Here is a 72,089-nt window from a genome sequence, read left to right on the forward strand (position 1 = left end):
TTAATGCATGATCCAACATATGTGGCTCATATATCTCTCCAAGTGCTTGCACTTGTCCGTGGTGTCAACATTTCTAAATGGGCTAAACTTGATCCCTTGTGTGATAAGCTTCTTTCATAGGAAGAACTACACATTGCAGGTCAATTAGGACAACGAGACATGATGATTGATGCCACTAGATATATCTTCTGTCTCACCCATGACCCACAACTTCTTTATGACCATGCTTCATTAGAGTACAATCCTAGTTTCTACGAATAGCTTATTCCAAGGCTAAGTGATACAACACTAAATCTTACCTCTGCTTCCAGTACTACAATGACCGAATCTTCCTCAAAGGATGTGAAGTAGACTAACGTACATAAGCCTTCTACTAACCCGAACACTGTGGCTAGAAGAGGTATGCTTGCAACTCTAGATCCTAGCTAGGCACAATGCCACCGATGTCCCTCCTAACTCACCCCACCAGTTAATCTCAATTGAGCCGATTGACCCCGGGATGCTCCAAAGGATGTTACTAAGATACATCTCCAAATCAACCCTACTAAACTTGACCCTCCTTCTGCCGCCATCAAGCCTTTGCTAGTATAGCGACCATCGAGTACCATGGCTACTCATTCGGCAAAGAGATTCAATTCCTTTGAAACAGAATGCCTACTCCAATTTGAGGCCATATACACTAGTTATGCCGAGTTGTTTGCAATGATTGATGTAGGCCTCGCTAATGATGAGGCAGTTTAGGTTGCTTCTAAATGGCATCCCACTTGGGTGGACAATGAACATCTTTTCGATAAAAACCTCTTGATTCAGAAGGAATATGTTAGACTCTCCCTTAGGATCACTTGCTATCATGCTGATTTGTTCCTTCTTATGCTTATGTGACCAAAATCCAAGGCCAATCAGTACTTGACGAGCCTGAGCGAAATTGTCATTCCTCGAGTCTGTTGTTGCAAAAGTGGTTTTCTCATTGACTTGAGATTTCTTGCGATGATAGTTGTCTTATGACCACGGATAAGCAATGCCATACAGTCAATACACTTCAAGCTAACCCAACTTACTATGAGACCGCTTCACTGCACTCTATCATCCCAGCTCGAAATCTCGCCTTGCCATGAAAGTTGATATATCACCCATTGCTCGACAAGATTATGATCAAAGAGGAACTACGCATTGCCAGTCGCTTTGTAGGACCCTCTTTGATCGGCAGTTCAATAACTTATATTTGTGGACTAGATACCAAACCACCAAACTTGGATGCTTTTGCCAAATTGGAGTACACTTCGAATTTCTATGACTAGTGGATCCCAAAAACGGTAAAATACTAACCCTTTTTCCTTTTTAGTCTTAGTTTCTTTATACATATTTTTCTTTAGCTCGATTTGCTGCACTAATAAGAGCAAAAGTCCCTCTGACTTAAGAAAATAACACTGCATCTTATGTGAGGGCAAAACATTAACACAACAGGTACAAGCTCAAACCCTTTCGCTCCTCGTGTGATGGCGAAATTTAAGGAAGAAGAAAGCTGTTCATAATTCTTTCTATCTTTTTCCCTTGAATCAATTGCATGGTACTCTCAAAGTTTCACAAGTGAATGCAGGAAAACAATAAGTGACAAAGCAACGCAACGAACCTCAAGGCTCGAAGACAATATCATCGACGATAGAAGCTTTCCATGAACATCCTATGCTTGCATGCAACAAGATTAAAGAATTGAAGCTGACACTAGCATCAGAACCTTCTTGAAGATCTCAAGCTTGAGAGGCATCACATCAAGGCATCGAAGGCCAATCAAGACTGTTAACAAGTTTATCTTGGAGCCTCACTAAAGGAACACGAGACTTAAAGAACCAGCAACAATGAGGTTCCACTTTCTTCAATGACACCATACATTTACAACAACATCTAATGGTCATCTACTTCCTTAGGAGCACTTGCGAATCGCTTCATCGATGAGCATACCAATCTTCATCGGCAAGTTCAAGTTTTTCTTCAACAATAGCTTCATCAGGGAATGTGCTTCAACGCCCATGCTCAATGTTCAAATTTTCATTGTACACACCTCAATGCACCAATCATCTTATGCGCCAAGTTTTATTATTTGCAGCTAGCCTTCTGATCTCGTACTTCCATTTCTCCTTGTAAGGTAGCATGCTTATTGTATATCATTGTTGTTATCGACTTGCCAAAAAAAAAAAGAGAAAAGAAAGAAAAAAAAACAAAAAAGAATAAGAAATATGCACACACATACACTCCACCACACCTAGGGGTCCTCAAGTTGGATGCGTCCAATGACCCTAGTTGGCTAGCTCCATCTCTAATCCCCTAGCCCTTTTCCCATTTTCCCACACCCTTACTTAGGGCACATCAACGTCAAGACATACCTAAGGAGTCTCGGCTCGCCTTGGTGGACTTGTCTCCCTGACTCACTTGCACATTTCATCCCTTCCTTTGATTCACCCAGCTTCATCAATCCTTACGTATCAAAAAGGTGAAAAGGTTCTTCAACATAAAGCCAACAATTGCATTAGTTACCATGTGTGGTTGATCCCACAGAGACCCATGTTCTTCAAGAGCTTATTGGATTGAACACCTACTCCTGTCCATCCCACATCAATGTCTCGCTAGCATCTTCATCATTCAATAACTACCTTTTCCCTCGACACGCACGATTCTTCCCATCCTCATTAGGTCAAGATCCCTTGATTCATCAAGTACAAGTCATCACTCACTGCAACATCCGTGAAGTAGTCTTCTAACTATGTATTAGACTATGTATGCATGCGCACTCACTATAGTATTTGCACAATAATCTATTCATAGTTTTGGGTCCTCGAGTGTGGGACAATACTTCAAGCTTGCTTGGAGTTCGACCCACTTCCCAAATCGAGAACATCATATATCATGTACGCGAGCAACAGACTAGCACTTTCCCCTAGGAAGTGTTTGCACGTGAGGTTTACTTTGAAGGTACAACGGTTCATGGAGGATCATAAGCCATCACTTCTACATCACCATTGAATCTCCCATCTTCCATTCTAGCTGTCTCCATTAGAAGAACCATTAGTCAAGTGTATCTTTAGCACAATCAAATCCTACAGGATTTCTCACCAGTAGCAACATCATCCTCTTCAAGCAGCAACAAATTCTTCATCAACAGCATTCATTTCTCCTTATCAAGATTATTTATTCAATTGATTGTTCCTAGCATTCCACATCTTCGGTGCAAGCTATAGTTTGCTGCCTGTGATGTGAGTGCCATGGGATTGGCACTTGTCTAGGGAAAATAATGTTAATAGTATTTTGAGAAGACTGCAAAAGTAGAAGTGTCGACTACTATTTTTTGGTGGATATTATTTTTATGGAGCTTTCGCGCCTTATTTTTGGACGCTTGGATTATATTTGTACGTCATGGACATCTATCAAACTATCATGCAGATGTATTAGTTTGTGAGAGCCAGCAGGCTCATTCTCGTGCAGATTGTATCTGCCACTCACAATTGTGTTTGTCGCACCTGCAACTATTGCGTCGAATACACACATGTATTTTTAATTAGAATATCTTAGGCTTGGTCTAATTATGCTAAGGTTGAAGTATGCAATGATGATTGACTAGCCTGGAGCCCACAAAGTGGGTAGGATGCAAACCCCAAATGCAAAAGGGGCACAAACCCTAAATACAAAAGAGGTGAAAACCCTGAACAAAAAAGGGGCGAAACCCTAAACCTAACCCTAATTCTTAGTCTACATAAGGATGGGAGGTCTCAGTTGTATGGACCCTTCTGGCACATCCATGCTGCAGAAGCTTTATCAGTGCCGCTACTCAAGCTTTCCGGTCTATCTTCTTGCTTCCATTGTGTTGAGAGTGACTGAAAGGGAGAGGTGTGCTGAGCAAGGGACTGAGAGAAGGTGAAGCTCTTCACCATCCTCTTGCTTTGCTTGCCTTCTCTACTGGCTCTTCCACTCATTGTTGCGCTTGGTTGTGGATGCGACGGCATTGGATCGTGTTGATCGTGGTTGTGGAACCATCTTTGATCCTTTGAGTCATCAAACGCAAGAAAGTAAGCTAGGTGGGCTCACTGCAACTTGAGCTAGTCTTGTGTTTTTGCTTTCTTGGGTTGGAGAGGAGGATGCTTGGTTAGTTAAAGCGGAGTGTTGAGAGACAAGGTGAGATATTATTGCCAAAGTGAGTTGTAGCTCTTCTGAAACAATAGAAGTCCGTCCAAAGCCCTGATTGTTGGCGCGTTAAGCTCAACAGTCGCGTTCTTATTTTCTAAATGTGCTTACTCTATTGCCATTTCTTCTAGGATTCCGACTATGGCTTTAGGCTTTAGCGTTTCCAAAGATTATGGACAAGTTGGACAAGATTGTGGGAGCATGAGATTGCTTGTGCTTTCAAAGCTTTTATATTTATCCTAACATCATCTCACTACTTTACCTTGATCCTTGTTGAAGCTGATAGGTATGGTCACAATTGATGGTTGTGACTACTCGGTTTCCACACTCGATCATACATCAAGTTTTATTTGTAACAATTGGAAGGATTTGTTGCTTGAAATCCTTAGAACCCTTAGAAGCATTTACTAGCTTAGCACCTTAGGGAAAAGCGAGAGTGGACACATCTATGGATTGGTTATGTGGTGGGGCTATTGACTTCTTGCCCAGCCTTGTGGATTCCTTTTCTATGGTTTCAATAGTTGCTTGCTACCGTTGTTGTTTCTTTAGTTTTGTTTCTTTCTGTTGGATAAGGAAGGCATGAACTTAGGAGATTTGGTGCCTTCACTTGGTTTGGCAGCTGTATTACTGGACTACTAATGAGGGATCACTTTTCCTTTCATCTCCTCATCATGAGGCTTCTCTAGGTCATACTAAGTGATATTACAAGGTTGCTGCGGTGACTCAACAGCCTCTTGCTTTGAAGAGTTGAGCCTTTTAGCCATCTCCTCTTCATCAAACATATTAATTATGGGTGCTAAAATTTGTTCTTACTCGATTGTTGATCTTGGGGCTTTATCCCATTCAATTATGGGAGGCTTGTGAGATAAAGCCCTCAAGTGTTGATAAGCAACAATCCCACATTGTTGCCGGTTCTTCAAAACAACCAACGTCTCCTCGAAACCAAGAACCTTTGTCACCCAAACCAAAACAGAAAATCTGGTAGTATAGAAGCCTAGTGTAGCTGCTCAATCTAAGGAAAAGGATCCACAAGGGACAGGTACAAAAGCATCAAAAGAGCAATGACCTCCCTCTACAAGTGTTATCACAAACAAATTTGGAACCACCAAGTCCATGAATACTTCCACTTAGTCCGAGGACCCAAGTGCACAATCATCTTTGACTATCGTGATTGACCACTCCACCGAATTAGAAGTTGCTACTTTGAATTCTGAGATGGAACCCATACAGCCATAGCCCTTGACTGGGGCTCTGACCAAGACTGCCACTTCAGCTCTACTAAAGAACAAGCCTCTAGTACTTTAGCCTCACACAAGGATATAGAATCTAGTGCAAAGAGCACTACGAATCCATTGATCCACAAGTCGTGTTCTTCTCAATCAAAAGCTCCAATACACTTGAAACCAGCTAAACGATCGATCATGGGGATGTGAAAGAAGAGGGGCCAACACAAAGATCAATCAGAAGCTACAAGCTCTCAAGAACTGGACGGAATCCTCTTGACTTCATTTTCTCGTGCATATGTTCACGCCGACCTTAGAATTCAGACTGCTGAGCATCAAGAACTCTTAGAAAAGTCTTTGACATCATCAGAGCAATCACAAACTTATTGAACTTACCCCCAGCAGTCATGGGAAAAGTTATAAAGCAAATGACCAAGGTAGAGTAGGAGAAGCATCGCTTAATTCCTATGTTCTACACTGGGAAGCACACAGCAAGTTGGGAGGGTGTTGCAGCATTGGCCAAGAAAGCAAAAGGACAAAGTGAGTTTAAACGAAAATGGTATTCTAGTCGAGGGTTAGCTGCATGATATGGTAGCCACCTAATTTTAGACTATTGCTGAGCAAAGAAAGGCACTTTGGACTTTAATGCATGATCCAACATATGTGGCTCATATATCTCTCCAAGTGCTTGCACTTGTCCGTGGTGTCAACATTTCTAAATGGGCTAAACTTGATCCCTTGTGTGATAAGCTTCTTTCATAGGAAGAACTACACATTGCAGGTCAATTAGGACAACGAGACATGATGATTGATGCCACTAGATATATCTTCTGTCTCACCCATGACCCACAACTTCTTTATGACCATGCTTCATTAGAGTACAATCCTAGTTTCTACGAATAGCTTATTCCAAGGCTAAGTGATACAACACTAAATCTTACCTCTGCTTCCAGTACTACAATGACCGAATCTTCCTCAAAGGATGTGAAGTAGACTAACGTACATAAGCCTTCTACTAACCCGAACACTGTGGCTAGAAGAGGTATGCTTGCAACTCTAGATCCTAGCTAGGCACAATGCCACCGATGTCCCTCCTAACTCACCCCACCAGTTAATCTCAATTGAGCCGATTGACCCCGGGATGCTCCAAAGGATGTTACTAAGATACATCTCCAAATCAACCCTACTAAACTTGACCCTCCTTCTGCCGCCATCAAGCCTTTGCTAGTATAGCGACCATCGAGTACCATGGCTACTCATTCGGCAAAGAGATTCAATTCCTTTGAAACAGAATGCCTACTCCAATTTGAGGCCATATACACTAGTTATGCCGAGTTGTTTGCAATGATTGATGTAGGCCTCGCTAATGATGAGGCAGTTTAGGTTGCTTCTAAATGGCATCCCACTTGGGAGGACAATGAACATCTTTTCGATAAAAACCTCTTGATTCAGAAGGAATATGTTAGACTCTCCCTTAGGATCACTTGCTATCATGCTGATTTGTTCCTTCTTATGCTTATGTGACCAAAATCCAAGGCCAATCAGTACTTGACGAGCCTGAGCGAAATTGTCATTCCTCGAGTCTGTTGTTGCAAAAGTGGTTTTCTCATTGACTTGAGATTTCTTGCGATGATAGTTGTCTTATGACCACGGATAAGCAATGCCATACAGTCAATACACTTCAAGCTAACCCAACTTACTATGAGACCGCTTCACTGCACTCTATCATCCCAGCTCGAAATCTCGCCTTGCCATGAAAGTTGATATATCACCCATTGCTCGACAAGATTATGATCAAAGAGGAACTACGCATTGCCAGTCGCTTTGTAGGACCCTCTTTGATCGGCAGTTCAATAACTTATATTTGTGGACTAGATACCAAACCACCAAACTTGGATGCTTTTGCCAAATTGGAGTACACTTCGAATTTCTATGACTAGTGGATCCCAAAAACGGTAAAATACTAACCCTTTTTCCTTTTTAGTCTTAGTTTCTTTATACATATTTTTCTTTAGCTCGATTTGCTGCACTAATAAGAGCAAAAGTCCCTCTGACTTAAGAAAATAACACTGCATCTTATGTGAGGGCAAAAAATTAACACAAGAGGTACAAGCTCAAACCCTTTCGCTCCTCGTGTGATGGCGAAATTTAAGGAAGAAGAAAGCTGTTCATAATTCTTTCTATCTTTTTCCCTTGAATCAATTGCATGGTACTCTCAAAGTTTCACAAGTGAATGCAGGAAAACAATAAGTGACAAAGCAATGCAACGAACCTCAAGGCTCGAAGACAATATCATCGACGATAGAAGCTTTCCATGAACATCCTATGCTTGCATGCAACAAGATTAAAGAATTGAAGCTGACACTAGCATCAGAACCTTCTTGAAGATCTCAAGCTTGAGAGGCATCACATCAAGGCATCGAAGGCCAATCAAGACTGTTAACAAGTTTATCTTGGAGCCTCACTAAAGGAACACGAGACTTAAAGAACCAGCAACAATGAGGTTCCACTTTCTTCAATGACACCATACATTTACAACAACATCTAATGGTCATCTACTTCCTTAGGAGCACTTGCGAATCGCTTCATCGATGAGCATACCAATCTTCATCGGCAAGTTCAAGTTTTTCTTCAACAATAGCTTCATCAGGGAATGTGCTTCAACGCCCATGCTCAATGTTCAAATTTTCATTGTACACACCTCAATGCACCAATCATCTTATGCGCCAAGTTTTATTATTTGCAGCTAGCCTTCTGATCTCGTACTTCCATTTCTCCTTGTAAGGTAGCATGCTTATTGTATATCATTGTTGTTATCGACTTGCCAAAAAAAAAAGAGAAAAGAAAGAAAAAAAAACAAAAAAGAATAAGAAATATGCACACACATACACTCCACCACACCTAGGGGTCCTCAAGTTGGATGCGTCCAATGACCCTAGTTGGCTAGCTCCATCTCTAATCCCCTAGCCCTTTTCCCATTTTCCCACACCCTTACTTAGGGCACATCAACGTCAAGACATACCTAAGGAGTCTCGGCTCGCCTTGGTGGACTTGTCTCCCTGACTCACTTGCACATTTCATCCCTTCCTTTGATTCACCCAGCTTCATCAATCCTTACGTATCAAAAAGGTGAAAAGGTTCTTCAACATAAAGCCAACAATTGCATTAGTTACCATGTGTGGTTGATCCCACAGAGACCCATGTTCTTCAAGAGCTTATTGGATTGAACACCTACTCCTGTCCATCCCACATCAATGTCTCGCTAGCATCTTCATCATTCAATAACTACCTTTTCCCTCGACACGCACGATTCTTCCCATCCTCATTAGGTCAAGATCCCTTGATTCATCAAGTACAAGTCATCACTCACTGCAACATCCGTGAAGTAGTCTTCTAACTATGTATTAGACTATGTATGCATGCGCACTCACTATAGTATTTGCACAATAATCTATTCATAGTTTTGGGTCCTCGAGTGTGGGACAATACTTCAAGCTTGCTTGGAGTTCGACCCACTTCCCAAATCGAGAACATCATATATCATGTACGCGAGCAACAGACTAGCACTTTCCCCTAGGAAGTGTTTGCACGTGAGGTTTACTTTGAAGGTACAACGGTTCATGGAGGATCATAAGCCATCACTTCTACATCACCATTGAATCTCCCATCTTCCATTCTAGCTGTCTCCATTAGAAGAACCATTAGTCAAGTGTATCTTTAGCACAATCAAATCCTACAGGATTTCTCACCAGTAGCAACATCATCCTCTTCAAGCAGCAACAAATTCTTCATCAACAGCATTCATTTCTCCTTATCAAGATTATTTATTCAATTGATTGTTCCTAGCATTCCACATCTTCGGTGCAAGCTATAGTTTGCTGCCTGTGATGTGAGTGCCATGGGATTGGCACTTGTCTAGGGAAAATAATGTTAATAGTATTTTGAGAAGACTGCAAAAGTAGAAGTGTCGACTACTATTTTTTGGTGGATATTATTTTTATGGAGCTTTCGCGCCTTATTTTTGGACGCTTGGATTATATTTGTACGTCATGGACATCTATCAAACTATCATGCAGATGTATTAGTTTGTGAGAGCCAGCAGGCTCATTCTCGTGCAGATTGTATCTGCCACTCACAATTGTGTTTGTCGCACCTGCAACTATTGCGTCGAATACACACATGTATTTTTAATTAGAATATCTTAGGCTTGGTCTAATTATGCTAAGGTTGAAGTATGCAATGATGATTGACTAGCCTGGAGCCCACAAAGTGGGTAGGATGCAAACCCCAAATGCAAAAGGGGCACAAACCCTAAATACAAAAGAGGTGAAAACCCTGAACAAAAAAGGGGCGAAACCCTAAACCTAACCCTAATTCTTAGTCTACATAAGGATGGGAGGTCTCAGTTGTATGGACCCTTCTGGCACATCCATGCTGCAGAAGCTTCATCAGTGCCGCTACTCAAGCTTTCCGGTCTATCTTCTTGCTTCCATTGTGTTGAGAGTGACTGAAAGGGAGAGGTGTGCTGAGCAAGGGACTGAGAGAAGGTGAAGCTCTTCACCATCCTCTTGCTTTGCTTGCCTTCTCTACTAGCTCTTCCACTCATTGTTGCGCTTGGTTGTGGATGCGACGGCATTGGATCGTGTTGATCGTGGTTGTGGAACCATCTTTGATCCTTTGAGTCATCAAACGCAAGAAAGTAAGCTAGGTGGGCTCACTGCAACTTGAGCTAGTCTTGTGTTTTTGCTTTCTTGGGTTGGAGAGGAGGATGCTTGGTTAGTTAAAGCGGAGTGTTGAGAGACAAGGTGAGATATTATTGCCAAAGTGAGTTGTAGCTCTTCTGAAACAATAGAAGTCCGTCCAAAGCCCTGATTGTTGGCGCGTTAAGCTCAACAGTCGCGTTCTTATTTTCTAAATGTGCTTACTCTATTGCCATTTCTTCTAGGATTCCGACTATGGCTTTAGGCTTTAGCGTTTCCAAAGATTATGGACAAGTTGGACAAGATTGTGGGAGCATGAGATTGCTTGTGCTTTCAAAGCTTTTATATTTATCCTAACATCATCTCACTACTTTACCTTGATCCTTGTTGAAGCTGATAGGTATGGTCACAATTGATGGTTGTGACTACTCGGTTTCCACACTCGATCATACATCAAGTTTTATTTGTAACAATTGGAAGGATTTGTTGCTTGAAATCCTTAGAACCCTTAGAAGCATTTACTAGCTTAGCACCTTAGGGAAAAGCGAGAGTGGACACATCTATGGATTGGTTATGTGGTGGGGCTATTGACTTCTTGCCCAGCCTTGTGGATTCCTTTTCTATGGTTTCAATAGTTGCTTGCTACCGTTGTTGTTTCTTTAGTTTTGTTTCTTTCTGTTGGATAAGGAAGGCATGAACTTAGGAGATTTGGTGCCTTCACTTGGTTTGGCAGCTGTATTACTGGACTACTAATGAGGGATCACTTTTCCTTTCATCTCCTCATCATGAGGCTTCTCTAGGTCATACTAAGTGATATTACAAGGTTGCTGCGGTGACTCAACAGCCTCTTGCTTTGAAGAGTTGAGCCTTTTAGCCATCTCCTCTTCATCAAACATATTAATTATGGGTGCTAAAATTTGTTCTTACTCGATTGTTGATCTTGGGGCTTTATCCCATTCAATTATGGGAGGCTTGTGAGATAAAGCCCTCAAGTGTTGATAAGCAACAATCCCACATTGTTGCCGGTTCTTCAAAACAACCAACGTCTCCTCGAAACCAAGAACCTTTGTCACCCAAACCAAAACAGAAAATCTGGTAGTATAGAAGCCTAGTGTAGCTGCTCAATCTAAGGAAAAGGATCCACAAGGGACAGGTACAAAAGCATCAAAAGAGCAATGACCTCCCTCTACAAGTGTTATCACAAACAAATTTGGAACCACCAAGTCCATGAATACTTCCACTTAGTCCGAGGACCCAAGTGCACAATCATCTTTGACTATCGTGATTGACCACTCCACCGAATTAGAAGTTGCTACTTTGAATTCTGAGATGGAACCCATACAGCCATAGCCCTTGACTGGGGCTCTGACCAAGACTGCCACTTCAGCTCTACTAAAGAACAAGCCTCTAGTACTTTAGCCTCACACAAGGATATAGAATCTAGTGCAAAGAGCACTACGAATCCATTGATCCACAAGTCGTGTTCTTCTCAATCAAAAGCTCCAATACACTTGAAACCAGCTAAACGATCGATCATGGGGATGTGAAAGAAGAGGGGCCAACACAAAGATCAATCAGAAGCTACAAGCTCTCAAGAACTGGACGGAATCCTCTTGACTTCATTTTCTCGTGCATATGTTCACGCCGACCTTAGAATTCAGACTGCTGAGCATCAAGAACTCTTAGAAAAGTCTTTGACATCATCAGAGCAATCACAAACTTATTGAACTTACCCCCAGCAGTCATGGGAAAAGTTATAAAGCAAATGACCAAGGTAGAGTAGGAGAAGCATCGCTTAATTCCTATGTTCTACACTGGGAAGCACACAGCAAGTTGGGAGGGTGTTGCAGCATTGGCCAAGAAAGCAAAAGGACAAAGTGAGTTTAAACGAAAATGGTATTCTAGTCGAGGGTTAGCTGCATGATATGGTAGCCACCTAATTTTAGACTATTGCTGAGCAAAGAAAGGCACTTTGGACTTTAATGCATGATCCAACATATGTGGCTCATATATCTCTCCAAGTGCTTGCACTTGTCCGTGGTGTCAACATTTCTAAATGGGCTAAACTTGATCCCTTGTGTGATAAGCTTCTTTCATAGGAAGAACTACACATTGCAGGTCAATTAGGACAACGAGACATGATGATTGATGCCACTAGATATATCTTCTGTCTCACCCATGACCCACAACTTCTTTATGACCATGCTTCATTAGAGTACAATCCTAGTTTCTACGAATAGCTTATTCCAAGGCTAAGTGATACAACACTAAATCTTACCTCTGCTTCCAGTACTACAATGACCGAATCTTCCTCAAAGGATGTGAAGTAGACTAACGTACATAAGCCTTCTACTAACCCGAACACTGTGGCTAGAAGAGGTATGCTTGCAACTCTAGATCCTAGCTAGGCACAATGCCACCGATGTCCCTCCTAACTCACCCCACCAGTTAATCTCAATTGAGCCGATTGACCCCGGGATGCTCCAAAGGATGTTACTAAGATACATCTCCAAATCAACCCTACTAAACTTGACCCTCCTTCTGCCGCCATCAAGCCTTTGCTAGTATAGCGACCATCGAGTACCATGGCTACTCATTCGGCAAAGAGATTCAATTCCTTTGAAACAGAATGCCTACTCCAATTTGAGGCCATATACACTAGTTATGCCGAGTTGTTTGCAATGATTGATGTAGGCCTCGCTAATGATGAGGCAGTTTAGGTTGCTTCTAAATGGCATCCCACTTGGGAGGACAATGAACATCTTTTCGATAAAAACCTCTTGATTCAGAAGGAATATGTTAGACTCTCCCTTAGGATCACTTGCTATCATGCTGATTTGTTCCTTCTTATGCTTATGTGACCAAAATCCAAGGCCAATCAGTACTTGACGAGCCTGAGCGAAATTGTCATTCCTCGAGTCTGTTGTTGCAAAAGTGGTTTTCTCATTGACTTGAGATTTCTTGCGATGATAGTTGTCTTATGACCACAGATAAGCAATGCCATACAGTCAATACACTTCAAGCTAACCCAACTTACTATGAGACCGCTTCACTGCACTCTATCATCCCAGCTCGAAATCTCGCCTTGCCATGAAAGTTGATATATCACCCATTGCTCGACAAGATTATGATCAAAGAGGAACTACGCATTGCCAGTCGCTTTGTAGGACCCTCTTTGATCGGCAGTTCAATAACTTATATTTGTGGACTAGATACCAAACCACCAAACTTGGATGCTTTTGCCAAATTGGAGTACACTTCGAATTTCTATGACTAGTGGATCCCAAAAACGGTAAAATACTAACCCTTTTTCCTTTTTAGTCTTAGTTTCTTTATACATATTTTTCTTTAGCTCGATTTGCTGCACTAATAAGAGCAAAAGTCCCTCTGACTTAAGAAAATAACACTGCATCTTATGTGAGGGCAAAAAATTAACACAAGAGGTACAAGCTCAAACCCTTTCGCTCCTCGTGTGATGGCGAAATTTAAGGAAGAAGAAAGCTGTTCATAATTCTTTCTATCTTTTTCCCTTGAATCAATTGCATGGTACTCTCAAAGTTTCACAAGTGAATGCAGGAAAACAATAAGTGACAAAGCAACGCAACGAACCTCAAGGCTCGAAGACAATATCATCGACGATAGAAGCTTTCCATGAACATCCTATGCTTGCGTGCAACAAGATTAAAGAATTGAAGCTGACACTAGCATCAGAACCTTCTTGAAGATCTCAAGCTTGAGAGGCATCACATCAAGGCATCGAAGGCCAATCAAGACTGTTAACAAGTTTATCTTGGAGCCTCACTAAAGGAACACGAGACTTAAAGAACCAGCAACAATGAGGTTCCACTTTCTTCAATGACACCATACATTTACAACAACATCTAATGGTCATCTACTTCCTTAGGAGCACTTGCGAATCGCTTCATCGATGAGCATACCAATCTTCATCGGCAAGTTCAAGTTTTTCTTCAACAATAGCTTCATCAGGGAATGTGCTTCAACGCCCATGCTCAATGTTCAAATTTTCATTGTACACACCTCAATGCACCAATCATCTTATGCACCAAGTTTTATTATTTGCAGCTAGCCTTCTGATCTCGTACTTCCATTTCTCCTTGTAAGGTAGCATGCTTATTGTATATCATTGTTGTTATCGACTTGCCAAAAAAAAGAGAGAAAAGAAAGAAAAAAAAACAAAAAAGAATAAGAAATATGCACACACATACACTCCACCACACCTAGGGGTCCTCAAGTTGGATGCGTCCAATGACCCTAGTTGGCTAGCTCCATCTCTAATCCCCTAGCCCTTTTCCCATTTTCCCACACCCTTACTTAGGGCACATCAACGTCAAGACATACCTAAGGAGTCTCGGCTCGCCTTGGTGGACTTGTCTCCCTGACTCACTTGCACATTTCATCCCTTCCTTTGATTCACCCAGCTTCATCAATCCTTACGTATCAAAAAGGTGAAAAGGTTCTTCAACATAAAGCCAACAATTGCATTAGTTACCATGTGTGGTTGATCCCACAGAGACCCATGTTCTTCAAGAGCTTATTGGATTGAACACCTACTCCTGTCCATCCCACATCAATGTCTCGCTAGCATCTTCATCATTCAATAACTACCTTTTCCCTCGACACGCACGATTCTTCCCATCCTCATTAGGTCAAGATCCCTTGATTCATCAAGTACAAGTCATCACTCATTGCAACATCCGTGAAGTAGTCTTCTAACTATGTATTAGACTATGTATGCATGCGCACTCACTATAGTATTTGCACAATAATCTATTCATAGTTTTGGGTCCTCGAGTGTGGGACAATACTTCAAGCTTGCTTGGAGTTCGACCCACTTCCCAAATCGAGAACATCATATATCATGTACGCGAGCAACAGACTAGCACTTTCCCCTAGGAAGTGTTTGCACGTGAGGTTTACTTTGAAGGTACAACGGTTCATGGAGGATCATAAGCCATCACTTCTACATCACCATTGAATCTCCCATCTTCCATTCTAGCTGTCTCCATTAGAAGAACCATTAGTCAAGTGTATCTTTAGCACAATCAAATCCTACAGGATTTCTCACCAGTAGCAACATCATCCTCTTCAAGCAGCAACAAATTCTTCATCAACAGCATTCATTTCTCCTTATCAAGATTATTTATTCAATTGATTGTTCCTAGCATTCCACATCTTCGGTGCAAGCTATAGTTTGCTGCCTGTGATGTGAGTGCCATGGGATTGGCACTTGTCTAGGGAAAATAATGTTAATAGTATTTTGAGAAGACTGCAAAAGTAGAAGTGTCGACTACTATTTTTTGGTGGATATTATTTTTATGGAGCTTTCGCGCCTTATTTTTGGACGCTTGGATTATATTTGTACGTCATGGACATCTATCAAACTATCATGCAGATGTATTAGTTTGTGAGAGCCAGCAGGCTCATTCTCGTGCAGATTGTATCTGCCACTCACAATTGTGTTTGTCGCACCTGCAACTATTGCGTCGAATACACACATGTATTTTTAATTAGAATATCTTAGGCTTGGTCTAATTATGCTAAGGTTGAAGTATGCAATGATGATTGACTAGCCTGGAGCCCACAAAGTGGGTAGGATGCAAACCCCAAATGCAAAAGGGGCACAAACCCTAAATACAAAAGAGGTGAAAACCCTGAACAAAAAAGGGGCGAAACCCTAAACCTAACCCTAATTCTTAGTCTACATAAGGATGGGAGGTCTCAGTTGTATGGACCCTTCTGGCACATCCATGCTGCAGAAGCTTCATCAGTGCCGCTACTCAAGCTTTCCGGTCTATCTTCTTGCTTCCATTGTGTTGAGAGTGACTGAAAGGGAGAGGTGTGCTGAGCAAGGGACTGAGAGAAGGTGAAGCTCTTCACCATCCTCTTGCTTTGCTTGCCTTCTCTACTAGCTCTTCCACTCATTGTTGCGCTTGGTTGTGGATGCGACGGCATTGGATCGTGTTGATCGTGGTTGTGGAACCATCTTTGATCCTTTGAGTCATCAAACGCAAGAAAGTAAGCTAGGTGGGCTCACTGCAACTTGAGCTAGTCTTGTGTTTTTGCTTTCTTGGGTTGGAGAGGAGGATGCTTGGTTAGTTAAAGCGGAGTGTTGAGAGACAAGGTGAGATATTATTGCCAAAGTGAGTTGTAGCTCTTCTGAAACAATAGAAGTCCGTCCAAAGCCCTGATTGTTGGCGCGTTAAGCTCAACAATAGGGCTTTGAGACAGACTTCTATTGTTTCAAGAGCTACAACTCACTTTGGCAATAATATATTTCACCTTGCTCTCTCAACACTCCGTTTGAGAGCATCCTCCTCTCCAAGCCCAAAGCAAAAACGCAGACTTTAGCTTCAAGTTGCAGTGGATATCCTAACATCATCTCACTACTTTACCTTGATCCTTGTTGAAGCTGATAGGTATGGTCACAATTGATGGTTGTGACTACTCGGTTTCCACACTCGATCATACATCAAGTTTTATTTGTAACAATTGGAAGGATTTGTTGCTTGAAATCCTTAGAACCCTTAGAAGCATTTACTAGCTTAGCACCTTAGGGAAAAGCGAGAGTGGACACATCTATGGATTGGTTATGTGGTGGGGCTATTGACTTCTTGCCCAGCCTTGTGGATTCCTTTTCTATGGTTTCAATAGTTGCTTGCTACCGTTGTTGTTTCTTTAGTTTTGTTTCTTTCTGTTGGATAAGGAAGGCATGAACTTAGGAGATTTGGTGCCTTCACTTGGTTTGGCAGCTGTATTACTGGACTACTAATGAGGGATCACTTTTCCTTTCATCTCCTCATCATGAGGCTTCTCTAGGTCATACTAAGTGATATTACAAGGTTGCTGCGGTGACTCAACAGCCTCTTGCTTTGAAGAGTTGAGCCTTTTAGCCATCTCCTCTTCATCAAACATATTAATTATGGGTGCTAAAATTTGTTCTTACTCGATTGTTGATCTTGGGGCTTTATCCCATTCAATTATGGGAGGCTTGTGAGATAAAGCCCTCAAGTGTTGATAAGCAACAATCCCACATTGTTGCCGGTTCTTCAAAACAACCAACGTCTCCTCGAAACCAAGAACCTTTGTCACCCAAACCAAAACAGAAAATCTGGTAGTATAGAAGCCTAGTGTAGCTGCTCAATCTAAGGAAAAGGATCCACAAGGGACAGGTACAAAAGCATCAAAAGAGCAATGACCTCCCTCTACAAGTGTTATCACAAACAAATTTGGAACCACCAAGTCCATGAATACTTCCACTTAGTCCGAGGACCCAAGTGCACAATCATCTTTGACTATCGTGATTGACCACTCCACCGAATTAGAAGTTGCTACTTTGAATTCTGAGATGGAACCCATACAGCCATAGCCCTTGACTGGGGCTCTGACCAAGACTGCCACTTCAGCTCTACTAAAGAACAAGCCTCTAGTACTTTAGCCTCACACAAGGATATAGAATCTAGTGCAAAGAGCACTACGAATCCATTGATCCACAAGTCGTGTTCTTCTCAATCAAAAGCTCCAATACACTTGAAACCAGCTAAACGATCGATCATGGGGATGTGAAAGAAGAGGGGCCAACACAAAGATCAATCAGAAGCTACAAGCTCTCAAGAACTGGACGGAATCCTCTTGACTTCATTTTCTCGTGCATATGTTCACGCCGACCTTAGAATTCAGACTGCTGAGCATCAAGAACTCTTAGAAAAGTCTTTGACATCATCAGAGCAATCACAAACTTATTGAACTTACCCCCAGCAGTCATGGGAAAAGTTATAAAGCAAATGACCAAGGTAGAGTAGGAGAAGCATCGCTTAATTCCTATGTTCTACACTAGGAAGCACACAGCAAGTTGGGAGGGTGTTGCAGCATTGGCCAAGAAAGCAAAAGGACGAAGTGAGTTTAAACGAAAATGGTATTCTAGTCGAGGGTTAGCTGCATGATATGGTAGCCACCTAATTTTAGACTATTGCTGAGCAAAGAAAGGCACTTTGGACTTTAATGCATGATCCAACATATGTGGCTCATATATCTCTCCAAGTGCTTGCACTTGTCCGTGGTGTCAACATTTCTAAATGGGCTAAACTTGATCCCTTGTGTGATAAGCTTCTTTCATAGGAAGAACTACACATTGCAGGTCAATTAGGACAACGAGACATGATGATTGATGCCACTAGATATATCTTCTGTCTCACCCATGACCCACAACTTCTTTATGACCATGCTTCATTAGAGTACAATCCTAGTTTCTACGAATAGCTTATTCCAAGGCTAAGTGATACAACACTAAATCTTACCTCTGCTTCCAGTACTACAATGACCGAATCTTCCTCAAAGGATGTGAAGTAGACTAACGTACATAAGCCTTCTACTAACCCGAACACTGTGGCTAGAAGAGGTATGCTTGCAACTCTAGATCCTAGCTAGGCACAATGCCACCGATGTCCCTCCTAACTCACCCCACCAGTTAATCTCAATTGAGCCGATTGACCCCGGGATGCTCCAAAGGATGTTACTAAGATACATCTCCAAATCAACCCTACTAAACTTGACCCTCCTTCTGCCGCCATCAAGCCTTTGCTAGTATAGCGACCATCGAGTACCATGGCTACTCATTCGGCAAAGAGATTCAATTCCTTTGAAACAGAATGCCTACTCCAATTTGAGGCCATATACACTAGTTATGCCGAGTTGTTTGCAATGATTGATGTAGGCCTCGCTAATGATGAGGCAGTTTAGGTTGCTTCTAAATGGCATCCCACTTGGGAGGACAATGAACATCTTTTCGATAAAAACCTCTTGATTCAGAAGGAATATGTTAGACTCTCCCTTAGGATCACTTGCTATCATGCTGATTTGTTCCTTCTTATGCTTATGTGACCAAAATCCAAGGCCAATCAGTACTTGACGAGCCTGAGCGAAATTGTCATTCCTCGAGTCTGTTGTTGCAAAAGTGGTTTTCTCATTGACTTGAGATTTCTTGCGATGATAGTTGTCTTATGACCACGGATAAGCAATGCCATACAGTCAATACACTTCAAGCTAACCCAACTTACTATGAGACCGCTTCACTGCACTCTATCATCCCAGCTCGAAATCTCGCCTTGCCATGAAAGTTGATATATCACCCATTGCTCGACAAGATTATGATCAAAGAGGAACTACGCATTGCCAGTCGCTTTGTAGGACCCTCTTTGATCGGCAGTTCAATAACTTATATTTGTGGACTAGATACCAAACCACCAAACTTGGATGCTTTTGCCAAATTGGAGTACACTTCGAATTTCTATGACTAGTGGATCCCAAAAACGGTAAAATACTAACCCTTTTTCCTTTTTAGTCTTAGTTTCTTTATACATATTTTTCTTTAGCTCGATTTGCTGCACTAATAAGAGCAAAAGTCCCTCTGACTTAAGAAAATAACACTGCATCTTATGTGAGGGCAAAAAATTAACACAAGAGGTACAAGCTCAAACCCTTTCGCTCCTCGTGTGATGGCGAAATTTAAGGAAGAAGAAAGCTGTTCATAATTCTTTCTATCTTTTTCCCTTGAATCAATTGCATGGTACTCTCAAAGTTTCACAAGTGAATGCAGGAAAACAATAAGTGACAAAGCAACGCAACGAACCTCAAGGCTCGAAGACAATATCATCGACGATAGAAGCTTTCCATGAACATCCTATGCTTGCGTGCAACAAGATTAAAGAATTGAAGCTGACACTAGCATCAGAACCTTCTTGAAGATCTCAAGCTTGAGAGGCATCACATCAAGGCATCGAAGGCCAATCAAGACTGTTAACAAGTTTATCTTGGAGCCTCACTAAAGGAACACGAGACTTAAAGAACCAGCAACAATGAGGTTCCACTTTCTTCAATGACACCATACATTTACAACAACATCTAATGGTCATCTACTTCCTTAGGAGCACTTGCGAATCGCTTCATCGATGAGCATACCAATCTTCATCGGCAAGTTCAAGTTTTTCTTCAACAATAGCTTCATCAGGGAATGTGCTTCAACGCCCATGCTCAATGTTCAAATTTTCATTGTACACACCTCAATGCACCAATCATCTTATGCACCAAGTTTTATTATTTGCAGCTAGCCTTCTGATCTCGTACTTCCATTTCTCCTTGTAAGGTAGCATGCTTATTGTATATCATTGTTGTTATCGACTTGCCAAAAAAAAGAGAGAAAAGAAAGAAAGAAAAACAAAAAAGAATAAGAAATATGCACACACATACACTCCACCACACCTAGGGGTCCTCAAGTTGGATGCGTCCAATGACCCTAGTTGGCTAGCTCCATCTCTAATCCCCTAGCCCTTTTCCCATTTTCCCACACCCTTACTTAGGGCACATCAACGTCAAGACATACCTAAGGAGTCTCGGCTCGCCTTGGTGGACTTGTCTCCCTGACTCACTTGCACATTTCATCCCTTCCTTTGATTCACCCAGCTTCATCAATCCTTACGTATCAAAAAGGTGAAAAGGTTCTTCAACATAAAGCCAACAATTGCATTAGTTACCATGTGTGGTTGATCCCACAGAGACCCATGTTCTTCAAGAGCTTATTGGATTGAACACCTACTCCTGTCCATCCCACATCAATGTCTCGCTAGCATCTTCATCATTCAATAACTACCTTTTCCCTCGACACGCACGATTCTTCCCATCCTCATTAGGTCAAGATCCCTTGATTCATCAAGTACAAGTCATCACTCATTGCAACATCCGTGAAGTAGTCTTCTAACTATGTATTAGACTATGTATGCATGCGCACTCACTATAGTATTTGCACAATAATCTATTCATAGTTTTGGGTCCTCGAGTGTGGGACAATACTTCAAGCTTGCTTGGAGTTCGACCCACTTCCCAAATCGAGAACATCATATATCATGTACGCGAGCAACAGACTAGCACTTTCCCCTAGGAAGTGTTTGCACGTGAGGTTTACTTTGAAGGTACAACGGTTCATGGAGGATCATAAGCCATCACTTCTACATCACCATTGAATCTCCCATCTTCCATTCTAGCTGTCTCCATTAGAAGAACCATTAGTCAAGTGTATCTTTAGCACAATCAAATCCTACAGGATTTCTCACCAGTAGCAACATCATCCTCTTCAAGCAGCAACAAATTCTTCATCAACAGCATTCATTTCTCCTTATCAAGATTATTTATTCAATTGATTGTTCCTAGCATTCCACATCTTCGGTGCAAGCTATAGTTTGCTGCCTGTGATGTGAGTGCCATGGGATTGGCACTTGTCTAGGGAAAATAATGTTAATAGTATTTTGAGAAGACTGCAAAAGTAGAAGTGTCGACTACTATTTTTTGGTGGATATTATTTTTATGGAGCTTTCGCGCCTTATTTTTGGACGCTTGGATTATATTTGTACGTCATGGACATCTATCAAACTATCATGCAGATGTATTAGTTTGTGAGAGCCAGCAGGCTCATTCTCGTGCAGATTGTATCTGCCACTCACAATTGTGTTTGTCGCACCTGCAACTATTGCGTCGAATACACACATGTATTTTTAATTAGAATATCTTAGGCTTGGTCTAATTATGCTAAGGTTGAAGTATGCAATGATGATTGACTAGCCTGGAGCCCACAAAGTGGGTAGGATGCAAACCCCAAATGCAAAAGGGGCACAAACCCTAAATACAAAAGAGGTGAAAACCCTGAACAAAAAAGGGGCGAAACCCTAAACCTAACCCTAATTCTTAGTCTACATAAGGATGGGAGGTCTCAGTTGTATGGACCCTTCTGGCACATCCATGCCGCAGAAGCTTTATCAGTGCCGCTACTCAAGCTTTCCGGTCTATCTTCTTGCTTCCATTGTGTTGAGAGTGACTGAAAGGGAGAGGTGTGCTGAGCAAGGGACTGAGAGAAGGTGAAGCTCTTCACCATCCTCTTGCTTTGCTTGCCTTCTCTACTAGCTCTTCCACTCATTGTTGCGCTTGGTTGTGGATGCGACGGCATTGGATCGTGTTGATCGTGGTTGTGGAACCATCTTTGATCCTTTGAGTCATCAAACGCAAGAAAGTAAGCTAGGTGGGCTCACTGCAACTTGAGCTAGTCTTGTGTTTTTGCTTTCTTGGGTTGGAGAGGAGGATGCTTGGTTAGTTAAAGCGGAGTGTTGAGAGACAAGGTGAGATATTATTGCCAAAGTGAGTTGTAGCTCTTCTGAAACAATAGAAGTCCGTCCAAAGCCCTGATTGTTGGCGCGTTAAGCTCAACAGTCGCGTTCTTATTTTCTAAATGTGCTTACTCTATTGCCATTTCTTCTAGGATTCCGACTATGGCTTTAGGCTTTAGCGTTTCCAAAGATTATGGACAAGTTGGACAAGATTGTGGGAGCATGAGATTGCTTGTGCTTTCAAAGCTTTTATATTTATCCTAACATCATCTCACTACTTTACCTTGATCCTTGTTGAAGCTGATAGGTATGGTCACAATTGATGGTTGTGACTACTCGGTTTCCACACTCGATCATACATCAAGTTTTATTTGTAACAATTGGAAGGATTTGTTGCTTGAAATCCTTAGAACCCTTAGAAGCATTTACTAGCTTAGCACCTTAGGGAAAAGCGAGAGTGGACACATCTATGGATTGGTTATGTGGTGGGGCTATTGACTTCTTGCCCAGCCTTGTGGATTCCTTTTCTATGGTTTCAATAGTTGCTTGCTACCGTTGTTGTTTCTTTAGTTTTGTTTCTTTCTGTTGGATAAGGAAGGCATGAACTTAGGAGATTTGGTGCCTTCACTTGGTTTGGCAGCTGTATTACTGGACTACTAATGAGGGATCACTTTTCCTTTCATCTCCTCATCATGAGGCTTCTCTAGGTCATACTAAGTGATATTACAAGGTTGCTGCGGTGACTCAACAGCCTCTTGCTTTGAAGAGTTGAGCCTTTTAGCCATCTCCTCTTCATCAAACATATTAATTATGGGTGCTAAAATTTGTTCTTACTCGATTGTTGATCTTGGGGCTTTATCCCATTCAATTATGGGAGGCTTGTGAGATAAAGCCCTCAAGTGTTGATAAGCAACAATCCCACATTGTTGCCGGTTCTTCAAAACAACCAACGTCTCCTCGAAACCAAGAACCTTTGTCACCCAAACCAAAACAGAAAATCTGGTAGTATAGAAGCCTAGTGTAGCTGCTCAATCTAAGGAAAAGGATCCACAAGGGACAGGTACAAAAGCATCAAAAGAGCAATGACCTCCCTCTACAAGTGTTATCACAAACAAATTTGGAACCACCAAGTCCATGAATACTTCCACTTAGTCCGAGGACCCAAGTGCACAATCATCTTTGACTATCGTGATTGACCACTCCACCGAATTAGAAGTTGCTACTTTGAATTCTGAGATGGAACCCATACAGCCATAGCCCTTGACTGGGGCTCTGACCAAGACTGCCACTTCAGCTCTACTAAAGAACAAGCCTCTAGTACTTTAGCCTCACACAAGGATATAGAATCTAGTGCAAAGAGCACTACGAATCCATTGATCCACAAGTCGTGTTCTTCTCAATCAAAAGCTCCAATACACTTGAAACCAGCTAAACGATCGATCATGGGGATGTGAAAGAAGAGGGGCCAACACAAAGATCAATCAGAAGCTACAAGCTCTCAAGAACTGGACGGAATCCTCTTGACTTCATTTTCTCGTGCATATGTTCACGCCGACCTTAGAATTCAGACTGCTGAGCATCAAGAACTCTTAGAAAAGTCTTTGACATCATCAGAGCAATCACAAACTTATTGAACTTACCCCCAGCAGTCATGGGAAAAGTTATAAAGCAAATGACCAAGGTAGAGTAGGAGAAGCATCGCTTAATTCCTATGTTCTACACTGGGAAGCACACAGCAAGTTGGGAGGGTGTTGCAGCATTGGCCAAGAAAGCAAAAGGACAAAGTGAGTTTAAACGAAAATGGTATTCTAGTCGAGGGTTAGCTGCATGATATGGTAGCCACCTAATTTTAGACTATTGCTGAGCAAAGAAAGGCACTTTGGACTTTAATGCATGATCCAACATATGTGGCTCATATATCTCTCCAAGTGCTTGCACTTGTCCGTGGTGTCAACATTTCTAAATGGGCTAAACTTGATCCCTTGTGTGATAAGCTTCTTTCATAGGAAGAACTACACATTGCAGGTCAATTAGGACAACGAGACATGATGATTGATGCCACTAGATATATCTTCTGTCTCACCCATGACCCACAACTTCTTTATGACCATGCTTCATTAGAGTACAATCCTAGTTTCTACGAATAGCTTATTCCAAGGCTAAGTGATACAACACTAAATCTTACCTCTGCTTCCAGTACTACAATGACCGAATCTTCCTCAAAGGATGTGAAGTAGACTAACGTACATAAGCCTTCTACTAACCCGAACACTGTGGCTAGAAGAGGTATGCTTGCAACTCTAGATCCTAGCTAGGCACAATGCCACCGATGTCCCTCCTAACTCACCCCACCAGTTAATCTCAATTGAGCCGATTGACCCCGGGATGCTCCAAAGGATGTTACTAAGATACATCTCCAAATCAACCCTACTAAACTTGACCCTCCTTCTGCCGCCATCAAGCCTTTGCTAGTATAGCGACCATCGAGTACCATGGCTACTCATTCGGCAAAGAGATTCAATTCCTTTGAAACAGAATGCCTACTCCAATTTGAGGCCATATACACTAGTTATGCCGAGTTGTTTGCAATGATTGATGTAGGCCTCGCTAATGATGAGGCAGTTTAGGTTGCTTCTAAATGGCATCCCACTTGGGAGGACAATGAACATCTTTTCGATAAAAACCTCTTGATTCAGAAGGAATATGTTAGACTCTCCCTTAGGATCACTTGCTATCATGCTGATTTGTTCCTTCTTATGCTTATGTGACCAAAATCCAAGGCCAATCAGTACTTGACGAGCCTGAGCGAAATTGTCATTCCTCGAGTCTGTTGTTGCAAAAGTGGTTTTCTCATTGACTTGAGATTTCTTGCGATGATAGTTGTCTTATGACCACAGATAAGCAATGCCATACAGTCAATACACTTCAAGCTAACCCAACTTACTATGAGACCGCTTCACTGCACTCTATCATCCCAGCTCGAAATCTCGCCTTGCCATGAAAGTTGATATATCACCCATTGCTCGACAAGATTATGATCAAAGAGGAACTACGCATTGCCAGTCGCTTTGTAGGACCCTCTTTGATCGGCAGTTCAATAACTTATATTTGTGGACTAGATACCAAACCACCAAACTTGGATGCTTTTGCCAAATTGGAGTACACTTCGAATTTCTATGACTAGTGGATCCCAAAAACGGTAAAATACTAACTCTTTTTCCTTTTTAGTCTTAGTTTCTTTATACATATTTTTCTTTAGCTCGATTTGCTGCACTAATAAGAGCAAAAGTCCCTCTGACTTAAGAAAATAACACTGCATCTTATGTGAGGGCAAAAAATTAACACAAGAGGTACAAGCTCAAACCCTTTCGCTCCTCGTGTGATGGCGAAATTTAAGGAAGAAGAAAGCTGTTCATAATTCTTTCTATCTTTTTCCCTTGAATCAATTGCATGGTACTCTCAAAGTTTCACAAGTGAATGCAGGAAAACAATAAGTGACAAAGCAACGCAACGAACCTCAAGGCTCGAAGACAATATCATCGACGATAGAAGCTTTCCATGAACATCCTATGCTTGCGTGCAACAAGATTAAAGAATTGAAGCTGACACTAGCATCAGAACCTTCTTGAAGATCTCAAGCTTGAGAGGCATCACATCAAGGCATCGAAGGCCAATCAAGACTGTTAACAAGTTTATCTTGGAGCCTCACTAAAGGAACACGAGACTTAAAGAACCAGCAACAATGAGGTTCCACTTTCTTCAATGACACCATACATTTACAACAACATCTAATGGTCATCTACTTCCTTAGGAGCACTTGCGAATCGCTTCATCGATGAGCATACCAATCTTCATCGGCAAGTTCAAGTTTTTCTTCAACAATAGCTTCATCAGGGAATGTGCTTCAACGCCCATGCTCAATGTTCAAATTTTCATTGTACACACCTCAATGCACCAATCATCTTATGCACCAAGTTTTATTATTTGCAGCTAGCCTTCTGATCTCGTACTTCCATTTCTCCTTGTAAGGTAGCATGCTTATTGTATATCATTGTTGTTATCGACTTGCCAAAAAAAAGAGAGAAAAGAAAGAAAAAAAAACAAAAAAGAATAAGAAATATGCACACACATACACTCCACCACACCTAGGGGTCCTCAAGTTGGATGCGTCCAATGACCCTAGTTGGCTAGCTCCATCTCTAATCCCCTAGCCCTTTTCCCATTTTCCCACACCCTTACTTAGGGCACATCAACGTCAAGACATACCTAAGGAGTCTCGGCTCGCCTTGGTGGACTTGTCTCCCTGACTCACTTGCACATTTCATCCCTTCCTTTGATTCACCCAGCTTCATCAATCCTTACGTATCAAAAAGGTGAAAAGGTTCTTCAACATAAAGCCAACAATTGCATTAGTTACCATGTGTGGTTGATCCCACAGAGACCCATGTTCTTCAAGAGCTTATTGGATTGAACACCTACTCCTGTCCATCCCACATCAATGTCTCGCTAGCATCTTCATCATTCAATAACTACCTTTTCCCTCGACACGCACGATTCTTCCCATCCTCATTAGGTCAAGATCCCTTGATTCATCAAGTACAAGTCATCACTCATTGCAACATCCGTGAAGTAGTCTTCTAACTATGTATTAGACTATGTATGCATGCGCACTCACTATAGTATTTGCACAATAATCTATTCATAGTTTTGGGTCCTCGAGTGTGGGACAATACTTCAAGCTTGCTTGGAGTTCGACCCACTTCCCAAATCGAGAACATCATATATCATGTACGCGAGCAACAGACTAGCACTTTCCCCTAGGAAGTGTTTGCACGTGAGGTTTACTTTGAAGGTACAACGGTTCATGGAGGATCATAAGCCATCACTTCTACATCACCATTGAATCTCCCATCTTCCATTCTAGCTGTCTCCATTAGAAGAACCATTAGTCAAGTGTATCTTTAGCACAATCAAATCCTACAGGATTTCTCACCAGTAGCAACATCATCCTCTTCAAGCAGCAACAAATTCTTCATCAACAGCATTCATTTCTCCTTATCAAGATTATTTATTCAATTGATTGTTCCTAGCATTCCACATCTTCGGTGCAAGCTATAGTTTGCTGCCTGTGATGTGAGTGCCATGGGATTGGCACTTGTCTAGGGAAAATAATGTTAATAGTATTTTGAGAAGACTGCAAAAGTAGAAGTGTCGACTACTATTTTTTGGTGGATATTATTTTTATGGAGCTTTCGCGCCTTATTTTTGGACGCTTGGATTATATTTGTACGTCATGGACATCTATCAAACTATCATGCAGATGTATTAGTTTGTGAGAGCCAGCAGGCTCATTCTCGTGCAGATTGTATCTGCCACTCACAATTGTGTTTGTCGCACCTGCAACTATTGCGTCGAATACACACATGTATTTTTAATTAGAATATCTTAGGCTTGGTCTAATTATGCTAAGGTTGAAGTATGCAATGATGATTGACTAGCCTGGAGCCCACAAAGTGGGTAGGATGCAAACCCCAAATGCAAAAGGGGCACAAACCCTAAATACAAAAGAGGTGAAAACCCTGAACAAAAAAGGGGCGAAACCCTAAACCTAACCCTAATTCTTAGTCTACATAAGGATGGGAGGTCTCAGTTGTATGGACCCTTCTGGCACATCCATGCCGCAGAAGCTTTATCAGTGCCGCTACTCAAGCTTTCCGGTCTATCTTCTTGCTTCCATTGTGTTGAGAGTGACTGAAAGGGAGAGGTGTGCTGAGCAAGGGACTGAGAGAAGGTGAAGCTCTTCACCATCCTCTTGCTTTGCTTGCCTTCTCTACTAGCTCTTCCACTCATTGTTGCGCTTGGTTGTGGATGCGACGGCATTGGATCGTGTTGATCGTGGTTGTGGAACCATCTTTGATCCTTTGAGTCATCAAACGCAAGAAAGTAAGCTAGGTGGGCTCACTGCAACTTGAGCTAGTCTTGTGTTTTTGCTTTCTTGGGTTGGAGAGGAGGATGCTTGGTTAGTTAAAGCGGAGTGTTGAGAGACAAGGTGAGATATTATTGCCAAAGTGAGTTGTAGCTCTTCTGAAACAATAGAAGTCCGTCCAAAGCCCTGATTGTTGGCGCGTTAAGCTCAACAGTCGCGTTCTTATTTTCTAAATGTGCTTACTCTATTGCCATTTCTTCTAGGATTCCGACTATGGCTTTAGGCTTTAGCGTTTCCAAAGATTATGGACAAGTTGGACAAGATTGTGGGAGCATGAGATTGCTTGTGCTTTCAAAGCTTTTATATTTATCCTAACATCATCTCACTACTTTACCTTGATCCTTGTTGAAGCTGATAGGTATGGTCACAATTGATGGTTGTGACTACTCGGTTTCCACACTCGATCATACATCAAGTTTTATTTGTAACAATTGGAAGGATTTGTTGCTTGAAATCCTTAGAACCCTTAGAAGCATTTACTAGCTTAGCACCTTAGGGAAAAGCGAGAGTGGACACATCTATGGATTGGTTATGTGGTGGGGCTATTGACTTCTTGCCCAGCCTTGTGGATTCCTTTTCTATGGTTTCAATAGTTGCTTGCTACCGTTGTTGTTTCTTTAGTTTTGTTTCTTTCTGTTGGATAAGGAAGGCATGAACTTAGGAGATTTGGTGCCTTCACTTGGTTTGGCAGCTGTATTACTGGACTACTAATGAGGGATCACTTTTCCTTTCATCTCCTCATCATGAGGCTTCTCTAGGTCATACTAAGTGATATTACAAGGTTGCTGCGGTGACTCAACAGCCTCTTGCTTTGAAGAGTTGAGCCTTTTAGCCATCTCCTCTTCATCAAACATATTAATTATGGGTGCTAAAATTTGTTCTTACTCGATTGTTGATCTTGGGGCTTTATCCCATTCAATTATGGGAGGCTTGTGAGATAAAGCCCTCAAGTGTTGATAAGCAACAATCCCACATTGTTGCCGGTTCTTCAAAACAACCAACGTCTCCTCGAAACCAAGAACCTTTGTCACCCAAACCAAAACAGAAAATCTGGTAGTATAGAAGCCTAGTGTAGCTGCTCAATCTAAGGAAAAGGATCCACAAGGGACAGGTACAAAAGCATCAAAAGAGCAATGACCTCCCTCTACAAGTGTTATCACAAACAAATTTGGAACCACCAAGTCCATGAATACTTCCACTTAGTCCGAGGACCCAAGTGCACAATCATCTTTGACTATCGTGATTGACCACTCCACCGAATTAGAAGTTGCTACTTTGAATTCTGAGATGGAACCCATACAGCCATAGCCCTTGACTGGGGCTCTGACCAAGACTGCCACTTCAGCTCTACTAAAGAACAAGCCTCTAGTACTTTAGCCTCACACAAGGATATAGAATCTAGTGCAAAGAGCACTACGAATCCATTGATCCACAAGTCGTGTTCTTCTCAATCAAAAGCTCCAATACACTTGAAACCAGCTAAACGATCGATCATGGGGATGTGAAAGAAGAGGGGCCAACACAAAGATCAATCAGAAGCTACAAGCTCTCAAGAACTGGACGGAATCCTCTTGACTTCATTTTCTCGTGCATATGTTCACGCCGACCTTAGAATTCAGACTGCTGAGCATCAAGAACTCTTAGAAAAGTCTTTGACATCATCAGAGCAATCACAAACTTATTGAACTTACCCCCAGCAGTCATGGGAAAAGTTATAAAGCAAATGACCAAGGTAGAGTAGGAGAAGCATCGCTTAATTCCTATGTTCTACACTGGGAAGCACACAGCAAGTTGGGAGGGTGTTGCAGCATTGGCCAAGAAAGCAAAAGGACAAAGTGAGTTTAAACGAAAATGGTATTCTAGTCGAGGGTTAGCTGCATGATATGGTAGCCACCTAATTTTAGACTATTGCTGAGCAAAGAAAGGCACTTTGGACTTTAATGCATGATCCAACATATGTGGCTCATATATCTCTCCAAGTGCTTGCACTTGTCCGTGGTGTCAACATTTCTAAATGGGCTAAACTTGATCCCTTGTGTGATAAGCTTCTTTCATAGGAAGAACTACACATTGCAGGTCAATTAGGACAACGAGACATGATGATTGATGCCACTAGATATATCTTCTGTCTCACCCATGACCCACAACTTCTTTATGACCATGCTTCATTAGAGTACAATCCTAGTTTCTACGAATAGCTTATTCCAAGGCTAAGTGATACAACACTAAATCTTACCTCTGCTTCCAGTACTACAATGACCGAATCTTCCTCAAAGGATGTGAAGTAGACTAACGTACATAAGCCTTCTACTAACCCGAACACTGTGGCTAGAAGAGGTATGCTTGCAACTCTAGATCCTAGCTAGGCACAATGCCACCGATGTCCCTCCTAACTCACCCCACCAGTTAATCTCAATTGAGCCGATTGACCCCGGGATGCTCCAAAGGATGTTACTAAGATACATCTCCAAATCAACCCTACTAAACTTGACCCTCCTTCTGCCGCCATCAAGCCTTTGCTAGTATAGCGACCATCGAGTACCATGGCTACTCATTCGGCAAAGAGATTCAATTCCTTTGAAACAGAATGCCTACTCCAATTTGAGGCCATATACACTAGTTATGCCGAGTTGTTTGCAATGATTGATGTAGGCCTCGCTAATGATGAGGCAGTTTAGGTTGCTTCTAAATGGCATCCCACTTGGGAGGACAATGAACATCTTTTCGATAAAAACCTCTTGATTCAGAAGGAATATGTTAGACTCTCCCTTAGGATCACTTGCTATCATGCTGATTTGTTCCTTCTTATGCTTATGTGACCAAAATCCAAGGCCAATCAGTACTTGACGAGCCTGAGCGAAATTGTCATTCCTCGAGTCTGTTGTTGCAAAAGTGGTTTTCTCATTGACTTGAGATTTCTTGCGATGATAGTTGTCTTATGACCACAGATAAGCAATGCCATACAGTCAATACACTTCAAGCTAACCCAACTTACTATGAGACCGCTTCACTGCACTCTATCATCCCAGCTCGAAATCTCGCCTTGCCATGAAAGTTGATATATCACCCATTGCTCGACAAGATTATGATCAAAGAGGAACTACGCATTGCCAGTCGCTTTGTAGGACCCTCTTTGATCGGCAGTTCAATAACTTATATTTGTGGACTAGATACCAAACCACCAAACTTGGATGCTTTTGCCAAATTGGAGTACACTTCGAATTTCTATGACTAGTGGATCCCAAAAACGGTAAAATACTAACTCTTTTTCCTTTTTAGTCTTAGTTTCTTTATACATATTTTTCTTTAGCTCGATTTGCTGCACTAATAAGAGCAAAAGTCCCTCTGACTTAAGAAAATAACACTGCATCTTATGTGAGGGCAAAAAATTAACACAAGAGGTACAAGCTCAAACCCTTTCGCTCCTCGTGTGATGGCGAAATTTAAGGAAGAAGAAAGCTGTTCATAATTCTTTCTATCTTTTTCCCTTGAATCAATTGCATGGTACTCTCAAAGTTTCACAAGTGAATGCAGGAAAACAATAAGTGACAAAGCAACGCAACGAACCTCAAGGCTCGAAGACAATATCATCGACGATAGAAGCTTTCCATGAACATCCTATGCTTGCGTGCAACAAGATTAAAGAATTGAAGCTGACACTAGCATCAGAACCTTCTTGAAGATCTCAAGCTTGAGAGGCATCACATCAAGGCATCGAAGGCCAATCAAGACTGTTAACAAGTTTATCTTGGAGCCTCACTAAAGGAACACGAGACTTAAAGAACCAGCAACAATGAGGTTCCACTTTCTTCAATGACACCATACATTTACAACAACATCTAATGGTCATCTACTTCCTTAGGAGCACTTGCGAATCGCTTCATCGATGAGCATACCAATCTTCATCGGCAAGTTCAAGTTTTTCTTCAACAATAGCTTCATCAGGGAATGTGCTTCAACGCCCATGCTCAATGTTCAAATTTTCATTGTACACACCTCAATGCACCAATCATCTTATGCACCAAGTTTTATTATTTGCAGCTAGCCTTCTGATCTCGTACTTCCATTTCTCCTTGTAAGGTAGCATGCTTATTGTATATCATTGTTGTTATCGACTTGCCAAAAAAAAGAGAGAAAAGAAAGAAAAAAAAACAAAAAAGAATAAGAAATATGCACACACATACACTCCACCACACCTAGGGGTCCTCAAGTTGGATGCGTCCAATGACCCTAGTTGGCTAGCTCCATCTCTAATCCCCTAGCCCTTTTCCCATTTTCCCACACCCTTACTTAGGGCACATCAACGTCAAGACATACCTAAGGAGTCTCGGCTCGCCTTGGTGGACTTGTCTCCCTGACTCACTTGCACATTTCATCCCTTCCTTTGATTCACCCAGCTTCATCAATCCTTACGTATCAAAAAGGTGAAAAGGTTCTTCAACATAAAGCCAACAATTGCATTAGTTACCATGTGTGGTTGATCCCACAGAGACCCATGTTCTTCAAGAGCTTATTGGATTGAACACCTACTCCTGTCCATCCCACATCAATGTCTCGCTAGCATCTTCATCATTCAATAACTACCTTTTCCCTCGACACGCACGATTCTTCCCATCCTCATTAGGTCAAGATCCCTTGATTCATCAAGTACAAGTCATCACTCATTGCAACATCCGTGAAGTAGTCTTCTAACTATGTATTAGACTATGTATGCATGCGCACTCACTATAGTATTTGCACAATAATCTATTCATAGTTTTGGGTCCTCGAGTGTGGGACAATACTTCAAGCTTGCTTGGAGTTCGACCCACTTCCCAAATCGAGAACATCATATATCATGTACGCGAGCAACAGACTAGCACTTTCCCCTAGGAAGTGTTTGCACGTGAGGTTTACTTTGAAGGTACAACGGTTCATGGAGGATCATAAGCCATCACTTCTACATCACCATTGAATCTCCCATCTTCCATTCTAGCCGTCTCCATTAGAAGAACCATTAGTCAAGTGTATCTTTAGCACAATCAAATCCTACAGGATTTCTCACCAGTAGCAACATCATCCTCTTCAAGCAGCAACAAATTCTTCATCAACAGCATTCATTTCTCCTTATCAAGATTATTTATTCAATTGATTGTTCCTAGCATTCCACATCTTCGGTGCAAGCTATAGTTTGCTGCCTGTGATGTGAGTGCCATGGGATTGGCACTTGTCTAGGGAAAATAATGTTAATAGTATTTTGAGAAGACTGCAAAAGTAGAAGTGTCGACTACTATTTTTTGGTGGATATTATTTTTATGGAGCTTTCGCGCCTTATTTTTGGACGCTTGGATTATATTTGTACGTCATGGACATCTATCAAACTACCATGCAGATGTATTAGTTTGTGAGAGCCAGCAGGCTCATTCTCGTGCAGATTGTATCTGCCACTCACAATTGTGTTTGTCGCACCTGCAACTATTGCGTCGAATACACACATGTATTTTTAATTAGAATATCTTAGGCTTGGTCTAATTATGCTAAGGTTGAAGTATGCAATGATGATTGACTAGCCTGGAGCCCACAAAGTGGGTAGGATGCAAACCCCAAATGCAAAAGGGGCACAAACCCTAAATACAAAAGAGGTGAAAACCCTGAACAAAAAAGGGGCGAAACCCTAAACCTAACCCTAATTCTTAGTCTACATAAGGATGGGAGGTCTCAGTTGTATGGACCCTTCTGGCACATCCATGCCGCAGAAGCTTTATCAGTGCCGCTACTCAAGCTTTCCGGTCTATCTTCTTGCTTCCATTGTGTTGAGAGTGACTGAAAGGGAGAGGTGTGCTGAGCAAGGGACTGAGAGAAGGTGAAGCTCTTCACCATCCTCTTGCTTTGCTTGCCTTCTCTACTAGCTCTTCCACTCATTGTTGCGCTTGGTTGTGGATGCGACGGCATTGGATCGTGTTGATCGTGGTTGTGGAACCATCTTTGATCCTTTGAGTCATCAAACGCAAGAAAGTAAGCTAGGTGGGCTCACTGCAACTTGAGCTAGTCTTGTGTTTTTGCTTTCTTGGGTTGGAGAGGAGGATGCTTGGTTAGTTAAAGCGGAGTGTTGAGAGACAAGGTGAGATATTATTGCCAAAGTGAGTTGTAGCTCTTCTGAAACAATAGAAGTCCGTCCAAAGCCCTGATTGTTGGCGCGTTAAGCTCAACAGTCGCGTTCTTATTTTCTAAATGTGCTTACTCTATTGCCATTTCTTCTAGGATTCCGACTATGGCTTTAGGCTTTAGCGTTTCCAAAGATTATGGACAAGTTGGACAAGATTGTGGGAGCATGAGATTGCTTGTGCTTTCAAAGCTTTTATATTTATCCTAACATCATCTCACTACTTTACCTTGATCCTTGTTGAAGCTGATAGGTATGGTCACAATTGATGGTTGTGACTACTCGGTTTCCACACTCGATCATACATCAAGTTTTATTTGTAACAATTGGAAGGATTTGTTGCTTGAAATCCTTAGAACCCTTAGAAGCATTTACTAGCTTAGCACCTTAGGGAAAAGCGAGAGTGGACACATCTATGGATTGGTTATGTGGTGGGGCTATTGACTTCTTGCCCAGCCTTGTGGATTCCTTTTCTATGGTTTCAATAGTTGCTTGCTACCGTTGTTGTTTCTTTAGTTTTGTTTCTTTCTGTTGGATAAGGAAGGCATGAACTTAGGAGATTTGGTGCCTTCACTTGGTTTGGCAGCTGTATTACTGGACTACTAATGAGGGATCACTTTTCCTTTCATCTCCTCATCATGAGGCTTCTCTAGGTCATACTAAGTGATATTACAAGGTTGCTGCGGTGACTCAACAGCCTCTTGCTTTGAAGAGTTGAGCCTTTTAGCCATCTCCTCTTCATCAAACATATTAATTATGGGTGCTAAAATTTGTTCTTACTCGATTGTTGATCTTGGGGCTTTATCCCATTCAATTATGGGAGGCTTGTGAGATAAAGCCCTCAAGTGTTGATAAGCAACAATCCCACATTGTTGCCGGTTCTTCAAAACAACCAACGTCTCCTCGAAACCAAGAACCTTTGTCACCCAAACCAAAACAGAAAATCTGGTAGTATAGAAGCCTAGTGTAGCTGCTCAATCTAAGGAAAAGGATCCACAAGGGACAGGTACAAAAGCATCAAAAGAGCAATGACCTCCCTCTACAAGTGTTATCACAAACAAATTTGGAACCACCAAGTCCATGAATACTTCCACTTAGTCCGAGGACCCAAGTGCACAATCATCTTTGACTATCGTGATTGACCACTCCACCGAATTAGAAGTTGCTACTTTGAATTCTGAGATGGAACCCATACAGCCATAGCCCTTGACTGGGGCTCTGACCAAGACTGCCACTTCAGCTCTACTAAAGAACAAGCCTCTAGTACTTTAGCCTCACACAAGGATATAGAATCTAGTGCAAAGAGCACTACGAATCCATTGATCCACAAGTCGTGTTCTTCTCAATCAAAAGCTCCAATACACTTGAAACCAGCTAAACGATCGATCATGGGGATGTGAAAGAAGAGGGGCCAACACAAAGATCAATCAGAAGCTACAAGCTCTCAAGAACTGGACGGAATCCTCTTGACTTCATTTTCTCGTGCATATGTTCACGCCGACCTTAGAATTCAGACTGCTGAGCATCAAGAACTCTTAGAAAAGTCTTTGACATCATCAGAGCAATCACAAACTTATTGAACTTACCCCCAGCAGTCATGGGAAAAGTTATAAAGCAAATGACCAAGGTAGAGTAGGAGAAGCATCGCTTAATTCCTATGTTCTACACTGGGAAGCACACAGCAAGTTGGGAGGGTGTTGCAGCATTGGCCAAGAAAGCAAAAGGACGAAGTGAGTTTAAACGAAAATGGTATTCTAGTCGAGGGTTAGCTGCATGATATGGTAGCCACCTAATTTTAGACTATTGCTGAGCAAAGAAAGGCACTTTGGACTTTAATGCATGATCCAACATATGTGGCTCATATATCTCTCCAAGTGCTTGCACTTGTCCGTGGTGTCAACATTTCTAAATGGGCTAAACTTGATCCCTTGTGTGATAAGCTTCTTTCATAGGAAGAACTACACATTGCAGGTCAATTAGGACAACGAGACATGATGATTGATGCCACTAGATATATCTTCTGTCTCACCCATGACCCACAACTTCTTTATGACCATGCTTCATTAGAGTACAATCCTAGTTTCTACGAATAGCTTATTCCAAGGCTAAGTGATACAACACTAAATCTTACCTCTGCTTCCAGTACTACAATGACCGAATCTTCCTCAAAGGATGTGAAGTAGACTAACGTACATAAGCCTTCTACTAACCCGAACACTGTGGCTAGAAGAGGTATGCTTGCAACTCTAGATCCTAGCTAGGCACAATGCCACCGATGTCCCTCCTAACTCACCCCACCAGTTAATCTCAATTGAGCCGATTGACCCCGGGATGCTCCAAAGGATGTTACTAAGATACATCTCCAAATCAACCCTACTAAACTTGACCCTCCTTCTGCCGCCATCAAGCCTTTGCTAGTATAGCGACCATCGAGTACCATGGCTACTCATTCGGCAAAGAGATTCAATTCCTTTGAAACAGAATGCCTACTCCAATTTGAGGCCATATACACTAGTTATGCCGAGTTGTTTGCAATGATTGATGTAGGCCTCGCTAATGATGAGGCAGTTTAGGTTGCTTCTAAATGGCATCCCACTTGGGAGGACAATGAACATCTTTTCGATAAAAACCTCTTGATTCAGAAGGAATATGTTAGACTCTCCCTTAGGATCACTTGCTATCATGCTGATTTGTTCCTTCTTATGCTTATGTGACCAAAATCCAAGGCCAATCAGTACTTGACGAGCCTGAGCGAAATTGTCATTCCTCGAGTCTGTTGTTGCAAAAGTGGTTTTCTCATTGACTTGAGATTTCTTGCGATGATAGTTGTCTTATGACCACAGATAAGCAATGCCATACAGTCAATACACTTCAAGCTAACCCAACTTACTATGAGACCGCTTCACTGCACTCTATCATCCCAGCTCGAAATCTCGCCTTGCCATGAAAGTTGATATATCACCCATTGCTCGACAAGATTATGATCAAAGAGGAACTACGCATTGCCAGTCGCTTTGTAGGACCCTCTTTGATCGGCAGTTCAATAACTTATATTTGTGGACTAGATACCAAACCACCAAACTTGGATGCTTTTGCCAAATTGGAGTACACTTCGAATTTCTATGACTAGTGGATCCCAAAAACGGTAAAATACTAACTCTTTTTCCTTTTTAGTCTTAGTTTCTTTATACATATTTTTCTTTAGCTCGATTTGCTGCACTAATAAGAGCAAAAGTCCCTCTGACTTAAGAAAATAACACTGCATCTTATGTGAGGGCAAAAAATTAACACAAGAGGTACAAGCTCAAACCCTTTCGCTCCTCGTGTGATGGCGAAATTTAAGGAAGAAGAAAGCTGTTCATAATTCTTTCTATCTTTTTCCCTTGAATCAATTGCATGGTACTCTCAAAGTTTCACAAGTGAATGCAGGAAAACAATAAGTGACAAAGCAACGCAACGAACCTCAAGGCTCGAAGACAATATCATCGACGATAGAAGCTTTCCATGAACATCCTATGCTTGCGTGCAACAAGATTAAAGAATTGAAGCTGACACTAGCATCAGAACCTTCTTGAAGATCTCAAGCTTGAGAGGCATCACATCAAGGCATCGAAGGCCAATCAAGACTGTTAACAAGTTTATCTTGGAGCCTCACTAAAGGAACACGAGACTTAAAGAACCAGCAACAATGAGGTTCCACTTTCTTCAATGACACCATACATTTACAACAACATCTAATGGTCATCTACTTCCTTAGGAGCACTTGCGAATCGCTTCATCGATGAGCATACCAATCTTCATCGGCAAGTTCAAGTTTTTCTTCAACAATAGCTTCATCAGGGAATGTGCTTCAACGCCCATGCTCAATGTTCAAATTTTCATTGTACACACCTCAATGCACCAATCATCTTATGCACCAAGTTTTATTATTTGCAGCTAGCCTTCTGATCTCGTACTTCCATTTCTCCTTGTAAGGTAGCATGCTTATTGTATATCATTGTTGTTATCGACTTGCCAAAAAAAAGAGAGAAAAGAAAGAAAAAAAAACAAAAAAGAATAAGAAATATGCACACACATACACTCCACCACACCTAGGGGTCCTCAAGTTGGATGCGTCCAATGACCCTAGTTGGCTAGCTCCATCTCTAATCCCCTAGCCCTTTTCCCATTTTCCCACACCCTTACTTAGGGCACATCAACGTCAAGACATACCTAAGGAGTCTCGGCTCGCCTTGGTGGACTTGTCTCCCTGACTCACTTGCACATTTCATCCCTTCCTTTGATTCACCCAGCTTCATCAATCCTTACGTATCAAAAAGGTGAAAAGGTTCTTCAACATAAAGCCAACAATTGCATTAGTTACCATGTGTGGTTGATCCCACAGAGACCCATGTTCTTCAAGAGCTTATTGGATTGAACACCTACTCCTGTCCATCCCACATCAATGTCTCGCTAGCATCTTCATCATTCAATAACTACCTTTTCCCTCGACACGCACGATTCTTCCCATCCTCATTAGGTCAAGATCCCTTGATTCATCAAGTACAAGTCATCACTCATTGCAACATCCGTGAAGTAGTCTTCTAACTATGTATTAGACTATGTATGCATGCGCACTCACTATAGTATTTGCACAATAATCTATTCATAGTTTTGGGTCCTCGAGTGTGGGACAATACTTCAAGCTTGCTTGGAGTTCGACCCACTTCCCAAATCGAGAACATCATATATCATGTACGCGAGCAACAGACTAGCACTTTCCCCTAGGAAGTGTTTGCACGTGAGGTTTACTTTGAAGGTACAACGGTTCATGGAGGATCATAAGCCATCACTTCTACATCACCATTGAATCTCCCATCTTCCATTCTAGCTGTCTCCATTAGAAGAACCATTAGTCAAGTGTATCTTTAGCACAATCAAATCCTACAGGATTTCTCACCAGTAGCAACATCATCCTCTTCAAGCAGCAACAAATTCTTCATCAACAGCATTCATTTCTCCTTATCAAGATTATTTATTCAATTGATTGTTCCTAGCATTCCACATCTTCGGTGCAAGCTATAGTTTGCTGCCTGTGATGTGAGTGCCATGGGATTGGCACTTGTCTAGGGAAAATAATGTTAATAGTATTTTGAGAAGACTGCAAAAGTAGAAGTGTCGACTACTATTTTTTGGTGGATATTATTTTTATGGAGCTTTCGCGCCTTATTTTTGGACGCTTGGATTATATTTGTACGTCATGGACATCTATCAAACTATCATGCAGATGTATTAGTTTGTGAGAGCCAGCAGGCTCATTCTCGTGCAGATTGTATCTGCCACTCACAATTGTGTTTGTCGCACCTGCAACTATTGCGTCGAATACACACATGTATTTTTAATTAGAATATCTTAGGCTTGGTCTAATTATGCTAAGGTTGAAGTATGCAATGATGATTGACTAGCCTGGAGCCCACAAAGTGGGTAGGATGCAAACCCCAAATGCAAAAGGGGCACAAACCCTAAATACAAAAGAGGTGAAAACCCTGAACAAAAAAGGGGCGAAACCCTAAACCTAACCCTAATTCTTAGTCTACATAAGGATGGGAGGTCTCAGTTGTATGGACCCTTCTGGCACATCCATGCCGCAGAAGCTTCATCAGTGCCGCTACTCAAGCTTTCCGGTCTATCTTCTTGCTTCCATTGTGTTGAGAGTGACTGAAAGGGAGAGGTGTGCTGAGCAAGGGACTGAGAGAAGGTGAAGCTCTTCACCATCCTCTTGCTTTGCTTGCCTTCTCTACTAGCTCTTCCACTCATTGTTGCGCTTGGTTGTGGATGCGACGGCATTGGATCGTGTTGATCGTGGTTGTGGAACCATCTTTGATCCTTTGAGTCATCAAACGCAAGAAAGTAAGCTAGGTGGGCTCACTGCAACTTGAGCTAGTCTTGTGTTTTTGCTTTCTTGGGTTGGAGAGGAGGATGCTTGGTTAGTTAAAGCGGAGTGTTGAGAGACAAGGTGAGATATTATTGCCAAAGTGAGTTGTAGCTCTTCTGAAACAATAGAAGTCCGTCCAAAGCCCTGATTGTTGGCGCGTTAAGCTCAACAGTCGCGTTCTTATTTTCTAAATGTGCTTACTCTATTGCCATTTCTTCTAGGATTCCGACTATGGCTTTAGGCTTTAGCGTTTCCAAAGATTATGGACAAGTTGGACAAGATTGTGGGAGCATGAGATTGCTTGTGCTTTCAAAGCTTTTATATTTATCCTAACATCATCTCACTACTTTACCTTGATCCTTGTTGAAGCTGATAGGTATGGTCACAATTGATGGTTGTGACTACTCGGTTTCCACACTCGATCATACATCAAGTTTTATTTGTAACAATTGGAAGGATTTGTTGCTTGAAATCCTTAGAACCCTTAGAAGCATTTACTAGCTTAGCACCTTAGGGAAAAGCGAGAGTGGACACATCTATGGATTGGTTATGTGGTGGGGCTATTGACTTCTTGCCCAGCCTTGTGGATTCCTTTTCTATGGTTTCAATAGTTGCTTGCTACCGTTGTTGTTTCTTTAGTTTTGTTTCTTTCTGTTGGATAAGGAAGGCATGAACTTAGGAGATTTGGTGCCTTCACTTGGTTTGGCAGCTGTATTACTGGACTACTAATGAGGGATCACTTTTCCTTTCATCTCCTCATCATGAGGCTTCTCTAGGTCATACTAAGTGATATTACAAGGTTGCTGCGGTGACTCAACAGCCTCTTGCTTTGAAGAGTTGAGCCTTTTAGCCATCTCCTCTTCATCAAACATATTAATTATGGGTGCTAAAATTTGTTCTTACTCGATTGTTGATCTTGGGGCTTTATCCCATTCAATTATGGGAGGCTTGTGAGATAAAGCCCTCAAGTGTTGATAAGCAACAATCCCACATTGTTGCCGGTTCTTCAAAACAACCAACGTCTCCTCGAAACCAAGAACCTTTGTCACCCAAACCAAAACAGAAAATCTGGTAGTATAGAAGCCTAGTGTAGCTGCTCAATCTAAGGAAAAGGATCCACAAGGGACAGGTACAAAAGCATCAAAAGAGCAATGACCTCCCTCTACAAGTGTTATCACAAACAAATTTGGAACCACCAAGTCCATGAATACTTCCACTTAGTCCGAGGACCCAAGTGCACAATCATCTTTGACTATCGTGATTGACCACTCCACCGAATTAGAAGTTGCTACTTTGAATTCTGAGATGGAACCCATACAGCCATAGCCCTTGACTGGGGCTCTGACCAAGACTGCCACTTCAGCTCTACTAAAGAACAAGCCTCTAGTACTTTAGCCTCACACAAGGATATAGAATCTAGTGCAAAGAGCACTACGAATCCATTGATCCACAAGTCGTGTTCTTCTCAATCAAAAGCTCCAATACACTTGAAACCAGCTAAACGATCGATCATGGGGATGTGAAAGAAGAGGGGCCAACACAAAGATCAATCAGAAGCTACAAGCTCTCAAGAACTGGACGGAATCCTCTTGACTTCATTTTCTCGTGCATATGTTCACGCCGACCTTAGAATTCAGACTGCTGAGCATCAAGAACTCTTAGAAAAGTCTTTGACATCATCAGAGCAATCACAAACTTATTGAACTTACCCCCAGCAGTCATGGGAAAAGTTATAAAGCAAATGACCAAGGTAGAGTAGGAGAAGCATCGCTTAATTCCTATGTTCTACACTGGGAAGCACACAGCAAGTTGGGAGGGTGTTGCAGCATTGGCCAAGAAAGCAAAAGGACAAAGTGAGTTTAAACGAAAATGGTATTCTAGTCGAGGGTTAGCTGCATGATATGGTAGCCACCTAATTTTAGACTATTGCTGAGCAAAGAAAGGCACTTTGGACTTTAATGCATGATCCAACATATGTGGCTCATATATCTCTCCAAGTGCTTGCACTTGTCCGTGGTGTCAACATTTCTAAATGGGCTAAACTTGATCCCTTGTGTGATAAGCTTCTTTCATAGGAAGAACTACACATTGCAGGTCAATTAGGACAACGAGACATGATGATTGATGCCACTAGATATATCTTCTGTCTCACCCATGACCCACAACTTCTTTATGACCATGCTTCATTAGAGTACAATCCTAGTTTCTACGAATAGCTTATTCCAAGGCTAAGTGATACAACACTAAATCTTACCTCTGCTTCCAGTACTACAATGACCGAATCTTCCTCAAAGGATGTGAAGTAGACTAACGTACATAAGCCTTCTACTAACCCGAACACTGTGGCTAGAAGAGGTATGCTTGCAACTCTAGATCCTAGCTAGGCACAATGCCACCGATGTCCCTCCTAACTCACCCCACCAGTTAATCTCAATTGAGCCGATTGACCCCGGGATGCTCCAAAGGATGTTACTAAGATACATCTCCAAATCAACCCTACTAAACTTGACCCTCCTTCTGCCGCCATCAAGCCTTTGCTAGTATAGCGACCATCGAGTACCATGGCTACTCATTCGGCAAAGAGATTCAATTCCTTTGAAACAGAATGCCTACTCCAATTTGAGGCCATATACACTAGTTATGCCGAGTTGTTTGCAATGATTGATGTAGGCCTCGCTAATGATGAGGCAGTTTAGGTTGCTTCTAAATGGCATCCCACTTGGGAGGACAATGAACATCTTTTCGATAAAAACCTCTTGATTCAGAAGGAATATGTTAGACTCTCCCTTAGGATCACTTGCTATCATGCTGATTTGTTCCTTCTTATGCTTATGTGACCAAAATCCAAGGCCAATCAGTACTTGACGAGCCTGAGCGAAATTGTCATTCCTCGAGTCTGTTGTTGCAAAAGTGGTTTTCTCATTGACTTGAGATTTCTTGCGATGATAGTTGTCTTATGACCACAGATAAGCAATGCCATACAGTCAATACACTTCAAGCTAACCCAACTTACTATGAGACCGCTTCACTGCACTCTATCATCCCAGCTCGAAATCTCGCCTTGCCATGAAAGTTGATATATCACCCATTGCTCGACAAGATTATGATCAAAGAGGAACTACGCATTGCCAGTCGCTTTGTAGGACCCTCTTTGATCGGCAGTTCAATAACTTATATTTGTGGACTAGATACCAAACCACCAAACTTGGATGCTTTTGCCAAATTGGAGTACACTTCGAATTTCTATGACTAGTGGATCCCAAAAACGGTAAAATACTAACCCTTTTTCCTTTTTAGTCTTAGTTTCTTTATACATATTTTTCTTTAGCTCGATTTGCTGCACTAATAAGAGCAAAAGTCCCTCTGACTTAAGAAAATAACACTGCATCTTATGTGAGGGCAAAAAATTAACACAAGAGGTACAAGCTCAAACCCTTTCGCTCCTCGTGTGATGGCGAAATTTAAGGAAGAAGAAAGCTGTTCATAATTCTTTCTATCTTTTTCCCTTGAATCAATTGCATGGTACTCTCAAAGTTTCACAAGTGAATGCAGGAAAACAATAAGTGACAAAGCAACGCAACGAACCTCAAGGCTCGAAGACAATATCATCGACGATAGAAGCTTTCCATGAACATCCTATGCTTGCGTGCAACAAGATTAAAGAATTGAAGCTGACACTAGCATCAGAACCTTCTTGAAGATCTCAAGCTTGAGAGGCATCACATCAAGGCATCGAAGGCCAATCAAGACTGTTAACAAGTTTATCTTGGAGCCTCACTAAAGGAACACGAGACTTAAAGAACCAGCAACAATGAGGTTCCACTTTCTTCAATGACACCATACATTTACAACAACATCTAATGGTCATCTACTTCCTTAGGAGCACTTGCGAATCGCTTCATCGATGAGCATACCAATCTTCATCGGCAAGTTCAAGTTTTTCTTCAACAATAGCTTCATCAGGGAATGTGCTTCAACGCCCATGCTCAATGTTCAAATTTTCATTGTACACACCTCAATGCACCAATCATCTTATGCACCAAGTTTTATTATTTGCAGCTAGCCTTCTGATCTCGTACTTCCATTTCTCCTTGTAAGGTAGCATGCTTATTGTATATCATTGTTGTTATCGACTTGCCAAAAAAAAGAGAGAAAAGAAAGAAAGAAAAACAAAAAAGAATAAGAAATATGCACACACATACACTCCACCACACCTAGGGGTCCTCAAGTTGGATGCGTCCAATGACCCTAGTTGGCTAGCTCCATCTCTAATCCCCTAGCCCTTTTCCCATTTTCCCACACCCTTACTTAGGGCACATCAACGTCAAGACATACCTAAGGAGTCTCGGCTCGCCTTGGTGGACTTGTCTCCCTGACTCACTTGCACATTTCATCCCTTCCTTTGATTCACCCAGCTTCATCAATCCTTACGTATCAAAAAGGTGAAAAGGTTCTTCAACATAAAGCCAACAATTGCATTAGTTACCATGTGTGGTTGATCCCACAGAGACCCATGTTCTTCAAGAGCTTATTGGATTGAACACCTACTCCTGTCCATCCCACATCAATGTCTCGCTAGCATCTTCATCATTCAATAACTACCTTTTCCCTCGACACGCACGATTCTTCCCATCCTCATTAGGTCAAGATCCCTTGATTCATCAAGTACAAGTCATCACTCATTGCAACATCCGTGAAGTAGTCTTCTAACTATGTATTAGACTATGTATGCATGCGCACTCACTATAGTATTTGCACAATAATCTATTCATAGTTTTGGGTCCTCGAGTGTGGGACAATACTTCAAGCTTGCTTGGAGTTCGACCCACTTCCCAAATCGAGAACATCATATATCATGTACGCGAGCAACAGACTAGCACTTTCCCCTAGGAAGTGTTTGCACGTGAGGTTTACTTTGAAGGTACAACGGTTCATGGAGGATCATAAGCCATCACTTCTACATCACCATTGAATCTCCCATCTTCCATTCTAGCTGTCTCCATTAGAAGAACCATTAGTCAAGTGTATCTTTAGCACAATCAAATCCTACAGGATTTCTCACCAGTAGCAACATCATCCTCTTCAAGCAGCAACAAATTCTTCATCAACAGCATTCATTTCTCCTTATCAAGATTATTTATTCAATTGATTGTTCCTAGCATTCCACATCTTCGGTGCAAGCTATAGTTTGCTGCCTGTGATGTGAGTGCCATGGGATTGGCACTTGTCTAGGGAAAATAATGTTAATAGTATTTTGAGAAGACTGCAAAAGTAGAAGTGTCGACTACTATTTTTTGGTGGATATTATTTTTATGGAGCTTTCGCGCCTTATTTTTGGACGCTTGGATTATATTTGTACGTCATGGACATCTATCAAACTATCATGCAGATGTATTAGTTTGTGAGAGCCAGCAGGCTCATTCTCGTGCAGATTGTATCTGCCACTCACAATTGTGTTTGTCGCACCTGCAACTATTGCGTCGAATACACACATGTATTTTTAATTAGAATATCTTAGGCTTGGTCTAATTATGCTAAGGTTGAAGTATGCAATGATGATTGACTAGCCTGGAGCCCACAAAGTGGGTAGGATGCAAACCCCAAATGCAAAAGGGGCACAAACCCTAAATACAAAAGAGGTGAAAACCCTGAACAAAAAAGGGGCGAAACCCTAAACCTAACCCTAATTCTTAGTCTACATAAGGATGGGAGGTCTCAGTTGTATGGACCCTTCTGGCACATCCATGCCGCAGAAGCTTTATCAGTGCCGCTACTCAAGCTTTCCGGTCTATCTTCTTGCTTCCATTGTGTTGAGAGTGACTGAAAGGGAGAGGTGTGCTGAGCAAGGGACTGAGAGAAGGTGAAGCTCTTCACCATCCTCTTGCTTTGCTTGCCTTCTCTACTAGCTCTTCCACTCATTGTTGCGCTTGGTTGTGGATGCGACGGCATTGGATCGTGTTGATCGTGGTTGTGGAACCATCTTTGATCCTTTGAGTCATCAAACGCAAGAAAGTAAGCTAGGTGGGCTCACTGCAACTTGAGCTAGTCTTGTGTTTTTGCTTTCTTGGGTTGGAGAGGAGGATGCTTGGTTAGTTAAAGCGGAGTGTTGAGAGACAAGGTGAGATATTATTGCCAAAGTGAGTTGTAGCTCTTCTGAAACAATAGAAGTCCGTCCAAAGCCCTGATTGTTGGCGCGTTAAGCTCAACAGTCGCGTTCTTATTTTCTAAATGTGCTTACTCTATTGCCATTTCTTCTAGGATTCCGACTATGGCTTTAGGCTTTAGCGTTTCCAAAGATTATGGACAAGTTGGACAAGATTGTGGGAGCATGAGATTGCTTGTGCTTTCAAAGCTTTTATATTTATCCTAACATCATCTCACTACTTTACCTTGATCCTTGTTGAAGCTGATAGGTATGGTCACAATTGATGGTTGTGACTACTCGGTTTCCACACTCGATCATACATCAAGTTTTATTTGTAACAATTGGAAGGATTTGTTGCTTGAAATCCTTAGAACCCTTAGAAGCATTTACTAGCTTAGCACCTTAGGGAAAAGCGAGAGTGGACACATCTATGGATTGGTTATGTGGTGGGGCTATTGACTTCTTGCCCAGCCTTGTGGATTCCTTTTCTATGGTTTCAATAGTTGCTTGCTACCGTTGTTGTTTCTTTAGTTTTGTTTCTTTCTGTTGGATAAGGAAGGCATGAACTTAGGAGATTTGGTGCCTTCACTTGGTTTGGCAGCTGTATTACTGGACTACTAATGAGGGATCACTTTTCCTTTCATCTCCTCATCATGAGGCTTCTCTAGGTCATACTAAGTGATATTACAAGGTTGCTGCGGTGACTCAACAGCCTCTTGCTTTGAAGAGTTGAGCCTTTTAGCCATCTCCTCTTCATCAAACATATTAATTATGGGTGCTAAAATTTGTTCTTACTCGATTGTTGATCTTGGGGCTTTATCCCATTCAATTATGGGAGGCTTGTGAGATAAAGCCCTCAAGTGTTGATAAGCAACAATCCCACATTGTTGCCGGTTCTTCAAAACAACCAACGTCTCCTCGAAACCAAGAACCTTTGTCACCCAAACCAAAACAGAAAATCTGGTAGTATAGAAGCCTAGTGTAGCTGCTCAATCTAAGGAAAAGGATCCACAAGGGACAGGTACAAAAGCATCAAAAGAGCAATGACCTCCCTCTACAAGTGTTATCACAAACAAATTTGGAACCACCAAGTCCATGAATACTTCCACTTAGTCCGAGGACCCAAGTGCACAATCATCTTTGACTATCGTGATTGACCACTCCACCGAATTAGAAGTTGCTACTTTGAATTCTGAGATGGAACCCATACAGCCATAGCCCTTGACTGGGGCTCTGACCAAGACTGCCACTTCAGCTCTACTAAAGAACAAGCCTCTAGTACTTTAGCCTCACACAAGGATATAGAATCTAGTGCAAAGAGCACTACGAATCCATTGATCCACAAGTCGTGTTCTTCTCAATCAAAAGCTCCAATACACTTGAAACCAGCTAAACGATCGATCATGGGGATGTGAAAGAAGAGGGGCCAACACAAAGATCAATCAGAAGCTACAAGCTCTCAAGAACTGGACGGAATCCTCTTGACTTCATTTTCTCGTGCATATGTTCACGCCGACCTTAGAATTCAGACTGCTGAGCATCAAGAACTCTTAGAAAAGTCTTTGACATCATCAGAGCAATCACAAACTTATTGAACTTACCCCCAGCAGTCATGGGAAAAGTTATAAAGCAAATGACCAAGGTAGAGTAGGAGAAGCATCGCTTAATTCCTATGTTCTACACTGGGAAGCACACAGCAAGTTGGGAGGGTGTTGCAGCATTGGCCAAGAAAGCAAAAGGACAAAGTGAGTTTAAACGAAAATGGTATTCTAGTCGAGGGTTAGCTGCATGATATGGTAGCCACCTAATTTTAGACTATTGCTGAGCAAAGAAAGGCACTTTGGACTTTAATGCATGATCCAACATATGTGGCTCATATATCTCTCCAAGTGCTTGCACTTGTCCGTGGTGTCAACATTTCTAAATGGGCTAAACTTGATCCCTTGTGTGATAAGCTTCTTTCATAGGAAGAACTACACATTGCAGGTCAATTAGGACAACGAGACATGATGATTGATGCCACTAGATATATCTTCTGTCTCACCCATGACCCACAACTTCTTTATGACCATGCTTCATTAGAGTACAATCCTAGTTTCTACGAATAGCTTATTCCAAGGCTAAGTGATACAACACTAAATCTTACCTCTGCTTCCAGTACTACAATGACCGAATCTTCCTCAAAGGATGTGAAGTAGACTAACGTACATAAGCCTTCTACTAACCCGAACACTGTGGCTAGAAGAGGTATGCTTGCAACTCTAGATCCTAGCTAGGCACAATGCCACCGATGTCCCTCCTAACTCACCCCACCAGTTAATCTCAATTGAGCCGATTGACCCCGGGATGCTCCAAAGGATGTTACTAAGATACATCTCCAAATCAACCCTACTAAACTTGACCCTCCTTCTGCCGCCATCAAGCCTTTGCTAGTATAGCGACCATCGAGTACCATGGCTACTCATTCGGCAAAGAGATTCAATTCCTTTGAAACAGAATGCCTACTCCAATTTGAGGCCATATACACTAGTTATGCCGAGTTGTTTGCAATGATTGATGTAGGCCTCGCTAATGATGAGGCAGTTTAGGTTGCTTCTAAATGGCATCCCACTTGGGAGGACAATGAACATCTTTTCGATAAAAACCTCTTGATTCAGAAGGAATATGTTAGACTCTCCCTTAGGATCACTTGCTATCATGCTGATTTGTTCCTTCTTATGCTTATGTGACCAAAATCCAAGGCCAATCAGTACTTGACGAGCCTGAGCGAAATTGTCATTCCTCGAGTCTGTTGTTGCAAAAGTGGTTTTCTCATTGACTTGAGATTTCTTGCGATGATAGTTGTCTTATGACCACAGATAAGCAATGCCATACAGTCAATACACTTCAAGCTAACCCAACTTACTATGAGACCGCTTCACTGCACTCTATCATCCCAGCTCGAAATCTCGCCTTGCCATGAAAGTTGATATATCACCCATTGCTCGACAAGATTATGATCAAAGAGGAACTACGCATTGCCAGTCGCTTTGTAGGACCCTCTTTGATCGGCAGTTCAATAACTTATATTTGTGGACTAGATACCAAACCACCAAACTTGGATGCTTTTGCCAAATTGGAGTACACTTCGAATTTCTATGACTAGTGGATCCCAAAAACGGTAAAATACTAACCCTTTTTCCTTTTTAGTCTTAGTTTCTTTATACATATTTTTCTTTAGCTCGATTTGCTGCACTAATAAGAGCAAAAGTCCCTCTGACTTAAGAAAATAACACTGCATCTTATGTGAGGGCAAAAAATTAACACAAGAGGTACAAGCTCAAACCCTTTCGCTCCTCGTGTGATGGCGAAATTTAAGGAAGAAGAAAGCTGTTCATAATTCTTTCTATCTTTTTCCCTTGAATCAATTGCATGGTACTCTCAAAGTTTCACAAGTGAATGCAGGAAAACAATAAGTGACAAAGCAACGCAACGAACCTCAAGGCTCGAAGACAATATCATCGACGATAGAAGCTTTCCATGAACATCCTATGCTTGCGTGCAACAAGATTAAAGAATTGAAGCTGACACTAGCATCAGAACCTTCTTGAAGATCTCAAGCTTGAGAGGCATCACATCAAGGCATCGAAGGCCAATCAAGACTGTTAACAAGTTTATCTTGGAGCCTCACTAAAGGAACACGAGACTTAAAGAACCAGCAACAATGAGGTTCCACTTTCTTCAATGACACCATACATTTACAACAACATCTAATGGTCATCTACTTCCTTAGGAGCACTTGCGAATCGCTTCATCGATGAGCATACCAATCTTCATCGGCAAGTTCAAGTTTTTCTTCAACAATAGCTTCATCAGGGAATGTGCTTCAACGCCCATGCTCAATGTTCAAATTTTCATTGTACACACCTCAATGCACCAATCATCTTATGCACCAAGTTTTATTATTTGCAGCTAGCCTTCTGATCTCGTACTTCCATTTCTCCTTGTAAGGTAGCATGCTTATTGTATATCATTGTTGTTATCGACTTGCCAAAAAAAAGAGAGAAAAGAAAGAAAAAAAAACAAAAAAGAATAAGAAATATGCACACACATACACTCCACCACACCTAGGGGTCCTCAAGTTGGATGCGTCCAATGACCCTAGTTGGCTAGCTCCATCTCTAATCCCCTAGCCCTTTTCCCATTTTCCCACACCCTTACTTAGGGCACATCAACGTCAAGGCATACCTAAGGAGTCTCGGCTCGCCTTGGTGGACTTGTCTCCCTGACTCACTTGCACATTTCATCCCTTCCTTTGATTCACCCAGCTTCATCAATCCTTACGTATCAAAAAGGTGAAAAGGTTCTTCAACATAAAGCCAACAATTGCATTAGTTACCATGTGTGGTTGATCCCACAGAGACCCATGTTCTTCAAGAGCTTATTGGATTGAACACCTACTCCTGTCCATCCCACATCAATGTCTCGCTAGCATCTTCATCATTCAATAACTACCTTTTCCCTCGACACGCACGATTCTTCCCATCCTCATTAGGTCAAGATCCCTTGATTCATCAAGTACAAGTCATCACTCATTGCAACATCCGTGAAGTAGTCTTCTAACTATGTATTAGACTATGTATGCATGCGCACTCACTATAGTATTTGCACAATAATCTATTCATAGTTTTGGGTCCTCGAGTGTGGGACAATACTTCAAGCTTGCTTGGAGTTCGACCCACTTCCCAAATCGAGAACATCATATATCATGTACGCGAGCAACAGACTAGCACTTTCCCCTAGGAAGTGTTTGCACGTGAGGTTTACTTTGAAGGTACAACGGTTCATGGAGGATCATAAGCCATCACTTCTACATCACCATTGAATCTCCCATCTTCCATTCTAGCTGTCTCCATTAGAAGAACCATTAGTCAAGTGTATCTTTAGCACAATCAAATCCTACAGGATTTCTCACCAGTAGCAACATCATCCTCTTCAAGCAGCAACAAATTCTTCATCAACAGCATTCATTTCTCCTTATCAAGATTATTTATTCAATTGATTGTTCCTAGCATTCCACATCTTCGGTGCAAGCTATAGTTTGCTGCCTGTGATGTGAGTGCCATGGGATTGGCACTTGTCTAGGGAAAATAATGTTAATAGTATTTTGAGAAGACTGCAAAAGTAGAAGTGTCGACTACTATTTTTTGGTGGATATTATTTTTATGGAGCTTTCGCGCCTTATTTTTGGACGCTTGGATTATATTTGTACGTCATGGACATCTATCAAACTATCATGCAGATGTATTAGTTTGTGAGAGCCAGCAGGCTCATTCTCGTGCAGATTGTATCTGCCACTCACAATTGTGTTTGTCGCACCTGCAACTATTGCGTCGAATACACACATGTATTTTTAATTAGAATATCTTAGGCTTGGTCTAATTATGCTAAGGTTGAAGTATGCAATGATGATTGACTAGCCTGGAGCCCACAAAGTGGGTAGGATGCAAACCCCAAATGCAAAAGGGGCACAAACCCTAAATACAAAAGAGGTGAAAACCCTGAACAAAAAAGGGGCGAAACCCTAAACCTAACCCTAATTCTTAGTCTACATAAGGATGGGAGGTCTCAGTTGTATGGACCCTTCTGGCACATCCATGCTGCAGAAGCTTCATCAGTGCCGCTACTCAAGCTTTCCGGTCTATCTTCTTGCTTCCATTGTGTTGAGAGTGACTGAAAGGGAGAGGTGTGCTGAGCAAGGGACTGAGAGAAGGTGAAGCTCTTCACCATCCTCTTGCTTTGCTTGCCTTCTCTACTAGCTCTTCCACTCATTGTTGCGCTTGGTTGTGGATGCGACGGCATTGGATCGTGTTGATCGTGGTTGTGGAACCATCTTTGATCCTTTGAGTCATCAAACGCAAGAAAGTAAGCTAGGTGGGCTCACTGCAACTTGAGCTAGTCTTGTGTTTTTGCTTTCTTGGGTTGGAGAGGAGGATGCTTGGTTAGTTAAAGCGGAGTGTTGAGAGACAAGGTGAGATATTATTGCCAAAGTGAGTTGTAGCTCTTCTGAAACAATAGAAGTCCGTCCAAAGCCCTGATTGTTGGCGCGTTAAGCTCAACAGTCGCGTTCTTATTTTCTAAATGTGCTTACTCTATTGCCATTTCTTCTAGGATTCCGACTATGGCTTTAGGCTTTAGCGTTTCCAAAGATTATGGACAAGTTGGACAAGATTGTGGGAGCATGAGATTGCTTGTGCTTTCAAAGCTTTTATATTTATCCTAACATCATCTCACTACTTTACCTTGATCCTTGTTGAAGCTGATAGGTATGGTCACAATTGATGGTTGTGACTACTCGGTTTCCACACTCGATCATACATCAAGTTTTATTTGTAACAATTGGAAGGATTTGTTGCTTGAAATCCTTAGAACCCTTAGAAGCATTTACTAGCTTAGCACCTTAGGGAAAAGCGAGAGTGGACACATCTATGGATTGGTTATGTGGTGGGGCTATTGACTTCTTGCCCAGCCTTGTGGATTCCTTTTCTATGGTTTCAATAGTTGCTTGCTACCGTTGTTGTTTCTTTAGTTTTGTTTCTTTCTGTTGGATAAGGAAGGCATGAACTTAGGAGATTTGGTGCCTTCACTTGGTTTGGCAGCTGTATTACTGGACTACTAATGAGGGATCACTTTTCCTTTCATCTCCTCATCATGAGGCTTCTCTAGGTCATACTAAGTGATATTACAAGGTTGCTGCGGTGACTCAACAGCCTCTTGCTTTGAAGAGTTGAGCCTTTTAGCCATCTCCTCTTCATCAAACATATTAATTATGGGTGCTAAAATTTGTTCTTACTCGATTGTTGATCTTGGGGCTTTATCCCATTCAATTATGGGAGGCTTGTGAGATAAAGCCCTCAAGTGTTGATAAGCAACAATCCCACATTGTTGCCGGTTCTTCAAAACAACCAACGTCTCCTCGAAACCAAGAACCTTTGTCACCCAAACCAAAACAGAAAATCTGGTAGTATAGAAGCCTAGTGTAGCTGCTCAATCTAAGGAAAAGGATCCACAAGGGACAGGTACAAAAGCATCAAAAGAGCAATGACCTCCCTCTACAAGTGTTATCACAAACAAATTTGGAACCACCAAGTCCATGAATACTTCCACTTAGTCCGAGGACCCAAGTGCACAATCATCTTTGACTATCGTGATTGACCACTCCACCGAATTAGAAGTTGCTACTTTGAATTCTGAGATGGAACCCATACAGCCATAGCCCTTGACTGGGGCTCTGACCAAGACTGCCACTTCAGCTCTACTAAAGAACAAGCCTCTAGTACTTTAGCCTCACACAAGGATATAGAATCTAGTGCAAAGAGCACTACGAATCCATTGATCCACAAGTCGTGTTCTTCTCAATCAAAAGCTCCAATACACTTGAAACCAGCTAAACGATCGATCATGGGGATGTGAAAGAAGAGGGGCCAACACAAAGATCAATCAGAAGCTACAAGCTCTCAAGAACTGGACGGAATCCTCTTGACTTCATTTTCTCGTGCATATGTTCACGCCGACCTTAGAATTCAGACTGCTGAGCATCAAGAACTCTTAGAAAAGTCTTTGACATCATCAGAGCAATCACAAACTTATTGAACTTACCCCCAGCAGTCATGGGAAAAGTTATAAAGCAAATGACCAAGGTAGAGTAGGAGAAGCATCGCTTAATTCCTATGTTCTACACTGGGAAGCACACAGCAAGTTGGGAGGGTGTTGCAGCATTGGCCAAGAAAGCAAAAGGACAAAGTGAGTTTAAACGAAAATGGTATTCTAGTCGAGGGTTAGCTGCATGATATGGTAGCCACCTAATTTTAGACTATTGCTGAGCAAAGAAAGGCACTTTGGACTTTAATGCATGATCCAACATATGTGGCTCATATATCTCTCCAAGTGCTTGCACTTGTCCGTGGTGTCAACATTTCTAAATGGGCTAAACTTGATCCCTTGTGTGATAAGCTTCTTTCATAGGAAGAACTACACATTGCAGGTCAATTAGGACAACGAGACATGATGATTGATGCCACTAGATATATCTTCTGTCTCACCCATGACCCACAACTTCTTTATGACCATGCTTCATTAGAGTACAATCCTAGTTTCTACGAATAGCTTATTCCAAGGCTAAGTGATACAACACTAAATCTTACCTCTGCTTCCAGTACTACAATGACCGAATCTTCCTCAAAGGATGTGAAGTAGACTAACGTACATAAGCCTTCTACTAACCCGAACACTGTGGCTAGAAGAGGTATGCTTGCAACTCTAGATCCTAGCTAGGCACAATGCCACCGATGTCCCTCCTAACTCACCCCACCAGTTAATCTCAATTGAGCCGATTGACCCCGGGATGCTCCAAAGGATGTTACTAAGATACATCTCCAAATCAACCCTACTAAACTTGACCCTCCTTCTGCCGCCATCAAGCCTTTGCTAGTATAGCGACCATCGAGTACCATGGCTACTCATTCGGCAAAGAGATTCAATTCCTTTGAAACAGAATGCCTACTCCAATTTGAGGCCATATACACTAGTTATGCCGAGTTGTTTGCAATGATTGATGTAGGCCTCGCTAATGATGAGGCAGTTTAGGTTGCTTCTAAATGGCATCCCACTTGGGAGGACAATGAACATCTTTTCGATAAAAACCTCTTGATTCAGAAGGAATATGTTAGACTCTCCCTTAGGATCACTTGCTATCATGCTGATTTGTTCCTTCTTATGCTTATGTGACCAAAATCCAAGGCCAATCAGTACTTGACGAGCCTGAGCGAAATTGTCATTCCTCGAGTCTGTTGTTGCAAAAGTGGTTTTCTCATTGACTTGAGATTTCTTGCGATGATAGTTGTCTTATGACCACAGATAAGCAATGCCATACAGTCAATACACTTCAAGCTAACCCAACTTACTATGAGACCGCTTCACTGCACTCTATCATCCCAGCTCGAAATCTCGCCTTGCCATGAAAGTTGATATATCACCCATTGCTCGACAAGATTATGATCAAAGAGGAACTACGCATTGCCAGTCGCTTTGTAGGACCCTCTTTGATCGGCAGTTCAATAACTTATATTTGTGGACTAGATACCAAACCACCAAACTTGGATGCTTTTGCCAAATTGGAGTACACTTCGAATTTCTATGACTAGTGGATCCCAAAAACGGTAAAATACTAACCCTTTTTCCTTTTTAGTCTTAGTTTCTTTATACATATTTTTCTTTAGCTCGATTTGCTGCACTAATAAGAGCAAAAGTCCCTCTGACTTAAGAAAATAACACTGCATCTTATGTGAGGGAAAAAAATTAACACAAGAGGTACAAGCTCAAACCCTTTCGCTCCTCGTGTGATGGCGAAATTTAAGGAAGAAGAAAGCTGTTCATAATTCTTTCTATCTTTTTCCCTTGAATCAATTGCATGGTACTCTCAAAGTTTCACAAGTGAATGCAGGAAAACAATAAGTGACAAAGCAACGCAACGAACCTCAAGGCTCGAAGACAATATCATCGACGATAGAAGCTTTCCATGAACATCCTATGCTTGCGTGCAACAAGATTAAAGAATTGAAGCTGACACTAGCATCAGAACCTTCTTGAAGATCTCAAGCTTGAGAGGCATCACATCAAGGCATCGAAGGCCAATCAAGACTGTTAACAAGTTTATCTTGGAGCCTCACTAAAGGAATGTTAGATATGATCAATGCCCCACCCTCATTAGGTGCTACCAATGATCCATGGTGCTCAAAGTTGTAAGGCCCCCATTATGAGGAGAAGCCAAATGTGAGCCCGGACATTGGTTGAGTCCTGACTTGTATATCAGATGAGGTCTATGTGACCGGATGGCAAAAAGGTGACTGTTGTGGGTCTAATCTTTGGGTTAGACGGAGTGGTTAAGCTGGTAGCAACTCGAGGCACATTGCATTGAGTTGCGTGGTAAGGGAGTTAAAAGGGGCCCCTATTGTGGGGTCCGGGGGCCGCGGAAGCGGCCCCTGGCTGGGGGGTCCCAGGGGGGCCAGCGGCCCCCCTGGCGGGGGTCCGGGGGCAGCGCCCCCGGCCCGATGGTAAAGGGAATATTCCCTGGAATATTCCCTGGCCGACTAGTGGAGGCTCATATGGTAGGTCGGTCAGCAGGCCGACCTAACGACCTTCGCGGGCTATAAAAGCTAAACCCCTTCGCAGCCATCTCACACTCATCTTTCACCCAGTCAGAGTTGTTGTTCCAGCTAGCCTTAAGCTCTTCACCTATCTTCTGTCTAGATCGCCATCTAAGCTTCACTCAGTGGAAGCGCACGGGTGGACAGAGCCATCTTTGTATCAGTTGTTTGGAGTTAAAGAATTTACTGATTCTCCTCTTCTCTGTTGTGTACTCTCTATCTCTTTCTCAGATTCTGTTCGCTGCGCCGTGTAATATTTTACATGGTATCAGAGCCCAGGGGGCTCTAGAGATCGGAGAGCGTGCAAGAGGCAAAGGCTTCAACAGCAAAGAGAAACGATGTCGACTCCGGGAAGCAGTTCTGGCGCATCAGGAAGCAGTGCAGGAGGTGGTGCTGCTGTACCGGCTATTCAAACACTGAGGATTCGTCCACCAACCTTCAGCGAAGGCAAGTTAGATGGTACAAACTACACCTTGTGGAAGTTCAAAATTACTACTATCCTTGATTCTTATGAGCTTCTGGAGACTGTGCTGGGGACTGACGCAGAACCACAGCCTACCCCCGACCCATCAAATCCTAGTGTGATGATTCCTCCGAATGCAGATCTTCTACGAGCTTGGAAACGAAGGAATGCAGATGCATTGTGTGCCTTAGTTACAAGTTGTTCTGACAGTGTTTTGACTCTGATTCAGCATACAACCAAAGCGTCAGAGGCTTGGAATGTACTAAGGAGTCAGTATGAAACACGAAACCAAACAAGGATTCAAAACTTGGAGAATCAACTAGCAGCGGAGAAGTTTGCTGAAGGAGAGACGGTTGAAGCATTCATCACTCGGATTAAGAATCTGCGCGACCAGATGGCTGGCGCTGGGATACAAAAGACTAGCGAAGAGCTAGCTCGGAGGTGTCTTCGGATTTGTCCACAAAAGTTTGATGGACTAGTAACTGCCCTTAATACTCAGGTGAGACCTCAAGCTTTGACTTTTGAGGAGTTTTGTGCATTATTAATGGAGGAGGAGTTGAGGCTGAAAGCCCGAGAAGGAAGCAACAATGGAGATGCTGCATTCTCTGCCAATGCAAAAGGCAAAGGTGTTTCCTCCACCAAAAATGATGGTGACAAAAAGAAAAAGGGCGGCAAGAAGAAGTTTCAAGGAGAGTGCTTCTACTGTAAGAAGAAAGGACATGCAATTGCAGATTGTCGTGTCAAGAAGGCAGATGAAAAGAATGGTACCCTTAAAACTAAAGGGAAAGAGACAGCCAATACGGCTGAAGCAGAGTTGGAATTATTCATGGCGACCATTGAGGAAGTGTGCTCCTCGGCGCAAGAAGAATCTACCACTGACTCTTGGGTGTTGGATAGTGGGGCCTCCCGTCACATGACCAACAAGAAAGGTCTATACAGTTCTATGCAGCCTCTACAAGAATCCATCACTGTGACGGTTGGAAATGATGCTAAATGCCCTGCTGCGGGCACAGGTACTATTTCTTTTGTTGCTGCAAATGGTGAAGTCAAAAAGCTTTCAAATGTGTTGTATGTTCCCGAAATCAGGAGAAATCTCTTATCAGTTGCTGCCATAACTGATCTTGGTCATGAAGTGAGGTTCAAGAAGACAGGTGCAGAAATTATTGATAGTGCTGGCACAATTGTTGGCAAAGGAGAAAGAAGGAACAACCTGTATGAGCTAAGTGCTCTTACAGCCACCGCTGGAGTGGGCACAAGTAAGCTTTGGCATGAAAGGTTTGGACACATCGGATTTGCAGTATTGAAGGAGATGCAAAAGCAAGGTATGGTTGCTCACCTACCTACAATAACTGAATTGAAGGAACCATGTGAAGCTTGTATGATGGGCAAGCAACAGAGAAAGGCATTTCCACAAGAAAGCAAGAATAGAGCACATGCTCCTCTAGAGTTGGTGCATGCTGACTTGTGTGGTAAGATGCCTACACAGGCCTTGGGGGGATCTTCTTATTTTATGTTGATTGTCGACGACTACAGTAGGAAGATGTGGGTGTACTTCCTTCGTGATAAGGCTCAAGCTTTTGGTAAGTTTAAAGAATGGCTAATACTTGTTGAGAATGAAACAGGGAAAAGTGTGAAGAAATTTAGAACAGATGGTGGTGGTGAGTTCAACTCAAAGGAGTTTGAAGGCTTTTGCAAGAGCAAAGGGATCAAGCGTCAATTGACGACGCCTCACACACCTCAGCAGAATGGTGTTGTGGAACGCAGGAATCGTACCATTGTGGAGATGGCAAGATGCATGCTAAAGGGCAAGGGATTGCCTAACCATTTTTGGGCTGAAGCTGTTAATACTGCAGTCTACATTCTAAATCGGAGCTACACAAAGGCTCTCAAGGGAAAAACACCTCATGAGGCTTACACTGGTAAGAAACCATCTGTTTCACATTTCAGAATTTTTGGATGTGAATGTTATGCACATGTTCCAGATGAGAAGAGAAACAAGTTACAACCAAAAAGCAGAAAATGTATCTTCTTGGGTTATAGTGATGAGCAGAAGGCTTACAAGTTATATGACCAAGAGGCAAAGAAGATCATCGCGAGCCGTGATGTGGTGTTCAAGGAGGAGCCGCATACAGTGGAGGAGGAGAAGGCAAGGTCTTCCACTTTATCATCAAGCGAAGAAGTAGTCCACTATGAACCTGTCCCGAGAGCTATCCCTATCCTTAAGGAGGAGGAAGCATCATCTTCAGATGATGAGGAAAAAGTTCACCAACCTGACATCACCCCACCGGAAAAGCCATTGCCGCGCTGGGTGAAGCAGCTCTATGACCACAATAATCCTATGCCTGCATCTGTTGAGGAGAAGGCAGACGGACCAAGGAGGTCTCAGAGAATAGAGGAGCAAAGGAGGGCTTCTGCTCACATAGTCAACATGGCCTTGATGGTTGAGATTATGAGAGAAGTAAAGGAGCCAACTGACTTAGAAGAAGCACTTGCAGATCCATCATGGAAGGCTGCTATGCAGGCGGAGTATGACAGCATAATGAAGAATGACACTTGGGAGCTAGTGGATCGGCCAGCAAAGCGGAAGATTATTGGCACCAAGTGGATCTGGAAGGTAAAGTACAAGGCTGATGGTACCTTAGAAAAGTACAAAGCTAGACTGGTTGCCCAAGGATTTTCACAAGTTGAAGGGTTTGATTTTCAAGAGTCATTTGCCCCAACTGCCAGAATGACCACTATTCGCACAGTACTTGCAGTGGCTGCCCACAAGAAGTGGCCAGTGTACCAAATGGATGTTAAGTCAGCGTTCTTAAATGGTGACCTCAAGGAGGAGGTGTACGTGGCTCAGCCACCAGGGTTTGAGGCCCCCCATTCTGAGAACAAAGTGTGTAAACTAAAGAAGGCATTGTATGGGCTGAAACAAGCCCCCAGAGCATGGTACCAGCGGATAGATAGGTTCTTTTTAAACCTAAACTTCAAAAGATGTGCCTCAGATGCTAACTTGTATGTTTACAGGGATGGTAAAAAGTCTGTAGTGATTGTCCTATATGTGGACGACCTTCTTATTACAGGTGACTATGAAGATATGATCAACCAAACTCGAAAGGCTTTGAGTTTTGAGTTTGAAATGACAGACTTGGGCTTGCTGCACTATTGTTTGGGGATTGAAGTCTGGCAAGAGCCAGGAAAGATCTTCATCTCTCAGAAGAAGTATGCATGGGAGATCTTGAAGGCATTTGGCATGACCGAGTGCAAGGAGATAGCTACACCTATGGAGGTGAATGTAAAGTTATCCGTTGAGGATACATCAGCACTAGCAGACATTGGGAGGTATAGGAGGTTGGTCGGCAGTCTAATCTACTTGTGTAACACCAGACCAGATATCAGTTTTGCTGTTGGTGTTTTGAGCAGGTTCTCAAACAAACCTCATGAGAGTCATTGGAAGGCTGGGATGCGGGTGCTCAGATACTTGAAGAAAACTCTTGACTATGGTATCACATACAGTTTCGGAACTTCTCTTGTGGGGAACTGTGACTCAGATTGGGCAGGAGACATTGATTCCAGGAAGTCAGTTTCTGGTTATTGTTTCTCTTTGGGTTCAGGAATTTTCTCTTGGATTAGTAAGAAGCAACCAACAGTGGCATTGTCTTCTACCGAAGCAGAGTACAAGGCAGCTTGTTTTGCTGCATGTGAGGCCGTATGGTTGAGAAGGATTCTATGGCATATGGGAGTGCAGGATGAAGAACCAACTGTGCTGAGATGTGACAATCAGAGTTGCATCGCCATTGCCAAAAATCCAGTGTTTCATGCACGCACCAAACATATAGAGATCCAGTATCACTATGTGCGTGATTTGATGGAGGATGGGATAGTGGAATTGGTCTACTGTCCAACAGAGGAGAATGGAGCAGATATCTTCACCAAAGCACTTACGAAGGATCTGCTTCAAGTTCATCTTCAGAGACTCGGCATTGGGCCGAGGAGATAGTTCACCTATGGGTGGACATTGAGGGGGGGTGTTAGATATGATCAATGCCCCACCCTCATTAGGTGCTACCAATGATCCATGGTGCTCAAAGTTGTAAGGCCCCCATTATGAGGAGAAGCCAAATGTGAGCCCGGACATTGGTTGAGTCCTGACTTGTATATCAGATGAGGTCTATGTGACCGGATGGCAAAAAGGTGACTGTTGTGGGTCTAATCTTTGGGTTAGACGGAGTGGTTAAGCTGGTAGCAACTCGAGGCACATTGCATTGAGTTGCGTGGTAAGGGAGTTAAAAGGGGCCCCTATTGTGGGGTCCGGGGGCCGCGGAAGCGGCCCCTGGCTGGGGGGTCCCAGGGGGGCCAGCGGCCCCCCTGGCGGGGGTCCGGGGGCAGCGCCCCCGGCCCGATGGTAAAGGGAATATTCCCTGGAATATTCCCTGGCCGACTAGTGGAGGCTCATATGGTAGGTCGGTCAGCAGGCCGACCTAACGACCTTCGCGGGCTATAAAAGCTAAACCCCTTCGCAGCCATCTCACACTCATCTTTCACCCAGTCAGAGTTGTTGTTCCAGCTAGCCTTAAGCTCTTCACCTATCTTCTGTCTAGATCGCCATCTAAGCTTCACTCAGTGGAAGCGCACGGGTGGACAGAGCCATCTTTGTATCAGTTGTTTGGAGTTAAAGAATTTACTGATTCTCCTCTTCTCTGTTGTGTACTCTCTATCTCTTTCTCAGATTCTGTTCGCTGCGCCGTGTAATATTTTACAAGGAACACGAGACTTAAAGAACCAGCAACAATGAGGTTCCACTTTCTTCAATGACACCATACATTTACAACAACATCTAATGGTCATCTACTTCCTTAGGAGCACTTGCGAATCGCTTCATCGATGAGCATACCAATCTTCATCGGCAAGTTCAAGTTTTTCTTCAACAATAGCTTCATCAGGGAATGTGCTTCAACGCCCATGCTCAATGTTCAAATTTTCATTGTACACACCTCAATGCACCAATCATCTTATGCACCAAGTTTTATTATTTGCAGCTAGCCTTCTGATCTCGTACTTCCATTTCTCCTTGTAAGGTAGCATGCTTATTGTATATCATTGTTGTTATCGACTTGCCAAAAAAAAGAGAGAAAAGAAAGAAAAAAAAACAAAAAAGAATAAGAAATATGCACACACATACACTCCACCACACCTAGGGGTCCTCAAGTTGGATGCGTCCAATGACCCTAGTTGGCTAGCTCCATCTCTAATCCCCTAGCCCTTTTCCCATTTTCCCACACCCTTACTTAGGGCACATCAACGTCAAGGCATACCTAAGGAGTCTCGGCTCGCCTTGGTGGACTTGTCTCCCTGACTCACTTGCACATTTCATCCCTTCCTTTGATTCACCCAGCTTCATCAATCCTTACGTATCAAAAAGGTGAAAAGGTTCTTCAACATAAAGCCAACAATTGCATTAGTTACCATGTGTGGTTGATCCCACAGAGACCCATGTTCTTCAAGAGCTTATTGGATTGAACACCTACTCCTGTCCATCCCACATCAATGTCTCGCTAGCATCTTCATCATTCAATAACTACCTTTTCCCTCGACACGCACGATTCTTCCCATCCTCATTAGGTCAAGATCCCTTGATTCATCAAGTACAAGTCATCACTCATTGCAACATCCGTGAAGTAGTCTTCTAACTATGTATTAGACTATGTATGCATGCGCACTCACTATAGTATTTGCACAATAATCTATTCATAGTTTTGGGTCCTCGAGTGTGGGACAATACTTCAAGCTTGCTTGGAGTTCGACCCACTTCCCAAATCGAGAACATCATATATCATGTACGCGAGCAACAGACTAGCACTTTCCCCTAGGAAGTGTTTGCACGTGAGGTTTACTTTGAAGGTACAACGGTTCATGGAGGATCATAAGCCATCACTTCTACATCACCATTGAATCTCCCATCTTCCATTCTAGCTGTCTCCATTAGAAGAACCATTAGTCAAGTGTATCTTTAGCACAATCAAATCCTACAGGATTTCTCACCAGTAGCAACATCATCCTCTTCAAGCAGCAACAAATTCTTCATCAACAGCATTCATTTCTCCTTATCAAGATTATTTATTCAATTGATTGTTCCTAGCATTCCACATCTTCGGTGCAAGCTATAGTTTGCTGCCTGTGATGTGAGTGCCATGGGATTGGCACTTGTCTAGGGAAAATAATGTTAATAGTATTTTGAGAAGACTGCAAAAGTAGAAGTGTCGACTACTATTTTTTGGTGGATATTATTTTTATGGAGCTTTCGCGCCTTATTTTTGGACGCTTGGATTATATTTGTACGTCATGGACATCTATCAAACTATCATGCAGATGTATTAGTTTGTGAGAGCCAGCAGGCTCATTCTCGTGCAGATTGTATCTGCCACTCACAATTGTGTTTGTCGCACCTGCAACTATTGCGTCGAATACACACATGTATTTTTAATTAGAATATCTTAGGCTTGGTCTAATTATGCTAAGGTTGAAGTATGCAATGATGATTGACTAGCCTGGAGCCCACAAAGTGGGTAGGATGCAAACCCCAAATGCAAAAGGGGCACAAACCCTAAATACAAAAGAGGTGAAAACCCTGAACAAAAAAGGGGCGAAACCCTAAACCTAACCCTAATTCTTAGTCTACATAAGGATGGGAGGTCTCAGTTGTATGGACCCTTCTGGCACATCCATGCTGCAGAAGCTTCATCAGTGCCGCTACTCAAGCTTTCCGGTCTATCTTCTTGCTTCCATTGTGTTGAGAGTGACTGAAAGGGAGAGGTGTGCTGAGCAAGGGACTGAGAGAAGGTGAAGCTCTTCACCATCCTCTTGCTTTGCTTGCCTTCTCTACTAGCTCTTCCACTCATTGTTGCGCTTGGTTGTGGATGCGACGGCATTGGATCGTGTTGATCGTGGTTGTGGAACCATCTTTGATCCTTTGAGTCATCAAACGCAAGAAAGTAAGCTAGGTGGGCTCACTGCAACTTGAGCTAGTCTTGTGTTTTTGCTTTCTTGGGTTGGAGAGGAGGATGCTTGGTTAGTTAAAGCGGAGTGTTGAGAGACAAGGTGAGATATTATTGCCAAAGTGAGTTGTAGCTCTTCTGAAACAATAGAAGTCCGTCCAAAGCCCTGATTGTTGGCGCGTTAAGCTCAACAGCCGCGTTCTTATTTTCTAAATGTGCTTACTCTATTGCCATTTCTTCTAGGATTCCGACTATGGCTTTAGGCTTTAGCGTTTCCAAAGATTATGGACAAGTTGGACAAGATTGTGGGAGCATGAGATTGCTTGTGCTTTCAAAGCTTTTATATTTATCCTAACATCATCTCACTACTTTACCTTGATCCTTGTTGAAGCTGATAGGTATGGTCACAATTGATGGTTGTGACTACTCGGTTTCCACACTCGATCATACATCAAGTTTTATTTGTAACAATTGGAAGGATTTGTTGCTTGAAATCCTTAGAACCCTTAGAAGCATTTACTAGCTTAGCACCTTAGGGAAAAGCGAGAGTGGACACATCTATGGATTGGTTATGTGGTGGGGCTATTGACTTCTTGCCCAGCCTTGTGGATTCCTTTTCTATGGTTTCAATAGTTGCTTGCTACCGTTGTTGTTTCTTTAGTTTTGTTTCTTTCTGTTGGATAAGGAAGGCATGAACTTAGGAGATTTGGTGCCTTCACTTGGTTTGGCAGCTGTATTACTGGACTACTAATGAGGGATCACTTTTCCTTTCATCTCCTCATCATGAGGCTTCTCTAGGTCATACTAAGTGATATTACAAGGTTGCTGCGGTGACTCAACAGCCTCTTGCTTTGAAGAGTTGAGCCTTTTAGCCATCTCCTCTTCATCAAACATATTAATTATGGGTGCTAAAATTTGTTCTTACTCGATTGTTGATCTTGGGGCTTTATCCCATTCAATTATGGGAGGCTTGTGAGATAAAGCCCTCAAGTGTTGATAAGCAACAATCCCACATTGTTGCCGGTTCTTCAAAACAACCAACGTCTCCTCGAAACCAAGAACCTTTGTCACCCAAACCAAAACAGAAAATCTGGTAGTATAGAAGCCTAGTGTAGCTGCTCAATCTAAGGAAAAGGATCCACAAGGGACAGGTACAAAAGCATCAAAAGAGCAATGACCTCCCTCTACAAGTGTTATCACAAACAAATTTGGAACCACCAAGTCCATGAATACTTCCACTTAGTCCGAGGACCCAAGTGCACAATCATCTTTGACTATCGTGATTGACCACTCCACCGAATTAGAAGTTGCTACTTTGAATTCTGAGATGGAACCCATACAGCCATAGCCCTTGACTGGGGCTCTGACCAAGACTGCCACTTCAGCTCTACTAAAGAACAAGCCTCTAGTACTTTAGCCTCACACAAGGATATAGAATCTAGTGCAAAGAGCACTACGAATCCATTGATCCACAAGTCGTGTTCTTCTCAATCAAAAGCTCCAATACACTTGAAACCAGCTAAACGATCGATCATGGGGATGTGAAAGAAGAGGGGCCAACACAAAGATCAATCAGAAGCTACAAGCTCTCAAGAACTGGACGGAATCCTCTTGACTTCATTTTCTCGTGCATATGTTCACGCCGACCTTAGAATTCAGACTGCTGAGCATCAAGAACTCTTAGAAAAGTCTTTGACATCATCAGAGCAATCACAAACTTATTGAACTTACCCCCAGCAGTCATGGGAAAAGTTATAAAGCAAATGACCAAGGTAGAGTAGGAGAAGCATCGCTTAATTCCTATGTTCTACACTGGGAAGCACACAGCAAGTTGGGAGGGTGTTGCAGCATTGGCCAAGAAAGCAAAAGGACAAAGTGAGTTTAAACGAAAATGGTATTCTAGTCGAGGGTTAGCTGCATGATATGGTAGCCACCTAATTTTAGACTATTGCTGAGCAAAGAAAGGCACTTTGGACTTTAATGCATGATCCAACATATGTGGCTCATATATCTCTCCAAGTGCTTGCACTTGTCCGTGGTGTCAACATTTCTAAATGGGCTAAACTTGATCCCTTGTGTGATAAGCTTCTTTCATAGGAAGAACTACACATTGCAGGTCAATTAGGACAACGAGACATGATGATTGATGCCACTAGATATATCTTCTGTCTCACCCATGACCCACAACTTCTTTATGACCATGCTTCATTAGAGTACAATCCTAGTTTCTACGAATAGCTTATTCCAAGGCTAAGTGATACAACACTAAATCTTACCTCTGCTTCCAGTACTACAATGACCGAATCTTCCTCAAAGGATGTGAAGTAGACTAACGTACATAAGCCTTCTACTAACCCGAACACTGTGGCTAGAAGAGGTATGCTTGCAACTCTAGATCCTAGCTAGGCACAATGCCACCGATGTCCCTCCTAACTCACCCCACCAGTTAATCTCAATTGAGCCGATTGACCCCGGGATGCTCCAAAGGATGTTACTAAGATACATCTCCAAATCAACCCTACTAAACTTGACCCTCCTTCTGCCGCCATCAAGCCTTTGCTAGTATAGGGACCATCGAGTACCATGGCTACTCATTCGGCAAAGAGATTCAATTCCTTTGAAACATAATGCCTACTCCAATTTGAGGCCATATACACTAGTTATGCCGAGTTGTTTGCAATGATTGATGTAGGCCTCGCTAATGATGAGGCAGTTTAGGTTGCTTCTAAATGGCATCCCACTTGGGAGGACAATGAACATCTTTTCGATAAAAACCTCTTGATTCAGAAGGAATATGTTAGACTCTCCCTTAGGATCACTTGCTATCATGCTGATTTGTTCCTTCTTATGCTTATGTGACCAAAATCCAAGGCCAATCAGTACTTGACGAGCCTGAGCGAAATTGTCATTCCTCGAGTCTGTTGTTGCAAAAGTGGTTTTCTCATTGACTTGAGATTTCTTGCGATGATAGTTGTCTTATGACCACAGATAAGCAATGCCATACAGTCAATACACTTCAAGCTAACCCAACTTACTATGAGACCGCTTCACTGCACTCTATCATCCCAGCTCGAAATCTCGCCTTGCCATGAAAGTTGATATATCACCCATTGCTCGACAAGATTATGATCAAAGAGGAACTACGCATTGCCAGTCGCTTTGTAGGACCCTCTTTGATCGGCAGTTCAATAACTTATATTTGTGGACTAGATACCAAACCACCAAACTTGGATGCTTTTGCCAAATTGGAGTACACTTCGAATTTCTATGACTAGTGGATCCCAAAAACGGTAAAATACTAACCCTTTTTCCTTTTTAGTCTTAGTTTCTTTATACATATTTTTCTTTAGCTCGATTTGCTGCACTAATAAGAGCAAAAGTCCCTCTGACTTAAGAAAATAACACTGCATCTTATGTGAGGGCAAAAAATTAACACAAGAGGTACAAGCTCAAACCCTTTCGCTCCTCGTGTGATGGCGAAATTTAAGGAAGAAGAAAGCTGTTCATAATTCTTTCTATCTTTTTCCCTTGAATCAATTGCATGGTACTCTCAAAGTTTCACAAGTGAATGCAGGAAAACAATAAGTGACAAAGCAACGCAACGAACCTCAAGGCTCGAAGACAATATCATCGACGATAGAAGCTTTCCATGAACATCCTATGCTTGCGTGCAACAAGATTAAAGAATTGAAGCTGACACTAGCATCAGAACCTTCTTGAAGATCTCAAGCTTGAGAGGCATCACATCAAGGCATCGAAGGCCAATCAAGACTGTTAACAAGTTTATCTTGGAGCCTCACTAAAGGAACACGAGACTTAAAGAACCAGCAACAATGAGGTTCCACTTTCTTCAATGACACCATACATTTACAACAACATCTAATGGTCATCTACTTCCTTAGGAGCACTTGCGAATCGCTTCATCGATGAGCATACCAATCTTCATCGGCAAGTTCAAGTTTTTCTTCAACAATAGCTTCATCAGGGAATGTGCTTCAACGCCCATGCTCAATGTTCAAATTTTCATTGTACACACCTCAATGCACCAATCATCTTATGCACCAAGTTTTATTATTTGCAGCTAGCCTTCTGATCTCGTACTTCCATTTCTCCTTGTAAGGTAGCATGCTTATTGTATATCATTGTTGTTATCGACTTGCCAAAAAAAAGAGAGAAAAGAAAGAAAAAAAAACAAAAAAGAATAAGAAATATGCACACACATACACTCCACCACACCTAGGGGTCCTCAAGTTGGATGCGTCCAATGACCCTAGTTGGCTAGCTCCATCTCTAATCCCCTAGCCCTTTTCCCATTTTCCCACACCCTTACTTAGGGCACATCAACGTCAAGGCATACCTAAGGAGTCTCGGCTCGCCTTGGTGGACTTGTCTCCCTGACTCACTTGCACATTTCATCCCTTCCTTTGATTCACCCAGCTTCATCAATCCTTACGTATCAAAAAGGTGAAAAGGTTCTTCAACATAAAGCCAACAATTGCATTAGTTACCATGTGTGGTTGATCCCACAGAGACCCATGTTCTTCAAGAGCTTATTGGATTGAACACCTACTCCTGTCCATCCCACATCAATGTCTCGCTAGCATCTTCATCATTCAATAACTACCTTTTCCCTCGACACGCACGATTCTTCCCATCCTCATTAGGTCAAGATCCCTTGATTCATCAAGTACAAGTCATCACTCATTGCAACATCCGTGAAGTAGTCTTCTAACTATGTATTAGACTATGTATGCATGCGCACTCACTATAGTATTTGCACAATAATCTATTCATAGTTTTGGGTCCTCGAGTGTGGGACAATACTTCAAGCTTGCTTGGAGTTCGACCCACTTCCCAAATCGAGAACATCATATATCATGTACGCGAGCAACAGACTAGCACTTTCCCCTAGGAAGTGTTTGCACGTGAGGTTTACTTTGAAGGTACAACGGTTCATGGAGGATCATAAGCCATCACTTCTACATCACCATTGAATCTCCCATCTTCCATTCTAGCTGTCTCCATTAGAAGAACCATTAGTCAAGTGTATCTTTAGCACAATCAAATCCTACAGGATTTCTCACCAGTAGCAACATCATCCTCTTCAAGCAGCAACAAATTCTTCATCAACAGCATTCATTTCTCCTTATCAAGATTATTTATTCAATTGATTGTTCCTAGCATTCCACATCTTCGGTGCAAGCTATAGTTTGCTGCCTGTGATGTGAGTGCCATGGGATTGGCACTTGTCTAGGGAAAATAATGTTAATAGTATTTTGAGAAGACTGCAAAAGTAGAAGTGTCGACTACTATTTTTTGGTGGATATTATTTTTATGGAGCTTTCGCGCCTTATTTTTGGACGCTTGGATTATATTTGTACGTCATGGACATCTATCAAACTATCATGCAGATGTATTAGTTTGTGAGAGCCAGCAGGCTCATTCTCGTGCAGATTGTATCTGCCACTCACAATTGTGTTTGTCGCACCTGCAACTATTGCGTCGAATACACACATGTATTTTTAATTAGAATATCTTAGGCTTGGTCTAATTATGCTAAGGTTGAAGTATGCAATGATGATTGACTAGCCTGGAGCCCACAAAGTGGGTAGGATGCAAACCCCAAATGCAAAAGGGGCACAAACCCTAAATACAAAAGAGGTGAAAACCCTGAACAAAAAAGGGGCGAAACCCTAAACCTAACCCTAATTCTTAGTCTACATAAGGATGGGAGGTCTCAGTTGTATGGACCCTTCTGGCACATCCATGCTGCAGAAGCTTCATCAGTGCCGCTACTCAAGCTTTCCGGTCTATCTTCTTGCTTCCATTGTGTTGAGAGTGACTGAAAGGGAGAGGTGTGCTGAGCAAGGGACTGAGAGAAGGTGAAGCTCTTCACCATCCTCTTGCTTTGCTTGCCTTCTCTACTAGCTCTTCCACTCATTGTTGCGCTTGGTTGTGGATGCGACGGCATTGGATCGTGTTGATCGTGGTTGTGGAACCATCTTTGATCCTTTGAGTCATCAAACGCAAGAAAGTAAGCTAGGTGGGCTCACTGCAACTTGAGCTAGTCTTGTGTTTTTGCTTTCTTGGGTTGGAGAGGAGGATGCTTGGTTAGTTAAAGCGGAGTGTTGAGAGACAAGGTGAGATATTATTGCCAAAGTGAGTTGTAGCTCTTCTGAAACAATAGAAGTCCGTCCAAAGCCCTGATTGTTGGCGCGTTAAGCTCAACAGCCGCGTTCTTATTTTCTAAATGTGCTTACTCTATTGCCATTTCTTCTAGGATTCCGACTATGGCTTTAGGCTTTAGCGTTTCCAAAGATTATGGACAAGTTGGACAAGATTGTGGGAGCATGAGATTGCTTGTGCTTTCAAAGCTTTTATATTTATCCTAACATCATCTCACTACTTTACCTTGATCCTTGTTGAAGCTGATAGGTATGGTCACAATTGATGGTTGTGACTACTCGGTTTCCACACTCGATCATACATCAAGTTTTATTTGTAACAATTGGAAGGATTTGTTGCTTGAAATCCTTAGAACCCTTAGAAGCATTTACTAGCTTAGCACCTTAGGGAAAAGCGAGAGTGGACACATCTATGGATTGGTTATGTGGTGGGGCTATTGACTTCTTGCCCAGCCTTGTGGATTCCTTTTCTATGGTTTCAATAGTTGCTTGCTACCGTTGTTGTTTCTTTAGTTTTGTTTCTTTCTGTTGGATAAGGAAGGCATGAACTTAGGAGATTTGGTGCCTTCACTTGGTTTGGCAGCTGTATTACTGGACTACTAATGAGGGATCACTTTTCCTTTCATCTCCTCATCATGAGGCTTCTCTAGGTCATACTAAGTGATATTACAAGGTTGCTGCGGTGACTCAACAGCCTCTTGCTTTGAAGAGTTGAGCCTTTTAGCCATCTCCTCTTCATCAAACATATTAATTATGGGTGCTAAAATTTGTTCTTACTCGATTGTTGATCTTGGGGCTTTATCCCATTCAATTATGGGAGGCTTGTGAGATAAAGCCCTCAAGTGTTGATAAGCAACAATCCCACATTGTTGCCGGTTCTTCAAAACAACCAACGTCTCCTCGAAACCAAGAACCTTTGTCACCCAAACCAAAACAGAAAATCTGGTAGTATAGAAGCCTAGTGTAGCTGCTCAATCTAAGGAAAAGGATCCACAAGGGACAGGTACAAAAGCATCAAAAGAGCAATGACCTCCCTCTACAAGTGTTATCACAAACAAATTTGGAACCACCAAGTCCATGAATACTTCCACTTAGTCCGAGGACCCAAGTGCACAATCATCTTTGACTATCGTGATTGACCACTCCACCGAATTAGAAGTTGCTACTTTGAATTCTGAGATGGAACCCATACAGCCATAGCCCTTGACTGGGGCTCTGACCAAGACTGCCACTTCAGCTCTACTAAAGAACAAGCCTCTAGTACTTTAGCCTCACACAAGGATATAGAATCTAGTGCAAAGAGCACTACGAATCCATTGATCCACAAGTCGTGTTCTTCTCAATCAAAAGCTCCAATACACTTGAAACCAGCTAAACGATCGATCATGGGGATGTGAAAGAAGAGGGGCCAACACAAAGATCAATCAGAAGCTACAAGCTCTCAAGAACTGGACGGAATCCTCTTGACTTCATTTTCTCGTGCATATGTTCACGCCGACCTTAGAATTCAGACTGCTGAGCATCAAGAACTCTTAGAAAAGTCTTTGACATCATCAGAGCAATCACAAACTTATTGAACTTACCCCCAGCAGTCATGGGAAAAGTTATAAAGCAAATGACCAAGGTAGAGTAGGAGAAGCATCGCTTAATTCCTATGTTCTACACTGGGAAGCACACAGCAAGTTGGGAGGGTGTTGCAGCATTGGCCAAGAAAGCAAAAGGACAAAGTGAGTTTAAACGAAAATGGTATTCTAGTCGAGGGTTAGCTGCATGATATGGTAGCCACCTAATTTTAGACTATTGCTGAGCAAAGAAAGGCACTTT

The sequence above is a fragment of the Lygodium microphyllum genome, chromosome 16 (genome assembly GCF_053477565.2).
Source record: "Lygodium microphyllum isolate KBCC chromosome 16, Lygodium_microphyllum_v1.1.10, whole genome shotgun sequence".
Lineage (NCBI taxonomy): Eukaryota > Viridiplantae > Streptophyta > Polypodiopsida > Schizaeales > Lygodiaceae > Lygodium > Lygodium microphyllum.